The sequence below is a fragment of the Lactuca saligna genome, chromosome 4, assembly GCF_052625555.1.
Source record: "Lactuca saligna cultivar CGN05327 chromosome 4, ASM5262555v1, whole genome shotgun sequence".
Lineage (NCBI taxonomy): Eukaryota > Viridiplantae > Streptophyta > Magnoliopsida > Asterales > Asteraceae > Lactuca > Lactuca saligna.
This window is the reverse complement of record NC_136420.1, coordinates 174,680,171-174,741,118: the sequence shown is the minus strand read 5'-3', so window position 1 is coordinate 174,741,118 and position 60,948 is coordinate 174,680,171. Positions and strand designations below refer to the sequence as shown.

The following is a 60,948-nucleotide window of genomic DNA, read 5'->3' as shown; positions in this document are numbered from 1 at the left end:
TGGTGATGGAAACCGCACTTGTTGCATTTGGGATGAGTACCGGAATAGGGTCTTGAAGCATTTGTAGCAGCTGAGGTTGGGGCATGTGGTGTGGCCGGAACCGGTGCAGTGACAGCGTTAACTGCCACTGTTTGCTGCTTTTTAGAGGCCTCGGGGCCCTGACGCCCCTTTCTCTTGTTGTTCCATCCTTTCTTACCATCACCCTCCTTTTTCTTCTCAGTCTCTACCGGTTTCTCGCCCTTTTTGTGGTTATGATCATATAGCCTCTTTGCCAATCTCTTCGCACTGTCAAAAGTTTCAGGGTTCGCAGCTATCACGTTCCCTTGAATGGGGGATGTCAGTCCCCAAATGAATCGTTCAATCTTCTTTCCCTCTGATGTGATCATACCCGGGCACAACAGAGATAGTTCGCTGAATCTCGATATGTAAGCATCGATGTTCCCATTCTACACCGTGAGATTCCATAGTTCCTGCTCCATCTTCTGTATTTCGCCTCGGGGGCAGTACTCAGCCGTCAACATCTCTTTCATCTCTGCCCAGGGAATAGAGTTGGCGACAGGGAGTGTCATAGCTTCCACATGACCATTCCACCAAGTGAGTGCTTGGTCCACCAAAGTGCAGGCCGCGAACTTCACTTTCATCTGCTCGGGGCACTCGCATATCTCGAATACCGACTCTACCTTCTCGATCCATCGCTTTAGGGCGATTACTCCTCCGGTACCGTTGAAAGTTCGGGGTTTAGCGTTCGCAAAATCCTTGTAGGTGCACGTTTTAGTGAGTCCTTGGTTCGTCCCGTTGTTCGAACTTCCGGATCCTTGCCCGTTACCTCCTCCGTTGTTCCCTCGGTGAAGTTGTGCCATAGCCGCTGTGACTGCAGCAGACACGGCTGCCTGGAAAGCAGTGGAATCAGCCTCGGGCGGGGTTGGTCCTGGATTTCCGCGAGTAGTTGGGCGAGGCATCTTTCTGTCATGAAACGGAAAGATGTTGAGTGTTCGTGGTTTCTGGGAGGTTGCGACCCTACTATCTAGGTGTATGGTACGAACCTAAACGTTACTATCATCAAGCATACAATCATAACGTCTCAACACATAACAACTGCGAATATCATAGCAAAACACACAAAAGTTTATTAATATTATCCGCATTTAGTACAAGAAAATTTGCTCGTAGGAGCATACATAAGTAACGCTAATCTGACAGCATAACGGCTCCATGAGTAGTGTAGTCACTTAAACATAGAGCCGGAGTACATAACATAGTTCCTAATAACCTACTATGATAAGTCTATTCCTAACCGCGATGAGCCGCGTCAGGAGGTGGTGCCGAAGTCATATGCCGAAGTGTTGTGTCAGTAGCTGCGCCATCTCTGCCATGTCTCCTATAACCTCATCCCTCTCATGCTCTGCTTGCACTGCCCGAGCCTCCATCGCATACAGCTGTTGTCGCAGTGCAGCGATCTCAGCTTCGAGGGAACGGTTCTCTCCTGGGATGTTCGCTGGTGGAGCGGGGTGATCGGGTTGGGCCTCGTCCTCGCATGGCGGGATGGGGTTCTGGTCCCCGACCCGACCGTCTTTGTCGTCATCGTCGAGCTCCCTAAATTCGTAGTCAGTGTCTATGTATTCGTCGGGTCCGACATCGTGTGCTTCGCCTGGGTTCCCTCCTGGCTCACCCCCAAGCATCCCGTGAGCTACTAAGGCCTGATAAAACTGAATACCCTGCTGCTCCTCCTCTAGCCACCCGTTGTTTCCCTGATTAGGGAAGTAGGGGTCTCCCGGGTGATGAAAATCAGCCATGCTATCTGCGCGAGTACGTAAATATACTACATTATCCTAGGATGCTATGACTATTGTACAGACTAAGCAAACATTCTCTTTTTGGGTGATAAGGGTATAGTTTTTGGTTCCCTGGCTATCCCGATCTCATCAAGACGTGTGTTAGTTTTACCCTGGAGAGAATGTAGTTGATCAGGCTACATTCACTCCTTGGTATCCCTAAGAACAGTCCCGAATTAACCAAGATACCAGTATTATTGTGTTTGATTCAGCGTTAGGTCCTTATTCCTAATGCAAGCAAGAGTGTTTTATTTACTTGTTCTGTTCAGAGTTATGTTAGTCCCTCTTTTTGGTTTATAGTTGCATGTCAATGTATGGCTCGACATGCTAGTTCACTATAAACAAAGCTCTGATACCAACCTGTCACACCCCCGAACCAGACGGCGGAAACGTTCGGGGGCTTGCCGTGACTCAATTGAATACCATAACATTGAATATATATGAAACATAACAACATTCGTTACCATTCATCAACATAGTACAACCAGTAGTGTTTACATACCAAACATTGTTTAAACATTACATTCCCAAAAATTAAATTGTTTGATTCATACATAAATAAACTGCAACCGTCACTGAATATGATTTCCCTTGATTCACTGGTTCCCTGAGAATACAAGTATTTTGAAAAACGTCAACATATGAAATGTTGGTGAGTTCATAAGTAGTGTTTAAAATCGAATGTTTGTATTGTTTGAAAATCACCAGAAAATCCGATATTTTCTGAAAAGAAAAGCTTTTGAAAAGGTTTGTGAAGATCCATAGGTATGCTTGTTTGTTTCTATACTTGTAAAAAAATGTTCATTGAAGTTGTATGCCTTTCAAATTTGTATGTATTGAAAACCCTAGGAAAACCCGATGTTCTCCTAGTTCCTTGAGTTACAAGAAGTTACATTGAAACCATTGCATAGCGTATAGTGTCAGTCCCGGGCGACGTTGGAAGGTTTTCGAGCAGGATTATTTACTAAAAACCCGCGTTACACAAACGCCCCAGTTTCTAGTTATACTAACGACTCCGAAGGCGTCGTCAGTACTAATCGCGTTATCCAATCGCCCTGACTAGGTGTAGTCCCACATCCGAAGAGAAAGAGGTCACGAAGACCCCGGTAACTCCATTAGCCGGTTGGGGATAAAATGTACGAGGGGTCCCAGACCCGCCTCGCATGAAATGTAGACCTTACTAGCAAGACCAAAGGACCCTTGGGGACCGGTGGTATACAAGCCATTGAAAGTCCATTTACGTTGTGTCGGATCGGTAAAACCCAACACTCCGTAAAAAAAATGTCTTCGGGCCTTAAGATCAGGTCATTGGGCTAGCTAGGCTCAACGAACAAGATTTTACACTTGTGGGGCCCAAAGATGGTGCATAGACGTCTGTGCACACTCGCATGTGTATGTATAACCAAACGTTACTTGTATGAATCGTAGTGTTAGTAGTTGTAGATTTTTATTGGCTCGAGACCGAGCCAATTCGTTTAACAACGACTTTTGGTATTGTAATGTATTGTATTTCGTTGATAGTCGTGGTGCCATCATTCGATTAAATTGTGTATATTGAACTAGCCTTGAAATATTCCTGTTTCAGCCCCTCATCATTTGTAAAAATTACATTTTTAACCCTTTATATTAAATACTTCCCGGTTTAGTCCTTAAACTATTTTTCTTGACATTTTAACACCAAAAATTATTGAAATTAATATTTTTCAACATATTTTTCATAAAAACAGTTTAAGTCCTTGAAAATGCAGTTTTCACGGTTTTAACCCCTTCTTTTCGCAATTTTTACAATTTTGGCCCAATTTGGAAAATTTTTGCAACTTTGGTCCTTTTTAAATTTAAAAAGCATTTTAAACCTTTGAAAAGGAGTTGGAACACTTATAGTCCACTGTTTTACAGAAAGTTACAGTTTTGGCCCTCCAAAACAGAAAAATTCGCATAATGGGCCTTATTGGGCCGAAAGTTACATTTTTAGCCCATTAAGCTTAAAATTTATGATTTTAGTCCCCTAAATGAGTGTATTTCCAGAAATTTACTTATGAAAACTGTTTTGGCACACTTCATCCATCAGAATCTGTGAAATGACGATTTGGGCCCTTATTTTTGCATTTTTCACATTTTAGGCCCAAAATTTGTGTTTTTAACCCAAAGAAATTATTACTAAACTACTTAGCCATTTTTCTTGAAGCACTTTGTGTTTAGAAATATATTTGAAGTAAAAATCATGTAGCACAAGTTATATCTCGGTTTTGATGAGTTTTGAGGCTAGATCCAACATAAAAACACATAAAAGCATACATATAAGCATGGAAATCATACAAGGCATACAAACACATATAGATCTACACTTTCACTTGTATTCCCCCCCACAAAACTCATAAAAACAGAAAATAGGGGGTATGAAGCTCACCTTGGGGTGTTGGTTCGGTTTTGCAAGGAAAATGGAAGGAAAAATGAAGTGTTTTTGGCCTTGGCTCCCTTTGATGAAGATCTCGAGTTTTGAGATGGTTCTAGGGTGCAAGATCACGATTTTTGCATAGATTAGGAAAGGATTTTGATAACAAAAGAATTTAAACCATAGATCTATGCATAATCTTACCTTAGATGATGATTTACTTGCAAAATCCTCTTGGAAAGTCCCTAATTTTCGAGATTTTTGGAGAGGGGAGGAAGGAGAGTTCTTGAGTGAATCTAGAGAGAAATGAAGATATTTTTGGTGTGTGTGGTGTTGTTCTCGGCCGAACAAGAAGAGAAGAGAGAAAAGAAGTGATCTTTGATATGATGTTTGCTTGGAAACATGAGTTATATGCATGGAAGTCCAACATGTAAAGGTGAGGTGGCAACCCAAGGTCAACTCTCTCTTTTCCTTGGGCTTGGGCCGAGAATTTGAAGGGAAGTAGGAAAAATTGGGCTTTTTGCCCCTAAGCCAAACATTAGAGGTAGTTTAGGGTATTTATTGGCCTTATAAAATAAAATGGTGGTTTTTATGCTTTATTAAGCTAGGTTAGGTTAAATTATGGATCAAAACTTGTGTTTTATTTCATTCTAGGTTCTACCTAGCCCAAAATATTGAAATAAACGAATGTGGGTCCAATTAGAACCCAATTAGGGTCCTAAGCCCATGATAGTCCAATTGGAAGTTTATTGGTCCATTTGGATCCAATAAGGAAGTCTTAGTCCAAAATGGACTTAACCAAAACTTCTAGGGTCTCCAATTGTTTGATGACTGCTTATAGTACTTGTATCTTGTATTTGATTGAAGTTTTTGATTCACATTAGGTTGAATGCATAGATTACATGGCTCAAAATTTACAGTTGTGACATCTCAGCTACCACCGAAGTCTAGCACGCATGCCCGCAACATATCCTCCAGAGTCTAGATGGTCCGCTCGCTCTGACCATTTGTCTGCGGGTGAAAGGCGGTGCTAAAATGCAAACGACTACCCAACTCGTCATGAAGCCTCTTCCAAAACCTGGAAGTGAAACGCATATCCCTGTCCGAGATAACAGATACTGGCACCCCGTGCCGCGCCACAATCTCCCTAATATAGATATCGGCCAATTTCTCGGCCGAAATGCTCTCCTGAATCGGAATAAAATGAGCACTCTTGGTCAATCGATCCACGATGACCCAAATCGAATCTACTCCATGCGCGGTCCTGGGAAGCTTCGTTATGAAATCCATTGTTATATCTTCCTATTTCCATAATGGGATGTCCAACGGCTGCATCTTTCCATGCGGTCTCTGATGTTCGGCCTTGACCTTCCTGCAGGTCAAGCACCGCTCGACGTACCAAGCCACATCCCGCTTCATGCAGGGCCACCAATAATCTAGACGAAGATCCCTATACATCTTCATCGCCCCTTGATGAATCGAGAATCGGGATTTATGCGCCTCCCCCATCAAGATCTGGCGCACGCCTCCGTGATACGGCACCCACACCCTTCAGTGTAGTGTCAATAGCCCTCGGCTATCATAATCGAAGGAGGAAACCTGACCCACCACACACTCGCTCTTCCGATGCTCCTCCTTGATAGCCTTCTGTTGAGCCTCCTGAATCTGCTCCAACAGAGGAGTCACCACGGTCATCCTCATGCAAACATCCCTGATCGGCGCCGCCTTGCGGCTAAGCGCCTAAGCGCATCGGCTACCACATTAGCCTTCCCCGGGTGGTAAAGGATCTCGCAATCATAATCCTTTACCACGTCCAACCACCGACGCTGCCTCATATTTAGATTCGGTTGATCCATGAGGTACCTCAAACTCTTGTGGTCCGTGTAGATGGTACAACGAACCCCGTAGAGGTAATGCCGCCAAATCTTGAGAGCGAAAACCACCGCCCCCAGCTCCAAATCATGCGTCGAGTAGTTCGCCTCGTGAGGCTTCAGCTGCCTCGAGGCATAAGCAATGACATGCCCCCTTTGCATCAATACTGCGCCTAGGCCTGAGATCGATGCATCACAATATACCACAAAATCCTCTACGCCCTTGGGCAGGGCTAAGATTGGCGCCTCGCACAATCTCTGTCTCAGCGTCTCAAATGCAGCCTGCTGCTCGGGTCCCCACCGAAAGACCACGACTTTCTTCGTCAGCCGCGTCAGGGGTACGACTATCTTGGAGAAATCCTGAATGCATCTCCGATAGTAGCCTGCTAATCCTAGGAAACTCCGAATCTCGGATGGAGACTTAGGAACCTCCCATCTCATCATGACCTCGACCTTGGACAGGTCGACTAGAATTCCGTTCTGGTTGACAAGGTGTTCGAGAAATTGCACCTCGTGCAATCAAAACTCGTACTTGGAGAACTTGGCATACAAGCTCTCCCCCCTCAGAGTCTCTAAAACCTCTCTCAGATGCTCCTCATGCTCCTCCTATGTCTTGGAATAAACCAAGATGTCGTCAATGAAAACTATCACAGACCGATCCAGCATCGGTCTGCATACACGGTTTATGAGGTCCATGAACGCGGCAGGAGCATTGGTGAGCCCAAACGGCATCACCACGAACTCATAATGGCCATAGCGCATCCGAAACGCGGTCTTCTGCGCATCCTCCTCTCTGACCCTCATTTGATGATAACCCGAACGCAAATCGATCTTGGAAAACCAAGACGCTCCCTGAAACTGGTCAAAGAGATCATCAATCCTCGGGAGTGGGTATCGGTTCTTCACCGTTACCTTGTTCAGCTCCCAGTAATCTATACACATCCGATGCGACATGTCCTTCTTTTTCACGAACAGAATCGGGGATCCCCAGGGTGAACTGCTCGGTCGAATGAATCCCTTGTCTAACAGCTCTTGTAGCTGCGTAGACAACTCCTGCATCTCAGGAGGAGCCAACCAATACGGTGCCTTGGCTATTGGAGCCGCACTAGGGACGAGGTCAATCTTGAACTCTACCTGTCGCTCCAGAGGTATCCCAGGAAGCTCCTCTGAAAAAACATCTGCGAAATCTCGCACCACCGGAACCTCGCTCATCGTCACCTTACCCGTCTCCCGGGTATCCATCACATACACGACATAACCTGCGCATCCCTGCTGGAGGTATCGTCTAGCCCTCGCTGCTGAACAGATCGAGGGTCCACACGGTGGCCTCTCGCCATGAATCACTAACTCTCCCCCACTTGGGGTCCTGACCCACACTAGCTGTTGTGCGCAATCTATCACCGCCCCATTGGGGCTCAACCAATCCATGCCTATAATCACCTTGTTCCCACGCAACGGAATGGGAACCAAGTCCACCAGATAACACTCATCAAATAACCTCAAAACACAATCCTTCAACACTACTGATGCTCGCACCGATCGATCATCGGCAATCTCTACCTCTAAAGGGCAATCCAACATGCCCGAAGACTCAGTGAACTTCTTGCTAAGTGTAAGGGAAACAAACGATCGGGTAGCACCCGAGTCGAACAACACCTGGACTGGGATATCGTTCACATGGAACGATCCTAACACACACACACACACACACATATATATATATATATATAAACCGAGCACATATCAATATCATAACATCATAAAAATGAATGAGAAGGAACGAATCATACCCGTCACCACATCGGGTGCAGCGTGCCTCCTCGGTGGTCAGCTGAAATGCCCGGCTCCTCACCACTGGAGTCTCTGCCTTGCCCTGCCGGCCATCCGTGATCCGCAGGGTCGCTGGAGCTGGCGCCTTTACCGGTGCTGGAACTGTCAACTGGGGGCAATTGGCCTTCTTGTGGCCCCTCTGGTTGCTGTGGAAGCACAACAACGCAGACGTTTGAATAATTGCTGCTGAAGCAGTGCAATCTCTGCTAAAGTGCCCAGGCTTGCCGCACTTATAGCAGCCTGATGATCCCGACCTGCACGCCCCCTCGTGCGTCTTGCCGCATTTCCTGCAGCGACCCCATCCCTGTTGGCCTTTCGGCCCCACATCTGATCCCTTGGGCTTCTTCCTCGAAGCCCCTCCTGACTGTCCCTCTTCCGCCTTCCGTTTTTGGATGTGCTCCAAATCTATCTCCCTCTCCCTCGCCCTGGCATTCATGGAGTCCAGGGTAGGACAAGCTGAAAAACTAACGTGCTCCCGGATATCAGCCCGGAACATATCATGATAGCGGGTCCTCCTCATGTCCTCGTCACCCGCGTACTGGGGCACCAGCAGTGCCCTCTCCCGGAACTTGGCAGTGATCTCCGCCATAGTCTCCGTCGTCTGTCTCATGTCCAAAAGCTCCCTGGCCAGCTGCTGAAGCTCGACAGCCAGCGCAAACTTTGCCCTGAATTTGGTCACAAAATCTGACCAGGTCATAGCCTCGATCGCTGAGGCTCCCAACGAGTCGCCCACTAACTCCCACCAGTCTTGAGCTCGATCTCGTAAGCACCCTGCCGCATACCTCACCTTCGACCCCTCGGGGCAGAAACTAGTCAACTGTGCAGACTCGATGTCTGCAATCCATCGTCTGGCAGCTATGGGGTCCTTCGCCCCATGAAAGTCCGGTGCACCACTGCCCCGAAAGTCCTTGAAGGACAGTGTGCGAGATCCCAACTGGCCAGATGCCATGTCACTCCTGAATGCCCGGAGGCGATCCTCCATCATCTCCAATATCCCCTCCTTGATCGACCCGAAGATAATGGGGGTCGACTCAAGGATACCTCTGGTGATCTCAGACGCGATGAACTCGTGCAGCCTCTCATCTCCTGGCTCGGAACCTGATCCCGAACCCGAACCCGATCCCTCTCTTGAACTGCCAACTACTGGCCTCGGGCGTAGTACCACCATTCTGAAATACAAAGAAATAACAACTGTTAGCGATACTGATACCCCTGGAGGGATCCCACCCACTACAAGTTCCCTAGTCTTATCTTAGCCTTCCTCGGTTCGGGTACGGATCCTCTGCTTTCAGTAGTACGGGCCCATACTACCTTCCACATCTATCCATACCTTCCCCAAAGACCGCCTCGACTCAATCAGGTCCCTTCCACTACCGCTGATCACTGCTACTCTTTATCCTAGGCTTACCCTAGGAAACCTCTGACTCCAACCAACCCAGTCCTCAGCTGCTGAAGGCCTCTTGGTGATGCCAATTAACTATTACCTGAATACAATCACATGTGATAAGGCTCGGATAATCCTTCGAGTAATGGACTCATCTCTACAACGGTTAGGACTCAAACAAGAGCTACGCAATAGAGTCAAATCCAACACTATGAGATTATTCAACCCTGATCACATGTGACTTTAACGTATTCACCAAACAGTTAACTCCCATCACTTCAAAGCCCACATAGCACAAAGCAAACAACATTTGGATATAAGGAAAGCAATCTCAAGCAACTCTATCCTCGTAGAGAAAACTAAACTAGCATACAATGCTAAACTCGTACTATCAGGAATAAACTAAACAGGCTACCCTACTGCTGTCTGCTCAACTCTGGCATGTAACTCTTTCATATACTGAAGCACATAAAGCAGGCACATAAGGCATCACTCCTAGATCCTTAGTCCTATTCTAGAATGTTGTTCTACAGAAACTGATAACATAAATAAACTTGTATGGGTACATTGGGGAATACTTACTTGAGCTCGGCCGGTCGCGCACATCACACACTTTGTTCTTTCGTAAAACCCTTTACTTAGCCTTTTAGAAAACATTTTCTCTTTCCAAAATCTTTTAATCCCTTGATTTGAGTTCAAACACCCCCGAAGGTGTGTCCGAATCCCTCAAACCAGGGCTCTGATACCAACTTTTAACGACCCAATTTTCACGTCCAGAAATTTCGTTTTTAAAACTTTACTTAGAAAACACTAACAATTAAAACATTGTTTAATTAAACTATTTCACATCGAAAACCCAGATTTGAAATCCACAACATGTAATCAACCAAAATATCAGTGTATCAATCCCAGAATAAACTCATAACTGCGGAAACAAGAGTGTGTGTGATATGCTGCTACCGCGTCGGCTCCTTCCCCTTAGCTAAAGAGGTACCTGAAACCAAAACTGAAAACTGTAAGCACGAAGCTTAGTGAGTTCCCCCACTGTACCACATACCATATAATCACATAACATACATAATTTGTCAGCCATATCTGGATGCCCGACCTACCCCTTCGGTCCTCTCGACCGGATACTACCTAGCATATCTGGGTGCTGGCCTCCCCTTCGGTCCTCTCGACCGGATACTGTCTAGCATATCTAGGTGCTGGCCTCCCATTCGGTCCTCTCGACCGGATACTGCCCAACATATCTGGGTGTTGGCCTCCCCTTCGGTCCTCTCGACTGGATACTGGCTAGCATATCTGGGTGCTGGCCTCCCCTTCGGTCCTCTCGACCGGATACTGGGGAAACTATTTCTCCCCTCTACTACTACCACATAACATGTATCACAATATCAGAATCTATCTAACATGGGACCTCAATCACCTCAACCACAAAGACTTTATGCTACTAGGATGTCCTAAAGGTCCAAATCCGAATTCCTTGCAGAACATTAACCATAAACATATAGAGATTTAGGTTCTTAGGGCTTAAAACCTCTTTTTAGGGACAAGAAGGGGGTTCAATGAACTAAAGATCAAGGTAGGAACTTTTCTACCTGAATAGAAGCCCCTCACAGAGTAGATTCCGGATCTTCTTCTCTTCTTGTACTCCTCAACCTTCTCCTTCTTCTCCCAAGCTCCAAACCACCTTCACAATGCTAAAAAGATCACCCACAAGGACACAAAGGGCTAGGGTTTCGTTCTACAGACCTCTGGGTGTGCTAGGGGAAATGGAGGATGGGTTAGATCGTTTAAATAGGGTGCAAACACCCGGGTTAGGGTTTTAGTCCAGACAGGGTCTACTCGCCGAGTCCCACGGGCCTACTCGCCGAGTAGACAGAGCTGATCCCGTGTCTATTCCTGCTTCTACTCGGTGAGTTAGTCCTTCAACTCGCCGAGTCCAAGATTAAAATGCAATACATAAGGAGAGTTAATAATCAAGAATAAATATACTTGTTCTCGCGTTCTCAACCTTTTAAGTGTTTTCATTTGATTCTTTCCCTATATATATATATATATATATATATATATATATATATATATATATATATATATATATATATATATATATATATATATATATATATATATATGGGTAAAGTGAATATACCTAACAACCTTATATAAGCTTAGGTAGCTAACTCCATAATACTATATATATATATATATATATATATATATATATATATATATATATATATATATATATATATATATATATATATATATATATATATATATATATATATATATCATCAACCTAAAATGCAAGTGTTGAGGTTTAAATGTACATATCTCAAACTTAAAGTGTTCAAGTGCATATATTCAAAACCTGAAAGGATTCGAACGTAACTGTTCTTTAACGACGTGGCGGACCAATTTAGGGTCGTTCGGCCACCACACGGCTCACATGCCCTTTGGACGTTTAACATATCTCGGCGGCGTGTGAATCATCACCGGTAACCACCGTGCACTTCCGATAATCTCTATCACTGATAACTTATCAGGTATACTTTTAATCATCCTCCATCTGATTCATCTATTCACACGTGCGTCGTGTTAGCAATTGTATTTTAGAGCTGTGATTCGAAGAGGTTTATGAATTTGGGGGTTTAGGGTTTTGAATACTTGGTATCTTTAGCGATCTTGTAATATCAAAACTATCAGCCACTTTATCCTTCTTTCCAAATCTAATCTATATCATTTGTGCATTTGAGATTACTACTTGAATCTAATCAAATTACACGCTTCCAGCTGATAAAGATCATCAAGCTTGAATGAATGGTGCTACCACATCTAGCAGCTTAAAGTCAGCCTTCTCATACTGTGTACAACAAGTTCGCAACTATGATTATCATCACTACCTCTGTCTTCTTGAACTCCCAACCACCATGCGAAGAGCTGCTTTTGCTCTTCGGGCCTTCAATGTCGAAACATCAAGAGCAATGGATGTTGCTTCAGACCCGAAAATTGGCTTAATGCGTCTTCTATGGTGGCAAGATGCCATTGAGAAGATCTTCAAGAACAAAACCATCGAACACCCAACTGCTCAAGCTCTCGCATCTGTACTATCTGAACAAAAAATCAGCAAAAACTGGTTGAAGCGATCTGTTGAAGCTCGTATAAACGATGCCCAAAGGGATGTTGATGACATCTATCAAACAATTGAAGAGTTAGAGAAATATGCTGAAGATACTTCATCAACTCTTCTGTATACAACTCTTCAAGCAGGAGGAATAACATCAACAACTGCAGATCATGCAGCTTCACATATAGGAAAAGCAAGTGGTCTTCTTTTGCTGATAAAGTCTCTTCCCTATCATGCTAACAGGAACCATAGCTTTTCTTATATACCATTAAAGGTGGCTGAAAAACATGGGTTGTTAGTGAAAAATGGAGATAGGGTGGAAATAAGAACTGATTCACGTGAGAAATTGAGTGATGCGGTTTTTGATATGGCATCCATGGCTAATGCCCATTTGCAGAAAGCTCGTGTTTTGACTGAATCAGTGCCTAAAGAAGCTAGGTCAATACTTCTGCCAGCTGTCCCTTCACAAGTGGTTTTGGATTCTTTGAGTCGAGTTGGGTTTGATGTGTTTGACCCGAGGCTAAATCGGGGGATTTTGGGTGTTCCTCCATTGTTGTTTCAGTTGAAATTGAAGTGGCATTCATGGAGAGGTATGTACTAATTGTTTTTCGTTACATTTTTTTGCTAATTAAATAACATATAGAGTTCCCAGATTAAAAAGGGTAATAAAAGGTAAAGGAAGAACCTTGTGGTTTATTTATTTGCTACCAATGATTTTGTATTCAGTGATGTTTATTTTGATCTCTTATTCATTGATCTGTATCAAAAGGTACAAGTTTAATTTCTTGTTTGACAGAAATGTTTGTCATTTGGGGCTCTTTGATAGTTGTCGGTTGAGTCAAATGAGTCGATTAGTTACGAATAATAGATCCAATTATTATTAGACGCGTAAGGAAATCGACAAATAATATTGAGAATTATATGTCGATTAGTTGCGAATAATAGATCCAATTATTATTATATTTATCGAGTTTCGTCCAGAAACCAGATCTATCCTTCTCGATTAGGTATAAGAAAGGTAGAAGAAAACTGTCCTGTTATTGGACGAATTAAACACAAGACAGAAAAGTAAAACCGACCTGTTGATTGCTGATCTTGATCTTGATGCAACTGAACGGATCAGACTCCTGTCCTTAAAGGTTTTTACTTCGCTTGTACTGGCTGTAAGCAACAGAGTAAAACCCCTGCATTTAATGCAGCTTTATCGATATTCCAACAACACTGGAAATCGACAAACACAAAGCGACCACTTGGAAACTAGGGAAAAACGCAGAGAGAGGGAGGAAGCTTTCAGATTTCGAGAGGAGTTCATGCGGCTCCTAGGGAGCTGTATTTATAGGTATCGTAACCCTAGAAAGCATCAAACGGACCCCCATAGGCTGGCCCCAGAAAACCTAAGGCGACAGCTTGCTCTCCAAGCAAATCGTTTCCTGATCCTTCTAGAATACCCTGACTTGGCCTCCACGAAGTCAACGGCGGTCAACCATTTGACCGGATCGGTCAAACCGGCTTGATTCGAACTCGTCAAAAATAAAAGATCCTCAGCTCCCAGTGATCGATGCGTCGTGCAAAGTGCGCCTAAATCGCGTACTCGCGGCGCCTGCTAGGCTAGGCGCACGCATGGGTTTGGCCCATTCCTTTGATCCACTAAAGCCTTTGAAGGCTTACCAAGGAAATAGGCTTATAAACCCACAAAAGTTTCTTCCCCCCACCAATGTGGGATACAAAGGAAATTACCAACTTGCAATTTTTTTATGTATAAAGTTCCAACAATAAAAAAGTAAAGGAAGAACCTTGTGGTTTATTTATTTGGTACCAATGATTTTGTATTCAATATTCAGTGATGTTTATTTTGATCTCTTATTCATTGATCTGTATCAAAAGGTACAAGTTTTATTTCTTGTTTGACAGAAATGTTTGTCATTTGGGGCTCTTTGATAGTTGTCGATTGAGTCAAATGAGTCGATCTAACTGTGATTGAGTCAGATCCAACTTCTTCTCAGATCCAGTAAGAGACAGCTAATTGTGGTCATAAAAAGTCTTAATCTGAATGAATCCAAGTCAAACCCAATAAGAGGCATATCAAACAACCATTATCGTTTTAGTTTGTTTTACCCATATATAAATATAAATCTTGTTATACGTATCTTCAGTAATTGAAGCTCTTAAAAGTAAATATAAGGTTGCATTGTTATTTGGATTCATAGAATATTTTGATATATTTTTTAAATCTTGTTTTATAGTTCTCTACTTTGGAAATGTTGGCATGTATGCTTATCACGACATGATCATGAAAGTTTGCACTTGCAAACAAGTTACGATAATTTTCAAGTCATGAACTATAAAATATAGGTTTTGATCATGACTATAAACTATAGATTTTGATTAGATCATAAAAATCAGGGTCCTATTATGCCATTGGGTATGATCATTATATTTTCATTATATTTTCATTAGAATTCGTGACATCTTCACTAAGTATTCACTACCACACTACTATCATTTGGAAATGGTTAACACTCCATTTTTTATTTTTATTTATTTTTTTTTTTTTTAACATTAGATTAAATAAAAAACATAATTTTAAACTCAAATAATCATTTTATTAATAAAAATTTAAATAATATATAATCATTTTATTAATAAAAATTTAAATAAACATATTACTACTTTTTAAAATTAAAAAAACATATATAATTATATATAGTTGAGGGTTTAACTTAATGAATGGGAGGGTGTAATGGGATTAAAAGACATAATATCGGGGACCATAATTATAACTTCAATCAAAAACAAAAACAAGATTGGAGAATTCATTTTGTTTGCTTTTGAGCGTTTTGAAAGAAACAAATCTGATTGACGGTGACAACATGTGAGTATACTATCTTTATAATTGTTATGCTGCTATCTTTTTTGATTTTAGGGATTGAATGGTTCTTTTAGGAGTTATGGTTATTGGTTGTTTTGTTTGTAGAAGCACTGACATTGTCTTAGGTCTGGTTTGGATTATCCTCATTGCTATCATTTCTTCCCAGCATCAACAACTCTGATACCATTTGATAGCCCTTGTTGAATCTATTGTATACTCTAGACATTTTAACACTTACTCTAACAGAAATACGTGACGATATTAAGATGATTCCCAACATCCGAGATGTGAGTATCTCCAAGAAAGAACAAAGTTCTTTACAAATCATTTCTTGGCTGCTGAACAAAAACCTCAAGAAGCAAATAAATAGAAAACAAGACTCAGGAGAGTGGTCCCAAAACAGACCTAGGACAATGTAGTGCTCCCACAAACAAAACAACCAATAACAACACTACTCCTAAAACGACAATTCTATCCCTAAAATCAAAAAGATAGCAGAATAACAATTATAAAGCAGATCAACTAAAATCCCTCTAGGATTACTTGGGGCTTATCACATACCCGATGACCATATGGACATACCAACCTACAATACCATTATACACTATTAGGCTTATTTTGTAGGTTATTATTATTATATAATTATCATTGACCTTACTTTTTAAATCATTATTATCATATAATTTTTTATTTGACTAATTTTTATTATTATTTCATTATAACCTAGTCAATAAACTATTATTATTTAATAATTATATTTTTATTACTAACTTTATTAATATTAATAATTTTAAATTTATTTTTTATTAAGATAAAAAACAACAATAATATTGTTTTTATAACATAATAACACAAATAATATTATATAAAAAAAAAAATTTTCAGCAACCTAATATCATTGACAGTATAAATAATATTATAAGAAAAATAAATTCCGAACAAATCTTCAACATTTTTTTAAAATTTTAAATATTACAACACAAAAATTTGAGACAGAAATAAACAACTAATCATCTATAGTCATAAAAGATCTTTTTGTATGTAACGTCCCGAAAATCAAGACATAAAAAAATTGTTTTTAGATTAATAAATCGTTAATACATATTTTTCCCATAAAATCGGAGTAAGTAAGTTTTAGCAAAACATTGAAAAATCAGAGTAATTAACAGAATACGGAAACATGCGGTATGTGCTTTGCAATCAACCTGAGCCATTCCATTTGAAAACCGGAGTACCTGAAAGATAAACTGAAAATCGTATACATAACGCTTAATGAGTTTCCTAAGATACCATACAACATACAACCATAGATTATCGTACAACATACATATAGTTTCCATGGGCTCCCCCATGGTCTTTACCTGGAATGTCATGGGCTCCCCCCATGGTTTGATATCCAATTGTCACGGGCTCCTCCTGGGGTCTTCCATGCAAGTATCACAGAGACACTTGCATACCATATAACACGTAATGGGCCGACATTGGTGCCTTCGATCCATGGATATAGTAAGAAGACTCTCCTCGGACAACTGAATCTCACGGATACTCTCTGACTGCAGATCCGTTAAAATCCCAACACTATCGAACAAATAACACCCAATTAACAATTGGGGTCCAAACCTAATCCAATAATCCATTCATAGGGTAAAAAGATCATTTTATCCCTCACTTAGTTTAGTCCAAGACTAAGGCCCCAAACTCCTTAACACACCAACCTATAATTATCCAAGCCCATTTATTGTACAATTTTCCAAATTGAGCCCAAACCCTTACTTGGGCCTTACCCTAAAGCCCATTATTTATCCCTAATCCAAAACACACCTTCTCAGATGGCCCAACAAAGCCCAAGGCAACCACGCCCAAAAAAGTAGCCAAATCGAAGACCAAATACACAAACCCACTCAGACCGAGTACGCGTGGCGTACAAGCATGTACGCGCGGCGAACTCGCTTAGAGACTTATACACTGCGCGTATCTGCTTGTACGCCAAGCATACTCACTTAATCAACCCCAAGTTAATTTTCTCACTTAATCCATTAAGACAAAGCTCCCAACACATATCTGACCTTCTTGAGTTGGACTAAAACATAAAGTTGCCAACTTTATGTCCATACATGGCTAAATGAAGCTCTTAAGCTAAAAAGGGACTTAATGATTGACTTAATGTATACATGACACCATAAAACACATAAAGCTTGCACCTTTATGCCAAAGGATACGAAAATGAACTTAGATCTGAATGGATAAACCCATAAGCAAACTAACTCATCCATAAACCCAAAAAGAAGACCAAAACCACAATAAACTAGCCATGAAGAGATCTAATCACACATAAGTCAAGATATAAACTTGATACCTCAAAAAGATTCGCCATAAGGTGATGATTCTGGATCCAAGGTCTTTCCACCAAGCCAAACAACTTCAAGTTTCTCTTATTTCCTTCCCAAGTGCAAAATGCGCACAAAACCTTCTAAGAGCTCAATAACACCATCAAGAGGCTACAAGATCGATTTAGGGTTTTTAGAAGGTGGGGCTGACTTAGAAATGAAGGAAAGAGGCTAACATTATGCTTATATAGGGTACAACCCTAAAAATTAGGGTTTTCTCACAACCCTCGTACACCCAACATACTCCCCGTACGCCCAGCGTATGAGGTCTCACACCCCGCTTCCAATCTCGCAGTACACTAAGCGTACCTCTCATTACGCATGCCGTAGAACCTCTCGCATCAGTTCGCCCCACGTACACCTTTGGTATGCCCTGCATACTAGGGTTTTCCCCAAACCCTAATTCATTTCGAAGGCCATAACGTTCTTGATACAACTCCGATTTCAACCATCCTTATATCAATGAAAAGGTATCGAGACACTCTACACTATTATCAACTAATATTCTCCATAAGATACCCGAACGAACTTCCACTTTCCATAAAAGTCCGAGCTGACAAATTACCGAAATGCCCTTTCATTCCAAAACACAAACCGAATACCCGAAATATCCGAATTACATTATCCAACTCAAATTGGGTCGAAAACTCAATTCCTCAAGGGTCCGAAGTCTGCTAATACCCAATCCCTAATCACCGTGCCCAACACGAGAACAATTCGAAACAAGGTGTTACACTGTAGGTTCGAGTCGCTTATAAAATTCTAGACGCAACTTATACATAGTTTGTCATTCGGTTGGGGATGGGTCTTTGTGGCGGATCCATAATGCCGAAATGAGAGGATCGGGTACTCTCCTTCTAATTGTACCATCATATAGTGATTAGTGTATACATATGCAAATGTAAGGACACAATGATTTTGAAACTCTCTAGGACATCTCCATATACGGAAAAAGGTTATACATCCTATTGTGGTAAAAATTGGACGATCATACAAAACATGTTAGCTATTAGGATACAAGCATAAGACTCGTTAATCGTCAGTTTCAGACAAGTCAACTCCCACCTGTATGTGCTTGTTTTTTTCACTATGCATGAATGCAAAGACTATGGAAAACGTCTTTCTCGTAGAAGTGACACCAACAATCTCCAAAAAGGAAGATTATACTTGTTTGTTTTGTATGTAGCATACATCAACACCACATGTGGAAATGCTTGCCACATATATATGATATTAGGTGTATAAAAATTAAATATGTATATATCTTAGAATTTATGTTTTTTACATAGGTTAGATTTTTTTAACGATCATTTAAAAAAATGTTTGACGATTTTTTAAATACGTTGTTTATTATTTTTTGATGTTATGTTAGTTTATATTTATGTTTTATTTGAATAAACTTTTCTATTGTTTAGTATATAAAAATATAATCTTTTTCTTTTACGGATTCTGATTAGCTTTTGTGTAACTCGAAAGCTGAAACACGTTTTAATTAGCTTATGTATAACACGAAAACGAACAAAATGTCAAAAATACATTAAATAACGAATTTGAAACAAATCATAAACAAACTGTTTGACATTTTGTTCTTTTATATTTTTTTGACATTATTACTTTAACCTAAACAATAATTATATGTAATTTACATTTTAGTTGTAATTATTAGCATGTCATTTTATTCTCTTCAAAATTATAATCATTGTGTTTTTTTTTTGTTTTTTTAATTTTATTTTTATCATAGATTAGGATATTTATTTTATGGGTTGTGTTATAACTACCGGTCTTCGGAACCTCCTAACCTCAATTTAGTCAACATTAGTGATGATGCTAATTTTGGTTTCAAAGAAGGCGTGAAACTGTTAAAAGAAAGCTATGCTGAATGGTCAAATGAATGGAAACGTAGTTATGCCGGAAAATTGTGGGATATATTTTCACTATCAACATCTATATGTTTGATCCAGATACTATTTTCTTTAATATAGTAATTTGTATAATAATATGCTAACAATTTACTTGTTTATTTGGATGTTCATAAAAATACTCATGGATATCTATGATTGAGCAAACAAAAGTCTAAAAAGGTAGACCACAACACCCCACCCATACCAACACCCACCCCTACCAATACTCGTAGACATAGTTTTTCTGTGAATAAAAAATAGATAATATGGATACTAGTGACCTTGACTTAAATCAGGAACTAGAGAGACATATAACGTACTCGTTTCAAGAACCTTCAATGTCAAACTCATATTTTAACCAAGATCAACCATTTAGTACGTACTGGTTCCGAGAACCTTTAATGTCCAACTCACACTTTAACAAAGATCAACCATTTTATACTTCAAACCCACTTATGAATGAAACTCCACATCAATTTTATCTATACGTTTGAAACATTACAAATGTTGAAGGAGATGGAAATTGGATTTCAGTCTACAACAGTTTCTCTTGGTTGTAGTGAACATGATTGGATTCAAATTAGGTACGATCTAGACAACGAGTTATTATCACACTATCAAGAGTACACTATGATTTATGATGATGTTGATTTTTTAAACCGCACAAGTCACTTGTTAAATTACTGTGGATTGGGTTTTGCAGTATTAGAGCATTGGTTGGTTATGCCAGACATATATATGGTGTTATCATTATTTACTAAGCAAACAAGGTACTTTAACATGGTCCCCACATCTATATGGTCCGCAAGACATACCAAATCCTGCATATATCGTTATTACTCACGTTCATCCTAACAATGAACATATCCAATGCTTGATATTTTATCCAGGCTTCTCCATACATACAGATTAGAACATTAAGATGCATGAGAAACATTGTATAATGCTCGACTGAATGCTTTCAATTTGCATAACACACCACACAATTATAATACCAAACCAATTAATATATGTGATAAATAAATACAAACTTTGCTTTTGTTCCATTTTATATAGCCGTTTGAAATTTATAACGCCGTCCGAATTTATAATGTCGTCCAAATTTTAGAATGTCATCCGAATTTTAAAATATTATCCGAATTTTATACAATTATCAAAAATAATAATAATAATAATAATAATAATAATAATAATAAAATTAAAAATTAAAAAAATTAAAAACAACAAAAAACAAAATCAAGAAAAAAATAAAAGCAACAAAAGACAAAAATCACATCGGAGGATGGAATTGAAAAAAAATGAGAGTATTTATAACATTAGCCTTAATTATTACATTTTATAATTTTGTTAATGTTTTTTATTGAAGTTATTTATTAATTTTTCATGATTTAAAAACATTTAAAATTTTTTTGATGTTCTGTTTGAATACATTGTTTAATGTTTTTTTGGCGTTTTAGATGATATCGGATACTTTAAAATCACGAAATTTAGGAGTCGACACCTTAAATTATTGGAGAAATAAGAAATTGCTCATGTAAAAATAATGCCATGGCATCCTTAAATTGTTGTCTCCTCAACATTTCATTTTATATTTGTTTTTATCCCTTTTAGTATTATTTTTAATATTTTGTTTTGTGTTTTAATATTTTGTAATTTATATGTATATCCAAAACATCTATTCTAATAAAAGAATAGTTATTTTTTTGGGGGTTAATACCTTAAAAACCATTATTTATACGCCCTTGTTTCGATTTAATTTCAACTTTACTTTTTATTTTTTCATTTACCATTATATTTTAGAAAACGTTTCATTTTCGTGCCCTTGACCGGTCATTAACAGGTAATGATGACGTGTCAGTTTTGTATTTTTTTCTGTTTGCATTTAGCCCCAACATTTACGTATAAATTTATGTTTAGCCCCAACATTTTTTTGTTCCCCATTTTCCAATGTTTTTTAGACAAAATTTCGTTTTAACCCTTGGTCAGGCACAATAGTTCTTTTAAAACGTAATAACTTAAAATGAAAAAAAAAACGGAGGTAAGAGTTGAAACTGCAACTTCTCCTTGAGGGCGATGCGTGTTACCTAGTAAGCCAACATTTTTTTTTGTATTATCAGTGTTTCTTGTATTTAATCTACACATGTATTTTAAAATGAAAGAAAAATACCTAGTGTAAGTCTTGAGTATGTAACATATAATAAACAATACGACATGCTAATCTTTAAGATAATTAAAATTGTTAATTAATTCGTAACTCATCTAAAAACAATTGATTATCTATACCGATATAATAAACAATATGACATGCTAATCTTATAATAAACAATATGACAATAGCAAATGGGGAACAAAAAAAAGTATTCGGGCTAAATGCAAACTTATACGTAAATATTGGGGCTATAGCGATATAATAAACAATATGACAATAGCAAATGGGGAACAAAAAAAATATTGGAGCTAAATGCAAACTTATACGTAAATATTGGAGTTAAATTCAAATTGAGAAAAATGCAAAACCGACATGTTATCATGATCTGTTGGTAACAAATCAATGGCCCGAAAATGAAACGTCTTCGAAAATATAATGACAAATGAAGAACAAAAAATAAAGTTGGGGTTAATTCGAAACGGATATGTATAATTAATGGTTTTTAAGGTATTAACTCATTTTTTGGCCAAGTGTCATTTATTTAGACATATTAATCTCCTATAATAAATGATTTTTTTTGACACTTGTCAATCTTTCATAGTTTTGACACTTGTAATTTTATGCTATTTTTTAAGTAAATATTATCCACTTGTCAATTTCTGATTTTTTTCAAATTTTAAAACTAAAATAATATATTTATATATGTAAAGTATTAAATAATATATATATAAAATTAAATTGCAATGAATATGTTTCTTTCTTTTTTATTTTAAAGTTTTATATTAAAAAGTATTTATTGCTTATATTTTTATGTTTTTTTTAAATTAACTCGTATAATATACGGATCTCACACCTAGTTAATAATATACCACTTATCAATCTTTTGTTTCTTATAATTAATATTTTTCCAAGTGTTATTATACTCATTCTCCAACTTACATATATAACCACTAAATTTATGAATAATAACAATCCATGCACTTTTATTTTCAAAATAAATTTCACATATTCATTATATCAACAATTATAAGTTTAAATAACTAATATATATATATATATATATATATATATATATATATATATATATATATATATATATATATATATATAAATTTATTTAAATTAATTTAGTAATAATTATTAGTTTTTCTATGAAACCTTAATTTATTTTATAACCATGATTATTACAGGTTATAACCTAGTTAATATAATATAAAATGAGAAAGCGAAAATTGTTTACTTAACGCCTAACATAGATAATGGTTCTTTTAATGTTTTATAAGTAGAAATGACAATTTTTCTCATATTTGAATAATATTTTTATATAGATAATAATTAATAAAATAATTATCAAAATAAATATTTCCTTAATAAACAACACCCAAAAATAATAATAATAACTCATAATTATGTGATGTAATTGATGTGACTTGTTTTATCTTAAAATGTTAAAAAAAAAAAATAATGATTAAAAGATATGATTACTAAAAATAGGATACAAATATCATAACACAACACAATTGTCAATAAAACTTATTCAAAGTGTATCTCAATTTAAAAAACTTTAAATTCTTTTATTAAACCAAAGTAAAAGTAGATTATGGTTATAATAAAACAAGTGTAGGATAAATACAAAAGTTGGATAAATATAAAAATGATGAAAATGGATGTACTCATTTGATAATATGACTATCTTTTTATCTTTAGCACAAAAAGCTTTCAATTTCACAATGAGCTTTACTACGAATTGTACAAATGTTTTTTTGAAAATGGCCCTTGCCTCAAAAACTACTAAAACAATATATTTTTAAAAGAAAAAACATATATTTTGCATGATTTGATGGTATTTTCTAATGTTTAATTTCTAATTTCTAATTTATTTTGTAACACATAAATGTAATTTTAAATTTATTGATATATTTCTCATCATTTCACTCTTTTTTGCCTTAAATTTTTTTCAAAATTTTTTAGTCGTATTATAATTATACCTAATCCTACTATAAATTATCCGCTCAACTATTACACATACACAAAATTCTTGTATGTAATTTTTAGTTTGAGAACACATTTCCAAATTTAATAACTTTAGAGATATCATATATATATTTTCAAAAGAGCACATTTTAATATCCACACAAACCAATCACCAAGGCAACTGGTTATCAGGTAATAAACTATGTTTTCAGAAAGAATAAAATTAAAAATATTTATCGTAATTTTTTTTTCTAATAGAAATAGTAATTGTTGCTAACTTGTTATGAAATATAATTGATTTGAGAGTTTATGCTATATCGACAAACGACAACAAAATAGTTATATTTATAGAATATTTTATCAACCTGTTTTGAAACGTTTATGTTATGAACTCAAATCATTTAAAACTATTTTCCTTTGGACCGTGTAGCCATCTTACTCCTAAGTTCTGGCCACCCTGAGTAGCTCTCTGGATTCAAAGTCGGGTATTCTATAGCAGAGAGCTCGTCGTGCTTTACCAAATGAATTATCAAGCGGTGGTTTTTAATGTTAAAATTAAAACAATGTTTATACATATTTTTTTATATATTATTGCTACAAAAGCTTTTAGGGTTTAGATCGTTTTGAAAAAAGAAATTGTTGTAAATATATTCAAGTTACCAACAAACTCAATAAATATTATAAAATGTTAATGAATTCTAAGATTTTGTTTACCAGATGTTATGCCAGCTTAGCATGTTATATTTTAATTTTATATTTTTGGTCAATGTCTTAAATTTTTATTTAAAAACTTAGATTAGATTTTAAATTTTGTGATGAATATAGGCGAAACAGTTTTTTACAAGTTTGCACCAAAACTAGTTTGTTTATTTTACAAATTTACTTTTTAGATTTTTTTCAACCTTTTAAGTATTTTTTTTACACTATAAACTCTCTCATTTTTTATATATCTATTAATTACAACATTTTTTTTACAATGTTTTCTAAAAAGATTTAAACTACTTTTAATACTTTTTAATATAATGTTTTAAACTGATTTTTACATATTCATACAACTCTTTTATTAACATTTTAAAATATTTTCGTTAAAAAAAATTTGTATAAAGATATTAGGGGTGAGCATTTGGGACGACTCTTGGACTGTACCAGACCAGCTCTTGGATTGGACCGCTTATGAAGAATATTGTGGACCGTGCATCAGACTGGATGAGTCGTGTCCGTGTACGGGTATGGGTCCAGATCCGGGTTTTCCGGTTCTTGGACCCGTTTGGACCAGTACAACTTTAATTGCATAGAGTACAAGTTATTAAAATAAGTTTTTGGATTTGATAAAACTCGTTAAAACAAATATGTTATTGGGTTTGATACTATACAACTTATAAAAATAATTACGTTTCCGTTTCATGAATAACTTATCTACCTTGATGTTAGAATATTATAACTTGCAAAATTAATTTTCCAAATAAAAGCAACTAACATGTAAATCAAGTTCACCATGATCCCTTTCATATGATTTATGTTTCAAAGATAAATAAAATTCATAATTATAGTCTAAAATAATAGTTAAAAAGTTGAAATATTTCACTTTTGATAGCTCAACTTTGAAGGATTGTAACTAACTGAATATAATACTAAAATCAACAAAATTATAGTGTAAATTCATCTAAAAACTGTAAACTAAATGTTGGAAAAAACCGTATATCAATCCGACTTAAAACGAAAGAGTTATGATTGTTTAAAAATTTTCACAGATTACAAAATTTTAAAAATGTTGTTGAAAAGCTGAAAATTTTCAGTTTTGATAGCTCAACTTTGAAAGAATGTAACTTATTGAATATAATACCAAAATCAACGAAATTATAGTCTAAATTTATCTAGAAACTGTAAATTAAATGTTAGAAAAAACTGTGTGTCAATCCGACTTAAAACGAATGAGTTATGATTGTTTAAAATTTTTACAGATTACAAAATTTTAAAAATGTTGCTAAAAAACTTAAAATTTTCAGCTTTGATAGCTCAACTTTAAAAGACTGTAACTCATTGGATATAATACCAAAATCAACAAAATTATAGTCTAAATTCATCTACAAACTGTAAAATAAATGTTGAAAAAACCTGTGTGTCAATCCGATTTAAAACGAATGAGTTATGGTTACAATTTTTTTTTTTTAAATCGGGTCCAACCGGTTCTAAACCTGGTAAACACCAGACCGGACCGAGAAAAAAACCGAACCAGTTTTGATGGATTCCTAGAACTGAGAACCGGTCCGGGTGTCCATAAAAACGGTCTGGTTCGGTTCACCGGTTCGGTCCTGTAACGGCCGGATTTCTAGGAATATTATTTTAATTATTTAATTTGTGTCACTCGACGAGTTGGTGCATCAACTCGTCAGGTAGGGTCGCGATTAGTAACGTGGATTAATGAATGGACTCGACAAGTCTGCGAGTTGACTCGCCGAGTCAGCGCTGCTGAAGGAAACCCTAATTTTTTGGGCCTATGGCCTATTTAAAGGCACTTATAGCCTCCACACCCCCCCCACCAGTGCCCATACACCCCCTGAGAGAAACCCTAATGTCCATATTGAGCAAAAAGGGAAGGAAGCTTATTTTAAGTTATTTTCTTAAAGAGAGAGCAAGGATCTTCAAGGACCAAGGAGGAAAGGCTAGTGGATCCGTTTCCTCTTCTTTTCCAACTTCAGATCTAGGTAAAAAGCTTTTATCTTCCTTATTGATTGATTAGATCCCTTGATTGTGAGATTTAGGGCTTGTGTAACGCCCCGATTCTCAAGTATTGTTTTAAATAAGATGTATTGGGTTAAGCTCTACTCGATGAGTTGATTTCCCTACTCGTCGAGTAGCAATGGGGTAGGATTGCATGTTAAGTGAACTACTCGACGAGTCCATATTAAGACTCGGCGAGTAGGAGCTGGCAGATGAAACCCTAAATCCCGGGGGTTGTATCCCTATTTAAAGGGACCTTAGCCTCCCTTGGACCTCTTTACAGTTTTAAAGAGTCCTTGAGAGCCCTTATTGGTGTGTTTGTGCCTTGTGTATGTGTTGAAGCTTAAAAAGAGGATTTTTGGAAGGAGAAGACTTGGAGGAGAAGGAGATTGGAGCAATTAATGTGTGGAAATCAATATTCATCTCAAATACCATCTTCCATAGGTACCTAAACCATCATTTTCTTTCTAGATCTCCTCTATTGGTTGAGTTTTAGGGTTTTCTTGGAATATCAAGTGGGTGTGATGAGCTTTGGGCTAGATCTGAAGTTGTAACTTCAGATCTAGACCCTCTTCGGATTATAGAAGCATAAAGTTACAGTTTTGGTCGCGATTGAGGTCCCTCTTGGGCATGAAGCCCCATTAAGAGCTTAGATTTAGCATTTGGAGCTTTTAAAGCCATGCATGCACGTAAAGTTTGCAACTTTATGTGACAAGCATGCCCTAGAAGCTTGGATCTGTGAGTTGGAGTCGTTGCATGGCTCAAAATAGGTCTGTATGGAAAAAGGACTGAATGGACTCGGCGAGTTGCAAGGTTGACTAGGTGAGTCACATGAAGATGACCGTGGACTCGACGAGTTGGATGAACAACTCGACGAGTCCGATGATGATTTCCATAGACTCGACGAGTTGAAAAATAACTCGGCGAGTCGGATGAGTTTTCTCTTGGATATGTATGTGTGTGTATCCGTCAAGTTGCAAGGAGGGAACTCGGCGAGTGGCCTTAAATTTTTTCCGAGAATCGAAGGAACTCGATGAGTCACCCTAATGACTCGGCGAGTTGGAATGTGCTTCAAGGAACTCGGCGAGTAGCCGAGGGTACTCGGCGAGTCGAGGTCAACATGGACTGTTGACCTTAATTGAGGGTTTTGACTTTGATCAAGGGTTGACTAGTGGGTTATGGAGTACCTTATAAGGTTAAAGACTTACGAGCATATTGTGCTATAGGTTGTGGAGCCTGTGTTAAGTTATCCGAGAGTTGGAGCTTACCTTCTAAGTCGACATCTGCGAGGTGAGTTATCCTCACTATATCGATAGGGTCTATGACACCAAGGACAACCCTTTAGTTGTTATTGTTATGGTATGCTATACGTGGTTATGATCTGTTAGATCGGAATCAGGGTAGACAGTATGATATGCTCTAACGATCTGTAGGGATTGGTACATTAGTGACCTGCTAGGTCGGTACTCTAGTTACGAGAGAATTCAATGATTGATGACCAATAATAAATATACTTGATGTTTATGTATGCCAATATATGATAGTTATGCGCACATAGTATTTGCTTGTTGGTTGGGTTGAGGCGGATCTGCTTTGTGCTGTAGGCCAACACACCCTATGAGCCGTCCGGGGAGACTGTAGGCCCACGTGGCGGACCAGTCATGTCGAAGGATCAGGATAGATCTAGATAGACTGTAGGCTCTGTAGGGTGGTCCAGTCAGGCCGATGGCCAGTATGCATGTTGATTGATTGATTATTACTGATATGGTATTGTTAGTGTGGTATTAGTATTTTGGGGGTAGCTCACTAAGCCCTCGGGTTTACAGTTTTCAATTTATTGTTTCAGGTACTTCAGAAGATCATGGAAAGGCGAAGGCATGACCGTACTGCTCCTCATCCTTATGTTATGATTTTTGGGACACTCTGATGGATAATGATTTGAAAACATTTTGTAAACAGTGCTATTTGGTTTTTATTTATGATTGAAAAGTTTAAATTTGGCGTAAAATTTATGGATGTTACAGCTTGTATCACTTTCTTGATGGGGTTTTGGGTGCATCAAACCCCTTTGTGAGTTTGTACTATAGATCTAGACCTTGTGAGGTCCAGAGAATCCGAAATTTTGAAGCCATGGTTGAGCAACCATGGAGTTTTGTAGCTAGGAAGCATTAATGGAGTTTTAATGGCATATAGAGCAATATATACCATGCATGGAAATCAAGATCAGACCTTTATGTGACTTTTGGGTATTAGGAGACTAGATCTATGAGCTAGAGTTACAGATCTGACCTCAGGTGATCAAATGAGAAATTCGATTGAGTCAACTCGTGAAGTCTATGGGATGACTCGACGAGTCGGAGCGGGTTTGACCCAGTACCCTTGACCCAATGATAACTCGTTGAGTTGGGGGTCAGCTCGACGAGCTGAGTGAACCCTAGGAAGAACTCTGAGGATACGAGCGGACTCGACGAGTCACATGGGTTCACTCGGCGAGTCAGGTCAACCTTAACTGTTGACTCCTATTGACTTCTGTTGACTTTGTGAGTGGGTCAATTAGGAGCATTTAGGACCATGGAGGGGTAAAATGGTCTTTTACCCATCCCGATGGATTGAAAGAGAATAAGAGGACTTAAGGTATAAAGGAGTAAAAGAGAGATATTGATTGAGATGCTTGTCTAATGTGCTAGGAGAAGGCTAGTTCGAGATTACCCAGTGCGTGTCTGTTCCTACTAGCTACGAGGTGAGTCTTCTCACTATACTTTACCTAGAGTGGTAATTATGTGTGACCAGAGGGTCTTATGTGCTTGCTTGAGTTAAGCATTTTATGTGTGATGTGTGATGTTTTATGTGATATTTAGACCGGACCGGAGGGTCCAACGAACTATGAGACCGGAGGGTCCTCGTTTAGACTAGACCAGAGAGTCCAACGAGTAGTGAGACCAGAGGGTTCTCACCCAGACCGGACCAGAGGGTCCAACGAACCATGAGATTGGATGGTCCCACTGAGACACATCGACCGGAGGGTCCTACAGAGTTATAGCCTCGAGTGGCTAATATGTGTATGTGGTATTTTGGGGAACTCACTAAGCATTCATGCTTACCGTGCTATGTGTTATGTGTTTCGGGTACTTCCGAGGATCGCGGGAAGGCATCGGCTTGATTGTACACACACAGCTGAATTGAAGTTATGTTTATGGATCCTGGATTGTGAATAAATATTTTAAAAACTATGTTGATTGGTATTTGGAGTTTTTGATAAATTTAACATGTGTTTTTATGATAAATACAAATGAAAATTTTGGTTGGAATTTGTGACAACCCGATATTTTGAAACAATGAAATATAACATCAGTCAAATATAGGTAAAAAATTTAACTTTCCTAAAATCTTATTTGGGTTAAATAAAGTGGTAGGAATCGTATCAAGGTTTTCGTACATATGAAGAACCCTAGAATCTGAGTTATAATGAAGAAGTTATGACCAACCGAAGATTCTCGGCAAAACCGGCAACACTGATAGACGTAAAACGCGAAGTTTCAATACAATAATTTTTAGAATTTGATATCTAAATGAAAGTTTTAGATATCATCAAACCGTAAGCGTACATATAAAGAACGTCCAAATCTGACTTCGTATGAGGAATTTGTGATTGATGGTATTTTCTAATGTTTAATTTCTAATTTCTAATTTATTTTGTAACACATAAATGTAATTTTAAATTTATTGATATATTTCTCATCATTTCACTCTTTTTTGCCTTAAATTTTTTTCAAAATTTTTTAGTCGTATTATAATTATACCTAATCCTACTATAAATTATCCGCTCAACTATTACACATACACAAAATTCTTGTATGTAATTTTTAGTTTGAGAACACATTTCCAAATTTAATAACTTTAGAGATATCAGATATATATTTTCAAAAGAGCACATTTTAATATCCACACAAACCAATCACCAAGGCAACTGGTCATCAGGTAATAAACTATGTTTTCAGAAAGAATAAAATTAAAAATATTTATCGTAATTTTTTTTTCTAATAGAAATAGTAATTGTTGCTAACTTGTTATGAAATATAATTGATTTGAGAGTTTATGTTATATCGACAAACGACAACAAAATAGTTATGTTTATAGAATATTTTATCAACCTGTTTTGAAACGTTTATGTTATGAACTCAAATCATTTAAAACTATTTTCCTTTGGACTGTGTAGCCATCTTACTCCTAAGTTCTGGCCACCCTGAGTAGCTCTCTGGATTCAAAGTCGGGTATTCTATAGCAGAGAGCTCGTCGTGCTTTACCAAATGAATTATCAAGCGGTGGTTTTTAATGTTAAAATTAAAACAATGTTTATACATATTTTTTATATATTATTGCTACAAAAGCTTTTAGGGTTTAGATCGTTTTGAAAAAAGAAATTGTTGTAAATATATTCAAGTTACCAACAAACTCAATAAATATTATAAAATGTTAATGAATTCTAAGATTTTGTTTACCAGATGTTATGCCAGCTTAGCATGTTATATTTTAATTTTATATTTTTGGTCAATGTCTTAAATTTTTATTTAAAAACTTAGATTAGATTTTAAATTTTGTGATGAATATAGGCCAAACAGTTTTTTACAAGTTTGCACCAAAACTAGTTGTTTGTTTATTTTACAAATTTACTTTTTAGATTTTTTTCAACCTTTTAAGTATTTTTTTACACTATAAACTCTCTCATTTTTTATATATCTATTAATTACAACATTTTTTTACAATGTTTTCTAAAAAGATTTAAACTACTTTTAATACTTTTTAATATAATGTTTTAAACTGATTTTTACATATTCATACAACTCTTTTATTAACATTTTAAAATATTTTCGTTAAAAAAATTTGTATAAAGATATTAGGGGTGAGCATTTGGGACGACTCTTGGACTGTACCAGACCAACTCTTGGATTGGACCGATTATGAAGAATATTGTGGACCGTGCATCAGACTGGATGAGTCGTGTCCGTGTACGGGTATGGGTCCAGATCCGGGTTTTCCGGTTCTTGGACCCGTTTGGACCAGTACAACTTTAATTGCATAGAGTACAAGTTATTAAAATAAGTTTTGGATTTGATAGAACTCGTTAAAACAAATATGTTATTGGGTTTGATACGATACAACTTATAAAAATAATTACGTTTCCGTTTCATGAATAACTAATCTACCTTGATGTTAGAATATTATGACTTGCAAAATTAATTTTCCAAATAAAAGCAACTAACATGTAAATCAAGTTCACCATGATCCCTTTCATATGATTTATGTTTCAAAGATAAATAAAATTCATAATTATAGTCTAAAATAATAGTTAAAAAGTTGAAATATTTCACTTTTGATAGCTCAACTTTGAAGGATTGTAACTAACTGAATATAATACTAAAATCAATAAAATTATAGTGTAAATTCATCTAAAAACTGTAAACTAAATGTTGGAAAAAACCGTATATCAATCCGACTTAAAACGAATGAGTTATGATTGTTTAAAAATTTTCACAGATTACAAAATTTTAAAAATGTTGTTGAAAAGCTGAAAATTTTCAGTTTTGATAGCTCAACTTTGAAAGAATGTAACTTATTGAATATAATACCAAAATCAACGAAATTATAGTCTAAATTTATCTAGAAACTGTAAATTAAATGTTAGAAAAAACTGTGTGTCAATCCGACTTAAAACGAATGAGTTATGATTGTTTAAAATTTTTACAGATTACAAAATTTTAAAAATGTTGCTAAAAAACTTAAAATTTTCATCTTTGATAGCTCAACTTTAAAAGACTGTAACTCATTGGATATAATACCAAAATCAACAAAATTATAGCTAAAAACTCGAAATAGAGATCGAGAGACTTTTAGCTGACACAATCTAAATGAGAATCGAAGGGCTCAACAGTACTAGCGCAACGGTAAAAAGTCTGACGAAAACGGACGTCGGATGAAAAAGTTATGGAATTTTAACGGACTTTTCCTGTCTCGGCCTATTAAAAAATATAATATTAAAAATAAAATCAAAACTAGCCGACGTAGTCTAAACGAAAGTTGTAGATCGTAGACTCACCTTCGCGTGGATATAAAGAACGTTGAAAACGGAGTTCGTATGAGAAAGATATGAATTTTTGAAGTTTGTTAATTAATTAAAATATAAATTAAATTAAAACCCGGTATTATCCGAAGAAAGAGTCATCGGTCCGATCCCTCGTACGCCCAGCGTACCGTCGTACGCCCCGCGTACTCGGATGCTAGGCTCCGGATTGTCCACGTCGCTTCGATGCTCCGCCCGAGGATGCGGTAAGCGCTGACGTCGCGTACGCCCAGCGTACTCCGAAATTATGCCCAGCGTAACGAGCACGCCTAGCGTACTCCGAAATTATGCCCAGTGTAACGAGTATGCCCAGCATAACGAGTACGCCCAACGTACTCTGAATTTACGCCCAACGTAATCCTCCTTTCAGCACCCTATAAATAGAATGCGAGGGTGCCGGCCATCCTTACTCATTTTCTTCACTTCTCTCATATTTTCACCTCGTTTTTCGTGCCGACAACATCCCGACTTCCCGGTTTCATATCTAAGCCCCGACGAAGTCCCGAAACCCCGAGATTCCCGAGAATCTCGTCACTTTCCGGTCAAGGTGCCGCCCGGGAAAATCTCGTTTTCTTCAAATCACGCACTTTCTTCGGTGAGTTCATACCCCTATAAACTACACTTTTAAATGTTTTATAAATACTTTTATATGCTTTTAAAGGGGGGAATACAAGTGAACACACGACTAAAATCGTGTGAGACATCGATCTTTTGCTATACTTTTCATACTATTATTTTAACTATCTTATGAAGTTATTATCATGCAAAACACCCTACAACACAACTTACCCTCTTGGGATACAATATGTTTTATAAATAAAATATGTTTTATTTATACGTTTGCATACTACATCATATCAAGGGTAACCATTTCAACTATAACATGATGCTTTTACAAGAAAACTTAACTCATCATCACGTCTTTGTAACACAATAGAAAAAGGAAATCATTTCATACAAACGATTTTTCATCATATTACTCGTGAACTCGTTGTTAGCAATCATGTGTTGTCATATGGCTTTGTTTGAACCAAACGAAAGTCCCCACCTATAACCAGAGTCTCTTGGAGGGAGAGCGTGACAAGTGTGTATAGATCTATACGGGGCTGACAACTCCGCACCCTGACTGTTAGCTACAGTCCGTCATTAGGGGTGACAAATGTCAACATAGGTACTGCGTCTAGTATGGTTATGAGGAACTCACAACACGCGGAAACAATGACTCAAGCACTTAGTAGTACATAACTCAATCATGCTTAGGGGAGGTAATAACTATATTCTAGGGTATTATCATCATAATCAAAAATTCATGATAATCACTTCCACAACTAGTTTTTCTTAACAATAAAACTATACACCTTCTTTTTAGCAGGTCATAATTGCTTACAGGTTACGGTCTTGGTCATTTGAGACCGCATTTCACTTTTAAGAAAATAAGGGATTTTCCTGGTTTAAATACATACAATTCATACAACAAATATTCTCATGCATTTCATATTTTTATAAGAAAATATCGGATTTTCTTGGGAAAACACACACGCACTTTCGAATGGCATACATTTCCTCAAAACACTACTTATGAACTCACCAACTTAAATGTTGACACTTTTTCTTTGAAATAACTTGTATTCTCAGGAAACCGCTAAACCAGGTAGCAACTACTTTTGAAGACTAACGCGCTGGCGTTAGTAACACATTTTGGGTCACCATATTGTATTTGATTTCTTTTGCAAACATGTAACACATACAATCATGTAAACTTTTCAAATATATTTATATTATGGTGGTGTGTACTTTCATTACTATTCAATCGTTATAATACTTGACATGACGTCCTCCGCCCCTGAACGTTTCTGCCGTTCTGGTTTGGGGGTGTGACAGAATTTTATGTCGTTACAGGTCTGGTTCACTGGTCCAAATGCTCACCCCTAAAAGATATGATGTGAAGATGGTGTTGAGATCAATGAGATGGGGGAGTAGGATAGGCCAGTGTTGCACCCCTAACTTGACCTTTTCAATGGAGTTATAGTGTCAATGTGACCGGTACCAACCTTTTTAAGGATCCCACAAGACATGTTTGATTATTTGATGATAGCAAGAGGGCAAGAGCATATTCAAGCATCATTGTAATTAAAAAATTGTCTTTACTTTGCTTCAATCGGTAAAAAAATCTTTAGAAGGCATGATGGCAAGATGAGGAGAAAATATGAAGAGGTAGTAATGTTGAATGGCAACAAAAAAATTACAAGGACTCATGCCCTTCGCCTTGCTTTCTTTATCAAAGCAAGGAAGAATAAGGAGCATCAATCCATTAGTATATGTTCATTTCTTTTGAAAATAGCACTGACAGGGAGTTTTGTGCATTGTACAAATAATTTGGTGTTGTGTTTTTATTCATAAAGATAGTGTTTGTGTATAAATCGATGGATTCTAACTTTTTTTCTTTTTGTTGCCTTTGAGGATGTTAGGGCCAATGTATTTGACTATATGGATGATTATTAGGCATCTTTAGTTCTTTAATTTGAGAAACCATGTTATGCACTATGCACTTTAGGGGTGGCAAATCAAGCCAATGTGTCGTGTTTTTCTTTGACACGACATGACAAGATCTTATATAACATGAACACGACATGACATTATGTCATGTTTTTTTAACTAACATGAAAACTAACCGATTAAAAAACGATAAACACGACATGACACAACAAAGATGACATAAAATAACAATTAATTTATTTATTTAATAATTGATTATACATAACATGACAAACATGAAAAACATGATAGATAAATTCTATATCGTGTCAATTTCGTGTCTAATTTGCACACGAACACGACACGGCACGATGTTGTGTTTTTTGCACTTGACAAGAACACGACACAAACACGAATTCAAATTTCAGTTTCTTCCCAATTTTATTTTGTGTTGTGTATTTTTGTCGTGTCGTATCATCTATTTCGTTAAATATTAAATTGTAGCTCACACTTTTATTGCACCTCTAAAGCTATCTATTTTGTTGTGTTTCCATAGGGCCTAGGAGTAGAAATGTTAGTCCATAAGAGTAACATTAGAAAATAATTGCATCTATAACTAAAACAAATGACTTAGTTCTTCTAATTAAATCAATATTTATAAAAAATATTAGCATTGCTATGTCTTTATATCCAACGAATAATATTCTTATAGATGTTGATTTAATTACAAGAGCTAAACCATTGGTTTTACGTTATAGATGCAATGATTTTCTAATGTTACTCCCATAGAGTAGCATTTCTACAATGATTTTCTAATATAACTCCCACGAAGACTGGAGTAGTATTTTTACTCCTAGGCCCTATGGAAACACAACGAAGTTGATAGTTTTAGAGGTGCTATTAAAGTGTGAGCTACGATTACTGAAATCGTCCATATGGTTTTTCAAAATTTCGTATATAGTTCCTAACTTTTGTTTTGCACTTAGACCATTAATACATTTTTTTTCTTTCTAATGGACATGAAAAAACAATAGCAACCTTGCCTAGTTCTTTATTTCATTCATTTATTATTTATTTATAATTTCCTAATTAGAAAAATAAACATCACTAGTTCGCTACCAACACTACCATTGAACACCACCACCACTTGTGCTCCACCACCATCATTATTGTCGTCGGCCGTCATTGTCGCCGTCAAACACCACCCACACTTACTATGTTTTCTTTCCCCATCGAAACCACCATGTCCCTTTCTTTCGCATATCACACCTCACTGACCAAACTTGCAAATTCTGGCCACACTTGCATATTCTGACCTGACGTTCTGTGTCTGTGTCTGGTATTGAGCACCACATCCGACATTGACCTCTAATTCCAATGCCACTCCATTAACTACAATTATCCCAAAAACTAATCCCATAAATCCCTTTCCTCTTCCTCCGAATCAAACTTGAAAAAAACCCACCAATGCTCAAAATGGTTTTAGAATTCGATTCACCATCGTTCCCCTCTAGATTCAGAGTGTTGAAGGCAAAATTAGCTGAACAAATCCAAACAAAAAGTAAGAAATCTGCAATCATTTTTTAAATCATGGTTTGAATCTGCTAATGGTAGGGGCGTAGATGGGTGAGAGAGGAATGGCATCGATGGTGGACTTAGGGATGATGTAGATGGCTTGGGAAGAAACTTGCAACTGGGTGGTGAAACTCGAAGGTGTGCATCTGAGTTCACACACCTTAGCAAAAAACAAAGATATTGTATCTCACAAATTGTAACAGCCCGAAATCCAGGTATCCTTTTCTTTAGCCCTGCATCTTTGTTATGTTGCCATTTAGGGTTTGCATGTTAGGCGAGTACGTTGGGCGTACCAGAAGTACGCTGCGCGTACTCGCGCGCTTCATTTGGACGTGTTCACCCTCGGGTACGCTGGGCGTACCCAAGGTTACGCTAGGCGTAACCGGTCCAGACCTAAAAACCCTAATTCATTCGGAGGGCTATAAAAGGAATGTGTGGTTGGACTTCTTAGCCACCATCCCTCAGAGAGAAACCCTAAAGAGAGTGTGCATTCATTCTTAGACCATTTTGTGAGTATTCTAAGCTTGGTGGTGCCATTCCAAGGTAGCAAAGGAGAAGAAGAGCTCATTGGGAAGGCTAGAAGTGGTGTGCAAGTGTGGATATGAGCTTTGCAAAGGTTGAAGCTTCATTATCAGGTAAAAAGTTCGGATCTTGACATATGGTTCATGTTATATGCTTCAAGTACCATTTTATAGGGTTTTAGTCCCAAAGGTGGAGACTTTTTGTGCAAATGGTCTCCATAAGCTTAGATCCATCATATTTCTGGTCTATTGGAGTTGTAGACTCATAAAAATGATATCTTGGACATGAATGTTGCATCATGCATGAGATCTAGGTCCTTGAGTTGGAATAGAATGATGTTAAGAAGTGTTGGAGCCTTTATAGCCATGCCAAGGCTTAAAGGTCTTGACTTTATGGGTATAGACGCATAAACAGAGTTGGATCTAAAAGTTGCAGTAATGGCTTAATCGAATAAGACCAGAAATGTTGTATGCTAAAGTCTGATGGTTACGCTGGGCGTAACTCCCAATACGCGCAGCGTACTGGGTGGAGACCCCGATCCATGGGTTGGCGATGTACGCCCCGCGTACATCAAGCAGTACGCCCCGCGTACTCACAAGGTTGACTTTTGTTGACTTTTAGGGTTTTGGTCAACATGAAGACTTTGGGTCAAGGAAGGGTAAAATGGTCTTTTACCCTCTGTGGAATGATGATAAGGGGTAAAGTTTAATTGTGGAAGTCTTTGATTATTAAAATGATATTTTTATGATTAGGCGAGGTAGAGTCGTCGTTGGGATTTGGAGATAGCGAGTACGCGAGATCTTAGACTTTCCATGAGGTGAGTTTTCTCACTATACTGTACCCTGAAGGGTTTTATTTTGTGACCGGAAGGTCGGATATATTATGAGTTATATGCATTGTATGTGATAAGTTAATCGTTTATATGTGCCATGTATGATATGCTTGATATGGGCCGGAAGGCATGATGTTTTGGGCCGGAAGGCGTATATGTTATGGGCCGGAAGGCGTGGTGATGTGGACCGTAAGGTTGACGCAGGTAGGACCGGAAGGTTGACCTAGTCGGGACAGAAGTCCCCTGAGACACATGGACCGGAAGGTCAGGGCCTGGAAAGGCGTATGTGCATAAGTTGTATTTTGGGGAACTCACTAAGCATTTATGCTTACAGTTGTTGTGTTATGTGTTTCAGGTACTAGCGAGGACCGTGGGAAGGCGCCGACGTGATTGTGCACACTGTCGGAGAATCTGTTTTTATGATCATGGGATGTATTTTGTTATGATAACATTGTTCACATTTGAATTTGGAATATTAAACGATGGTTTTTGATGTTTGCAAAAATGAAAAATTTGTTTTAAAATTTACTTTTTTACAAGTTGGTATCAGAGCCTTGGTTTGACGGATTCGGATACACCTTCGGGCGTAACTGAACTCAAACTGGGGATTTGAGGAAAATTTTTAATTAATAAAAGCAATAAAAGTTTGATAAGAGATTTCGAAACAACCAAAGGAGAAGCAGTGTGTACGGTCAGCCAGCGCCCGAATGGTAAAATCCCCAAAATACTCTTACAATATGTGTTATGAGATATGTTATGATATGATACGCATGCTAGTAGACTAGGTATTCATATTAGGACTAGAGTGGCCTGATTTGTGATGCCTTAGTCTAGGGGAAACTGCTGCTATGGGGGGCTTTGAGAGCGAGTGGGTAGCCAGTGCATAGTAAGAATAGAGTACTCATGATCCGAGGTTCGGGGAGGAGGACTTGGGGTGAATGCTGATGCGGTGTAGTTGGTAGTATTGGGCCCGTACTACTGAAGACACCGGGTTAGTGGGCAACCCAAGTAAGAATACTTGGGTATCAGAGACCGAGTAGGTTTGCGTTATCGAGTGCGATTATGCTCGATGGAGTCTCTGATATTTTTATGTTGTATTTCAGAGGCATTATGGTTGGACCACGCCACAGACTTGGTACGAGCGGTGTGAGTGACGAGGAGCTTCATCAGATGATTCACGAGGAGGTGGCTACGGCGATCCGGGCCGAGATTCCGAAGATGTTTGGGTCTATTAAGACCACTCTAATGGAGACTTTTGATGAGCGGTACGCCGTGGTGACTGAGGCCGCAGCCGCTGCAGCTACCGTAGCTGTGGTCGCTGCCAGACCACAGGGAGGTGACTCGTTGCTGTTCCGGGAGTTCAGCAACACGAAGCCTCCTGAGTTTGATGGGACGCAGGATCCGATCGCTGCGATGAGATGGATTGCTGATATTGAGGGATGCTTCTACACTTGTTCATGTCCGGAGCCTCTGAGGGTACGGTTCGCTTTGAACCAGCTCCGCATGGGAGCAAAGGATTGGTGGAAGTTCGTGACGGCGAACTTCACTCTTGCGGAGGTTTCAGCCATGACTTGGGAGAGGTTTACCTCTATGTTCAGAGACGAGTATGTTTCCCCGGTGGAGAGGGAACGGTTGGTTCAGGAGTTCTTGACCCTCAAGCAGGGTTATGATTCGGTTACGGTGATCACTTGGAAGTTTCATGAGAGGGCGATGTTTTGCCCTGAGCAGGTGTCCACCGAGCAGGCTCAGATGAGCCGATATTTGGGTGTACTGAGGAGGGATATTCGGGAGTTCGTATCGAACTCGTCATACCAGACCTTCGCTGAGCTCCAGGAAAATGCCAGGAAGAGAGAGATCGAGTTGGAGACTCAGGCCAGGGAGGAGGCCGAGTCTCAGCTGGTGGATCAGCGACCGGCTCAGTCCCAGCCTGCAGCCAAGCAGACCAAGTCTTCTGATTTGAGGACGGGAGGTCAGAAGGGTCGCACTTGCGGAAAGTGAGGCAAGGGTCATGAGGGGGCATGTCGATCAGGTGCTTGATACAAGTGTGGCAAGGAGGGGAGCATTGCTAGGGATTGCCCCAAGGGATTTGTGTTTTGCTTTCATTGCAACCAGACTGGCCATCAGAAGGCCGAGTGCCCTTAGCTTCACCAGGGATCTGCGCCTACTGCTAGGGTTACCGAGACTCAGCCGGTGAAATCCGAGGCTCCGAAGGCTCGTGGGAGAGCTTTTCAGTTGATTGTGGAGGAGGTCCGCGTGGCGCCCGATGTCGTAGCTGGTATGTATTCTTTCGTGTATTTACTTTTATGCTAAGATATTGTGCTTATATTATGATATGCGTAGGTACTTTTCTTGTGAATTTTGTACCTACCTTGGTATTATTTGACTCAGGTGTGAGTCGGTCTTTTGTATCTTTGGCTTTTAGCCAACACCTCGGTATTGATCGGGAGGTGATGAGTCGACCCCTGCGGGTTTCTATAGCGGATGAGAAAGCAGTATACGCCACTGACGTGATTCGAGGATGTGTGCTCGAGATTTTTGGTGTCAAGTTCCTTATAGACTTGATTCCTATAGCGATGGGGGATGTCTGCGTCATCGTGGGTATGGACTGGTTAAGTAAGTTTGGGGTAGTCATTGACTGCGAGAGACAGCTGGTGACTATATGAGACCCTAGTGGGGGAGTGCTTACTGTGTATGGCGAGGGGACCCGGTGTGGGTCAGCGTTTTGTTCGGCTGCCAGGGCGAGACAGAGTTTGCAGCAGGGCTGCAGTGGATTCATAGCCTATGTGATGGACACTCGAGTGGCTGTGGGGAGGCCAATTTCGGTTGACGAGGTTCCAGTAGTATGCGAGTTTTCGGATGTGTTCCCCGAAGAATTACCAGGTGTGCCTCCGGAAAGGCAAGTGGAGTTCCGTATCGATCTGGTTCCGGGAGCGGCACCCATCGCCAAGGCGCCTTATCGCCTCGCTCCACCAGAAATGCAGGAGTTATCCTCGCAGCTTTAGAAGCTGTTAGGAAAGGGGTTTATTCAACTGAGTAGCTCACATTGGGGAGCGCCGATTCTATTTGTCAAGAAAAAGGATGGTTCACACCGGATGTGTATCGATTACCGGGAGTTGAATAAGTTGACGGTTAAGAACCGGTATCCGTTACCTCGGATCGATGATCTGTTCGATCAGTTGCAGGGGTCATCTTGGTTCTCTAAGATAGACTTGAGGTCGGGTTATCATCAGATGAGGGTTCGGGATGAAGACATTCAGAAGACTGCATTCAGAACTCGTTATGGACATTACGAGTTTGTGGTGATGCCTTTTGGGCTCACCAATGCCCCGGCTGCGTTCATGGATCTTATGAACAGGGTGTGCAGGCCGATGCTGGATCGGTCGGTGATCGTATTCATTGATGATATTTTGGTATATTCGAGGTCTAAGGAGCAACATGAGGAGCATTTGAGGGAAATTCTTGGAGTATTGAGATCGGAGAGGCTGTATGCCAAATTCTCCAAGTTTGATTTCTGGTTACGAGAGGTCCAGTTCCTAGGGCACCTTGTTAACCAGAAAGGGATATTGGTCGATCCGGCCAAGATCGAGGCGGTGATGAGATGGGAAGTGCCGAGATCGCCCATTGAGATCAGGAGTTTTCTGGGATTGGCCGGCTATTATCGAAAGTTTATCAAGGATTTCTCCAAGATCGCCGTGCCACTTACTAAGATGACCCGGAAGGGTGTTGCATTTTCATGGGGACTGGAGCAGTAGTCCTCATTCGAGACCCTTCGCAGAAATTGTGCAAGGCCCCGGTGCTTGCACTCTCGGAAGGGATGTGGAACTTTGTGGTATACTGTGATGCATCGATATCGGGATTAGGGGCAGTGCTTACGCAGAGGGGACACGTTATAGCTTATGCTTCGAGGCAGCTGAAGCCTCATGAGTCGAGATATCCCACCCACGACCTGGAACTGGGGGCTGTGGTGTTTGCCCTCAAGATCTGGCGGCACTATCTTTATGGGGTTCGGTGTACCATATACACGGACCACAAGAGTCTGAAGTACTTGATAGATCAGCCAAATCTAAATATGTGACAGAGGAGATGGTTGGATGTGGTGAAGGATTATGATTGTGAGATCCTGTACCACCCAGGCAAGGCAAATGTAGTGGCCGATGCGTTGAGCCGTAGGGCGGAAAATGTTGGATTAATGTCTAAGTCCATAACTATAATTGGTAAGACTTGACCCGACCCGGCATGGTCCATTTGGGTTGCATACCATCATGCACTTGGATAGACTATAATGAGAGAAATAAGACACTTATGGTTATTAATATATTATAAGTTCTAGTATATTAATAATAAGAATAATAAGATTATTTAATTAGTATTGATCAAGAATTAATCTAGGATTAATTAAGTGATCAAAAGAAGACTAATTAAATATATGGGTTGATTGTGTAAATCATCCATACTTATATAGTGGGCTAATGCTCCATGGATAATCAAGTTGGGCTAAAACCCATAGGATGGTCCATGGATGCTCCATGGTGTATTTGAACCCATGGATCCAAGGAAATGGAAAGCCATGACAATTAAGGATTTACCCTAATTGTAACACTATATAAAGTTCTTATTCTTGACAAAAATCGGCCACTAGTATTATTGAAGAAGAGGGCTAGCCGATTTCATGAAGTGTAGAACCCTCTCAAGTTATTCTAAGTGTTTTGATGATTGTGATTCCATTTGAGGCTTCCACACTATTGGGGCTAGGCACTCAAGCTTCATGAAAACTTTCTACATCAAAGAGGTATGTATTCTATCTTATTACACTCATTGTTTTGTATACTAGATTAGGATAATACCTTGGATGTTCTTATTTGCATGTATTATTCTAGAGAAAACATAGATCCAAGGTATTTAGGGTTGCATGTACACTTAGGAGTGTTAGAATGCTCAAAACCCAACAGTGGTATCAGAGCCTAGGCTTGTTTTCCTGTTATACCTGCAAAACTGCTTAAAAAATCGAAAGTGTTGCTGTTTGATCATCAGACTCGGCGAGTCCATGCCTAAAAATTGATCAATTCGATCCAACTCGCCGAGTCGGTTCATGCACTCGACGAGTTGGACCCCCAGACAGCATATTTTCGAGGTTTTTGGCTAGAAATGGATTAGGAACATTACCCTAAGTTGTTTTTGAACTTATAAACTTGTTTTTAATGTGGTAATGTTCATGCTAATCCATTTTCAAAGATAATTGTCAATAGATTCATGTTTTGTATTAGTTTAAGGTTTAGACTAATTACATGAGAAAGTTTGATTTGAATTATCTTGTTCTTATGAGTTGCTTAGATTAATAGAAAAGTTAATTGAAATAGTTGCTTTCAATCCATTTTAATCTAAGAGTTGAGTATAAAATGTGTTTGTGTAACTTGTCCTCAAGTTACATGAAGAGTCACATTAAAGACTCATAAAACTCATAAAAGTTGGTAATGGTTACATAATGAAGAGTCTTGTGTCATTGAATTTTTTTTTATGACTCCATAACTTGTCCTCAAGTTATGGAAGTTCAAGAGTCACTTCATTAATAAATAAATAAATAAAGTGTAGCCTTAATTAATTCCATAAGTTATAAAAATAAAGAAAAGTTAATTCTCTTATTAGTTTAAAGTCTTCCATAAGTTATGGAACTTGAAGAGTTTTTTGGATTAAAACTACTTTAAACACATAAGTTATGGAATTAATTAGTTTTGGATAGTTTCAAAACTTGCCCTCAAGTTTTGGAATTTGAAAAGTTTTCACTTATGAATACTTTAATTCCAAGTTAGCCCTTACAATTCTAAAGAGTTAAAATTCAACACTTATACTATTTATAACATTAATGGTTAATTATTATATATATGTATAAGAACAAGTCGTTTTACCGTTAGTAGGTCTCATTCACGAAGCCGGTCTATAAGGTGGGTATAAGGTTGTTGCCTATAAAATGGCGACTTAATGGGTGTATACTCTCACCCACCACTTGCTTGATCGGTGGAGGGTCGTTAGCCGAACGGGTAGGACAATGACTTTAAATTCTCCCTTCATTAAAAGTATTAATGATAAATACTAAGTAACTAAAATCTTAATAATTCCCAATCTTAGTTACTTTAGGAAAAATGTGAATTTGGTGCTAGCCCATGGAATTCACACTTTGTACCTTACCAAGTAGTTGGTGGAGCGTGTGTGGTTAACCAGCACACTAACTTGGACTAGTAAGGACCACGAAGGGTGACTTAATGTTTGTCATAGATCAATGGGGCGTGTGTGGTTAACCGGCACATTGATTAGGTGATAATATTAAGGGTACCAAGTGAATTGGTATGGTTATTCACACCTTGTTTTGTGATCCTCGGCATCCCGGTCACAAAATTTGAGAGGGCACACTCGAGATTGAAACATGCCATTGAAAAGTTCAATGAATCTCAAAAGATCTAGGAATTTCAAATCCAATTAAAACCTAATAAATTAATTCGTTTTTCATGGTGGAAATTGGTGAATCGTCATTCGCCTACCTTCAAATATTTTATAGCTTGGATTACGGCATCCCTCTTCCAAATTATAAAATATTGTGTTGGGTCCTAGCCTTAATATTTCATATTGGGTGTCATATTAAGGACTTTAAATCAACTATCTTGAATATCTCCCAAAACATGTTTGGTTTAGACATTTATGATCTTCCCAAATCTCTTGAAGATGATGTTCCTCAACATCATGCTTCACTTCCTCTATCTCCTCCAATTATTCTCCCTCACCCACAAGTTCTTGAAAAGTTTAAAGTCACTCGAGCCCTATTGGCAAGTAAAGGTCTTGGTGTGGTCACATCTTGGAGATGTAGTCACATATTGACAAGCCGGGAGAGTTGGGTGTCAAAGTCTTGAGAAAGTTGGTGGTTCAATCACTTTCTAAGTCACATAGTGAGTTCTTTTGGAACACCTATGAAAAAGACTATGACAAGACCTTTAATGATTTTATCTATTTGTTAAGATCAACTTCCTCAAAACTTGATGGACATTGACAATAGTGACACAGGAAATCCAGAAAAGCAGTCTCTTCCCAATGGAAAGGGACCGGCCATAGTCAACTCGGTTGACCAAATGGTAAAGAGAAAAACTAAGTCTGTGATAGTCCCGTGTACCATTATCAAAGGGTCCATATGTTTATATTGCCAAATGAAGGGGCATTGGTTGCAAAGCTGCCATAATTTACCTAAGGATGTTATAGTCGATAAGTTTGACTCTACTTCAGGTAAAGTCCACTATCTAACTCTGCTAAGTTTCTATTATGAGATTCTTGATACATGATGTGACTGGGTCACATGGTGATGTTTTAAGAATCAAAGAAAAGGTAAAGAAACTTAAAGAAAGAATATGCTGAATCTGATCGCGTAGATGGATTTCTATCGCGCAGTTTGAAGATCAGATTCTTGAGCTACTTCTTAGGAGTTATAATATATTGCTTGTGAATAGATAACAACAAGGTTTTCATGTGGATTGTAAGGATAAGTTTTTCCGAAAAGTTTTAAAATAAAAGAAAAAAAGGTTTTAATTTTATTTATTTTAAAAATATCCTTACAATGGCATTTGTGGAAAATTGTTGCTTATATGTTTCCAGTAATAGCAATATTGGAAAGTGGATTTGATTCTTTCATTTGTGGTAGTGTCTGGGTTTACCAGATGAAGAAAGTTTTTCATCACCCAAGTTTCAATTGGACAGAAACTTGGAATCATACAAGTTGTATTGTATGATGAATGAGAATTTTCATCTTTGAAAAATTAAGACTAATTCTTTGATCACATGTATATGTGAGTCAATTAAAGGACTAAAGAATTAGGTACACTGGGTGTGCACTGGTCAAGGTCCACCACAAAGATTGATTTGTCATGATTTACTAAAAGATTAGTAAATATGATTATACTTATAAGGTAAAGTATAATTCTATAACATTGGAAAGGGTACAATGTATGACAAAACAAATAAGAAGAATCAAATTAGGCAGAAGGATAAAAGTTTCTCAAATTTGAAAAGATGGGAGAGTACTTTAGTATCAGTTTTATGATCATCTTAATGATTTAGAAACCTAATCACAATTCATCCTCTAAGTGCATTCTGATAGCAAATAAGAGGAGCTATGAATTATTGAAGTGGTTAAAATCAAGAAGATGAGTCATACTTCGTTCCAAAACAATTCTTAGAGTCTTACTCCAAGATTGTAACATTGAGTGACATAAAGTAAGGTTTAAAACACTTATCAAATGTAGTGTGAAATGTTTCTACTCTTGTACATTTGAGATTGGTAAGTTGTGATGTCTTGGATGAGACAAAGACCAACTAAGACCAATTGTGTGAAGTGTTAGTCTTGATAAGAATCCACACTATCCCTTGAATATTTGTTTTGTCAAGGAATGGTTCTTGACTGGGGAAACTTATATGTCAAGAGGACAGTGGGAGCCTTAAAGATCCTGAAAGAGTTTTCGTGATTTAATCAAGAGTAAAACCTGTAATTTATCACTAGCACACGACTTAAGGTTTGCAACCTATCGTGTTGACATAATTCTTATTTCTGTACCTACTTCAAATAAGTTGAATTTGCATGTGAGTTATCAGAGTTCAACTTGGAAGCATTGGTGGGCCTTGTGCTACCAAGGTAACAAGAAACTAAGATTGAACAAGTTTAATCCATGTAAGGCTGAATTTGTCACTAACCTTATCTTGTAATTATGGTTTTGACAAATTCACATGGATAGGAACTCATACACTATAAAATCTAAGTGTCATAAGGTTTCTTTCCGATTCATGAAAATGATGGTGAGGAAACGCTTTCACTAAGTAGATTTTACATAGATAGCAATTGTGTTATTTGCATTTTCAAAAGTCGTTAGTGGAGCGTGTGTGGTTAACCGACACGCTAACATGGACTTGTGAGAAATGGAAAATGCCTAAGCAATTGAGACTATGATTACGACATCCCTTTTCATAGTTCTGAAAATTGTTTAGACACACATGTGAGCTATCTAAGAAAGGATGTATGAATCTAAATTTCAGAAGTCCAACAGATTTCTGAAAATATGTCAGAGCTAGTGGGAGCATAAGTGTTATGCTGATAATCATCATGTTAGTGGGAGCATGATTATTATGATTAGTATTGCAAGCTAGCAATGTTAAATATAGAAAACAAAGTTTCAATTCGTGAATTTGCAGGGGTTGAAAAGTTGTTTTTCTATAATTAAGGGAGAGGAAATTATACTTCATTTCAATTCTAAAGCTTAGATTGAGATTTTAATCATCTTTAGTCAAGGATATATATGAATTTTGTGCTGGAATGGTTCAACTTGAAGAAATTCTATATATATTGCATTTTTAAAATTCGATTATGATTACGGCATCCCTCTTCATAGTTAAATTTTGAAAACATGGCAAATAAAAAATATTGTAGCAAAAGACTTGTCTAGTATCATGTCTTTATGTCAAACATCATGAATCGTGTCCCATATGCTTCAGATATAGGGTCGATTGCATGTGCTATAATATTCATCCTTTCTAAATTTTCCAAATGCTTAAGGCATTTAGAAGGGAAAAGTCTAGAACTGGATATGACTAAAGTGATTAAGCAATTGTCGAGGACAATCTGAGGTTTGCCAAAGATTGGTTGCTCAGGGACATTTGGAAGTCTAGTGTTAATTTTGGTAGGACCATATTGACATTTTCTGGAAAGAGGTAACTCTTGTTCAGAAGTGATAGTCAAAATGGGACTATGGAAATGTCTCCATAGGTGGAAGTTATTCAATCTATGTAAGATTAGAAAACCTTAATGCAAGAAGGATGTTCAAAGCAATGTACTTTGAATATGAGACTTCCGTTCCATAGAAGTTGAGCTTCTTTGGAATGCTCTGTAATGGTTGTTGTCAAGTCTTTCTGACTTCGTGCATAATCATTACAAGAGGATCAATGCATATAAGTTTAGAATCTAACAGATTTCAGTAAATGACATGAATTTGGAATTCTTTCATTTACAATAAGGATTTGGGATTGTGAAATGAGCATCATTGGAATCATGTTCAGTTGATCTACATCACAATGTAAGGATCATAGACAAACATAGTGTGCATACTTGAGGTATGGCATAACTATTGTTTAGAAAAACAAAGTGTACATGCTAGGAGCATGGGACGACTGTTGTTTTTATTCAAGTCTTAAGTTGATTATTTGAAACATTGAATAATGTGTAATCAATATGGTGATAAATAAAAGGTGGTTTTATTTATATTCAAAAGGGTTCTGAGACCATATTAGATTCGATTATTATTGTGTTTCACTTTGCATGTTTTGACTTCCAAAATAGCTAGGTTATTCTTTTCGAATGACTAAGTTATTTAAACACTCCACAGTCGTCCATATGTTGGAAGTAGGTGTGAATCAAGACTGTCATGAATCGGGTTTGTAGATGGCTAAATGGGTTTAGTCATGGCAATGGTTGCTACAACATTCATGAGTGCTCATAAGTTATGAGTATTGGAATAAACCCACGCTCACTTGTATCACTTCATGGAATTTATCTCGAGTGATCGTGAGACGGTAATATCATATAAATCTTCAAACCTAGAGATATGAGTTGTTACCTATGAGTTGGTTGTGCATTGATTGCACGTAAACGTATCAGTAACTTGATGTTATAAAACGTGCCTTTGTGTACAATTCAACAAGTAGTAGAACAAGCATATGAGTCGAAGTTTATCTGTTCCTTCTAGAAATAGAAGCGATATCTGGGCCCCTCGATGATTTTGTTGTGACCTATGTACCGGCCGGTCAGAACTGAATTGATGTGTTCGATTAAGTTCTTTGTCAAACAAATCGAAAATCGGGAAACAAACTGCTGGATAATAAGTACGACGTTGTTCCATGTATTTGTCCGGCTGATATCATGAGAACAGAGGATTATATGATCCCTTATCTAATAGACAAGTCATTGACAAGGTCAGAGTTCATCTACAAGGTCAGAGTTCGACAGAAGCTTTTGAGAGCTACGATTGCCGATTGGTTCCTGAAGTCATACGCAATAATAGTTTTAGACTTATCCAAGTGGGAGACTGTTGGATTAATGTCTAAGTCCATAACTATAATTGGTAAGACTTGACCCGACCCGGCATGGTCCATTTGGGTTGCATACCATCATGCACTTGGATAGACTATAATGAGAGAAATAAGACACTTATGGTTATTAATATATTATAAGTTCTAGTATATTAATAATAAGAATAATAAGATTATTTAATTAGTATTGATCAAGAATTAATCTAGGATTAATTAAGTGATCAAAAGAAGACTAATTAAATATATGGGTTGATTGTGTAAATCATCCATACTTATATAGTGGGCTAATGCTCCATGGATAATCAAGTTGGGCTAAAACCCATAGGATGGTCCATGGATGCTCCATGGTGTATTTGAACCCATGGATCCAAGGAAATGGAAATCCATGACAATTAAGGATTTACCCTAATTGTAACACTATATAAAGTTCTTATTCTTGACAAAAATCGGCCACTAGTATTATTGAAGAAGAGGGCTAGCCGATTTCATGAAGTGTAGAACCCTCTCAAGTTATTCTAAGTGTTTTGATGATTGTGATTCCATTTGAGGCTTCCACACTATTGGGGCTAGGCACTCAAGCTTCATGAAAACTTTCTACATCAAAGAGGTATGTATTCTATCTTATTACACTCATTGTTTTGTATACTAGATTAGGATAATACCTTGGATGTTCTTATTTGCATGTATTATTCTAGAGAAAACATAGATCCAAGGTATTTAGGGTTGCATGTACACTTAGGAGTGTTAGAATGCTCAAAACCCAACAGAAAGCGCCCCGATCCGAGACATTTGTATGAGGTTGACGGTGATGACTCCGATTTTGGACACCATCCGAGGAGCTCAGGCTGAGGCTGTGAGACCAGAAAACTAGAAGAGGGAGCGGGTTGTCGGTCAGGTATCGGAATTCGTTACGGATGGATGGGGACTCATGACTTTTCAGGGTCGGATTTGGGTACCGTTTGTGGGTGGTATGCGTACTATCTTGATGGAGGAAGCGCATCGATCGAAATTCTCGATTCATCCTGGGGCTACTAAGATGTATTTGGACCTAAAGAAGGATTATTGGTGGCCCTGTATGAAGAGGGATGTTGCATGGTTCGTCGAGAGGTGCCTGACTTATCGTCAGGTTAAGGTCGAGCACCAGCATCCACACGGTAAATTGCAGCCGCTGGAGATTCCCGAGTTGAAGTGGGAACAAGTTACCATGGATTTTATCACCAAATTGCCGAGGACTGCGAGGGGAGTCAATGCGAGTTGGGTGATTGTGGATAGATTGACGAAGAGCGCTCATTTTCTAGCCATCAGTGAGAGCTCTTCTGCGGAGAAGTTGGCAGATGTATATATGAGGGAGGTGGTATCGCGACATGGGGTTCCGATGTCGATCGTTTCAGATCGGGATGTACGATTTACTTCCAGGTTTTGGAAGAAGTTTCATGAGGAGTTGGGTACGAGGCTGCATTTCAGTACCGCATACCACCCGTAGACGGACGGACAGAGCGAGCGGACGATTCAGACGCTTGAGGATATGCTCCGAGATGTGTTTTGGATTTTGTAGGGAGTTGGGACACCTATTTACCCTTAGCAGAGTTTTCGTACAACAACAGCCATCATTCGAGCATTGTTATGCCACCCTTTGAGCTGTTGTATGGGAGGAGGTGTCGCACCCCCATCTGCTGGGGAGAGGTGGGGCAGCGGGTGATGGGTAGCACAGAGATTGTACTCCAGAAGACCGAGCAGATTCAGCAAGTCAGGTAGAGATTGTTGACCACGCAGAGTTGTCAGAAGAGTTATGCGGACAGGCTTCAGTCCGAGCTCGAGTTTCAGGTTGGTGACCTTGTGCTCCTAAAGGTCTCTCCTTGGAAAGGAGTGATATGATTCAGGAAGAGGGGCAAGTTGGGACCCCGGTATATTGGACCTTTCAAGGTAATTGCTAGGGTAGGCAGGGTAGCCTACCAGTTGGATCTACCTGCTGAGTTGGGACAGATCCATAACACCTTTCATGTCTCGCAGTTGAGGAAATGTATTGCCGATGAGTCGACAGTGGTGCCATTAGACGATATTCAGGTGGATGCAGGCCTGAACTATGTGGAGAGACCAGTGGCAATCATGGATCGGAAGGTTAAGGTTGTGAGGAACAAGGAAGTACCCTTGGTACAAGTGCAGTGGCAACATCGGAAGGGGTCCGAGCTGACATGGGAGTCCGACTCTGAGATGCGGGATCAGTATCCGGAGTGGTTTTCAGTATGAAACTTCGGGGACGAAGTCTGGTTCTAGTGGGGGAGAATTTTAATAGCCCGAAATCCAGGTATCCTTCTATTTAGCCCTGCATCTTTGTTATGTTTCCATTTAGGGTTTGCATGTTAGGTGAGTACGCTGGGCGTACCAGGAGTACGTTGCACGTACTCTCGCGCTTAATTTGGATGCGTTCACCCTCGGGTACGCTGGGCGTACCCAAGGTTACGCTGGGCGTAACCGGTCCAGACCTAAAAACCCTAATTCATTTGGAGGGCTATAAAAGGAATGTGTGGCTGGACTTCTCAGCCACCATCCCTCAGAGAGAAATCCTAAAGAGAGTGTGCATTCGTTCTTAGACCATTTTGTGAGTATTCTAAGCTTGGTGGTGCCATTCCAAGGTAGTAAAGGAGAAGAAGAGCTCATTGGGAAGGCTAGAAGTGGTGTGCAAGTGTGGATCTGAGCTTTGCAAAGGTTGAAGCTTCATTATCAGGTAAAAAGTTCGGATCTTGACATATGGTTCATGTTATATGCTTCAAGTACCATTTTCTAGGGTTTTAGTCCCAAAGGTGGAGACTTTTTGTGCAAATGGTCTCCATAAGCTTAGATCCATCATATTTCTGGTCTATTGGAGTTGTAGACTCATAAAAATGATATCTTGGACATGAATGTTGCACCATGCATGAGATCTAGGTCCTTGAGTTGGAATAGAATGATGTTAAGAAGTGTTGGAGCCTTTATAGCCATGCCAAGGCTTAAAGGTCTTGACTTTATGGGTATAGATGCATAAACAGAGCCGGATCTAAAAGTTAGAGTAATGGCCTAATCGAATAAGACCAGAAATGTTGTATGCTAAAGTCTGATGGTTACGCTGGGCGTAACTCCCAGTACGCGCAGCGTACTGGGTGGAGACCCCGATCCATGGGTTGGCGATGTACGCCCCGCGTACATCAAGCAGTACGCCCCGCGTACTCACAAGGTTGACTTTTGTTGACTTTTAGGGTTTTGGTCAACATGAAGACTTTGGGTCAAGGAAGGGTAAAATGGTCTTTTACCCTCTGAGGAATGATGATAAGGGGTAAAGTTTAATTGTGGAAGTCTTTGATTATTAAAATGATATTTTTATGATTAGGCGAGGTAGAGTCGTCGTTGGGATTTGGAGATAGCAAGTACGCGAGATCTTAGACTTTCCATGAGGTGAGTTTTCTCACTATACTGTACCCCGAAGGGTTTTATTTTGTGACCGGAAGGTCGGATATATTATGAGTTATATGCATTGTATGTGATAAGTTAATTGTTTATATGTGCCATGTATGATATGCTTGATATGGGCCGGAAGGCATGATGTTTTGGGCCGGAAGGCGTATATGTTATGGGCCGGAAGGCGTGGTGATGTGGACCGTAAGGTTGACGCAGGTAGGACCGGAAGGTTTTCCTAGTCGGAACGGAAGTCCCCTGAGACACATGGACCGGAAGGTCAGGGCCTGGAAAGGCGTATGTGTGTAAGTTGTATTTTAGGGAACTCACTAAGCATTTATGCTTACAGTTGTTGTGTTATGTGTTTCAGGTACTAGCGAGGACCGTGGGAAGGTACCGGCGTGATTGTACACACTGTCGGAGAAACAGTTTTTATAATCATGGGATGTATTTTGTTATGATAACATTGTTCACGTTTGAATTTGGAATATTAAGCGATGGTTTTTGATGTTTGCAAAAATGAAAATTTTGTTTTAAAATTTACGTTGTTACACAAATCCTACTTGGAGTTTGCATATGGTAACCAACATAGATTGTTGAGATCTTAATAGGCGACACGTGGAGGCGGAGAAGAACAAACAAGTTGCAGGTTTTCGACGACTTTATAGTTGTAGGTTTCTGGTGACTTTGGGGTTTGAAAGCTTCCGATGTCGGTATTCACATGCTTGCTGATGGCGACGACTTTAGAATTAGAGGTTTCCGGCGACGACTCTAACACCCTGTTCTCGAGTTCAACTTAACGAGAGAAAGGAAAGGAAATGAGTGGAAATGAGAAGAAAATAAAAAAGATTGGTGTTCCTGAGTTTCATTAAAGGAGAGAAGTGGAAGGAAGTGGAGGGAAATGGAAGGATCACTTTCCCTCTTAATTTTCCTTCCGATTTGGGAAAGAAAGAACAAAATGATTCATTTTCCTTTCACTTCTCTCCAACTCGGGAACGTGGAGTGTAGATCAATGCTTTAGGGTTGAGTTTAGAGGGACAAAGATGACTACTTGAGCTTACAATCGACTTCAGGTCTAAGAAGGGAATTGGTGGGCTGGGGTTTGGGGATGTGTGGGGTGGGGCCCTGAGCTTTTTAGTAATATCTAAAATATTTTTTATGAAATAATCAGAATATTATAGTCTTTTTATGTCTGGGGCTAAAACCGAAATAAAGGTAAATTGTAGGGATAGTCTGAAGGCAAAGCAAAAGTTAGGAAATTTGAACAAGCACAATTTCAGTAATTTGTTCAAATAATTTTAATGTATAAAAAAAGAACTCAAACTTACTCGGTTTACATCTCCATTAATTATTTTGCCACATCAATTTATGAAGAATATGTTCCGATTCTCTAATGTAATGTCTATTTGTTTAAAATACGATTTAATATTCGATTGCTTTTAATATAGGTCTTAAACTTTTTTTTTTAATCAATGCTAGTATACATGTTAAACCCAGTTTTTGAAGAAATCCTTCGGTTCGATGTGGTCTAGAAGTTAGCATAGAACTAATTAGGAGTGTTCATAAACGGATATCCGAAAATTCAGACATTCAAAATTTCGGATAGTTGATTTTTAGTATCCGATTCTGTATCCGAAATTCGGATATCTGAAATTTTGGATGCGGAATCGGATGCCAAATCGGATATCCGAAAATTTGAAATGTTGTTAAAATTTGAAAGACATATGAAGTTTTTAAATTAGAAAGACATATTTTTAAATTAGAAAGGCATATGAAGTAATATAATTATTTAATTAAGAGTATTATGAACATGTTTTGGTTACTAACATTCATATCATAAAACATGTGACTAAAATAACAAATAATGTATAAACTAAAATCAAAATTTTCGGATATCGGATATCCGAATTATCCGAAAAATCTGAAAACACTATTGAATTTCGTATCCGAAAAATCGGATATGCGAAATTTCGGATATCCGATTTTTTAGATAATTCGGATTTGGATTTTCGGAATTTCGGATATGAATATTTTTGAACAGCCGTAGAACCAATCGTTATCGAACAAGTCTCATCTCTGTTTCCCCTTCATACCGGTTTGAATTTGTTTTTAAAACATTGATGATTTGATGAATAGCCAAAAATTAAAGAAATGACCATTTTAGCCAATGAAATTGAAGACAGCATGCCCTCAACTGCGATTTCGTTTAATGGTTGTGATTCGGTGGCCCACTGTGATTTCGTGGTTTGTTACCCCAATATATTTAAACTCTTAAAAAAATTAACCTTATTTTTTCATTTTCAAGATATTCTCTTTGATGGCTGAAACTGGATTTCCTTCTAACAACGTTGGTAAGTATATCTTATATCTACTTTCGTTATTCGTACACTCAACAAACAAAATCACAAATGGTATGTGTCCTATGGCCGCTATTACGTAGTTTTACAAGATTTGTACGATCATAGATGATCATGTCATATTTTACAATTTGTACAAATTATCGGTGTGCATTCTGTATTCTATAAGAACGGCTGAAACAATGGTATTTTTTTTTTTTGAACTTGGTATAAAATTCTCTTTACTTGATATGTTTTTTAAAACACTTTTTATTTAAAACAAATTTTTTCAAAAACTTTAACAATTTAGTTTTTTATGACATTCAATACAGAAAGTGATAATATATTGAATCCGCCGAATACTGCCAGCGGCAGCACAGCTACACATGTGAGGTAAATCAGAACAAATAGACAGGAGAGGGATAGAGAGAGATAGAAATCACATGAGTCATGACCACCAAAAAGGAATATAGACCCTCAATAGTTTCCCAAATCAGACAATGGGAAATAGTAAAGCCAAAATACAAGCTTGTCCATAACACATTTCCCTAGCCTAAAAAAGCAACCCCATATAGAAAATAATACTACAAGCTTGTCTACAACCACATGCATGCCTTCTATCTTTCTACATGCATTATCCACTTGTACCTTTCTACATGCATTACCCACTTGTACATACCCACTCACTCATCAAAATATCAAATCAACCCCACAATATCATTACCATAATAATACCCACCACGAACACCAACACACTAAAACTCCTCCGCCGCCCACCACCGCTAACATCGTTCATACCACCTCCTGTTGGACCCAAACCCGTCCCAACACCGCCACCTAACACCCCCGTGTTGCCTGGGTTGTTCCCATATGGAGTGGTTGTGCTGCCGCCTGACGCCGTCACAGTGGTGGAACCTGGTGTTCTCGTGTTGCCACCTGGCATCGTTGTACCACTGCCACTGCATACATAATCACGACCAATCGATAAGTCACCATGACAAGTCGTAAAGCAATACACAAATGAATTCAAATATTGTTATAAATAGTTGTATATCATGCAACAAAAGTTGCAAGTTACTTTTGAGAAAAAGAACCTACTTTACTTTCAATCAAGACAAAACAAACATTATTACTTTAGCTTTTACTTTTTGATATTATCTCTAAACCCTTGCAAATTTCATGAACAAAACAAGATTGGTCAAATCTTATAAAGCCTGTTATAATAAGTTGTACCTCGTGAATGCATTACGGACTTGTACAGTACAACTACAACTAAACATAGCAATATTGTCGGTGAATGTATGTGATAACAAGATATATGTTCGGGCTTGTTTTGAATTTTGATAACGTCAATAATTGATTCATTATTTACATGATACAATTTCACATATCAACGTACAAGTCGCTATGCATAACGTACGACATTGAAGAGATATTTGATCTGCAACACATTTATTGGTCTGTCTCATAGTTATGTTTTGTCCGTGGGGGTGTACAACTCGGGAAGGACAAGGTACAATACCAGTTAACGCACATTGGATACTCTGAATGATAATGGGAATCGTACAACTCGTTTAAGCACAAAAAGACATTATGGTACAAGTCAAAAGTTGATAAAGCTCATTGTCTCAAAAAGCGGTTTTCTTTATGGACACATTTCCAAATTCAAGTATACTTCTAAACATTAAACATAAACTAATTTCCTTGAATATAATATTTCCTATTAAAGGCATTTGGTTTTCTATTTCTAACATTAAAAATAAAATAATATTCTTGAATATTTCCTATTGAAGAAAGGCATTTGGCTACAATTACATACCTGGCGGAAGAAGGATACGTACACCCATTAGCACCTGTTCATAAACAACCAAAAAAAAAAAAAAAAAAAGATAATTATCAATAAAATAAAATAACAAATTACACATAGTTGTGTGTGTAATGTGTAGATATAAGGGAGAAGAAGAAGACTAACTGGGGTCAACGTTGACCACCATGGCTGCACCATTGAAGACACAGGCCTCCGGTGCCTGACGTTTGTTCTGAAAGTAGCTGTTGACGGCGTAGTTGCAGTGGTCGATGACGGTGTCCGGGTTGTAACATTTGCCGCCTTGGTGGGTCTGGGTGCAGTCTGCGCCATTTCCACAGGCGTAGTCTATTGCCATCTGTAACACCTTATCGTTTCCACCTTTTTTGCACACACACCATGATGCACCTATACATACATACGTATATTATACATGTAAGTCTTACAGTATGAAGAACAACTTTCGATTCACGGTGTACAAGATTTGGAATTTGGAAATGGAAAACAAAAAGAAAGAAAGAAAGAAATGCTTACTGGAGTGAGCGACCATGGAGGAGAAGAGGAGAAGAAGAAGAACCCGAGTAGCCATTGTTGTGATGTAAGCTGAGGAGCAAGAAGGTTGGAGAAGATGAAGAGGTAGAGACTAGAGATAGGGAGTGTGAGTGAGAGGGTATTGGGTAAGTGAACGGGTTTAAAACTTTAAATGAAAAGGTAAATCTTTAGTCCAGAGAAAAACTGGTGAAGCCCACCTCAAGATTTTGACGATTAGGTGTACTTAGTTCATTGAAAGTTGTACTTGAATCTGGATTTGGTTATGACAGCTCTGGGAAAGGAAATTACCGAAGATAATGGGATCTCTTATTTTATGGAGATATTGAAATTAAATAATTTTTAAAATAATTTTCATCTGACAAGGGATCCAGGCAGCGAATGTACTATTGTCGGGGGATCAATAGTGGGGATATGAATTTTAAATGTGGTTCATTGGCCTTTTCTAACGGGTATATTTTGGATTTCAAAAGATTTATAAGTAAAAAGTTCATCTATTAGTCCGTTTGATATGCCCAACATCATACCCACCCATTAGGGGGTAATGGGTGTCGACTGCGGTTTAGAATTATGATTGTGCCACATCAACCGTAAACAAAATTTTTATGCAGTCATGGCCGCACTACGGCTAGACATAACTACGGCCTGAGATTGGTTGGTGGTATTGACTTCCTTTTTGACTGTTGAACGATCATTGATTTCGTGTAATTTATATATATAACCATTATTTACACAACCTAAACCAAAATCTTTACTCTTTTTCTCCAACTTTTTTTTTGAAAAATGTCTTTTTTCAAAAAGGCTCAGCAAAGAAAAAAACACCAGTTAGAAACTCCACCACTCCAATACATTCATTTGATCAACATCAATCGGTTTTTTCACCTCCGTATTACCACTACGGCGTTATGCTTCCGTATTTTTCACAACGACCAGCACAACCACTACCACAAACACTACCACAACTTGACCCAGATTTTAATTCATTTGACTTTTTGTCTCAACCCGAGTTTGTTCAACAAACACAAACACAACCAGAAACAGTTGTTTCTGATTCCGAACGGAAATTCGTTACAGAAACTCAGCACACTCGAACAACAACTAAAAAGAAAAGAGAAGGTGTAAGCTAAATGTTGGGAACCTCTAGAAGTATTAGTTTTGGCACAATCTTGGATCGATATTTCAAAAGTTGTGACGGTTGGAAAAGACCAAAAGCATGACCGCTTTTGGATTCACGTTTTACATAGGTTCTATAAATGAATGAACCGTGGAGAATACCATACAAAACATCAAATTTACTCCAAATGGGAGAAGATGAACAAGGAAATCATGTTATTTAATGACTTGTATAACAACAGAAACGTTAATAGAAAAGTGGAGAAAGCGATGAAGTGATTTTTGAAGGAAGTGTTGAAAGTGTATCAAAAAGAAAATCTGAAGGCTTTCAAGTTTCTTGGAGTTTGGAATTTTTTGAAAGATAACAAGAAATTGCTGAGTAGCAAAACATCAGACGAGCATATCGAAAGCGGTTCAAAATGCAGCAGAAAATCTGAGTCCGGCCATACTACATCAAATGCTCGTGTTCAATTTGATATGAACGAAGATGAACTTGTTCCAATTTCACCACCTCCCCAACCAATGGGAAGAGACAAAGCAAAAAGTGAACACAAAGGCAAAGCGTAATTCAGATGAGCTGAAAGAAATGGGGGCCAACATGAAGAGTATAAAAGACAGAATTGACAAGATTTTGCAAATTACTTATGAAAGAGTGCTTCGGAAACAAAGGGAGAGCGACATGCGAATACTAGCGATGGACACGTCGAATATGACTGGGGATGAGCTTCAAGTTATTTTGACGATGAAGGAGGAAGTGAAAAAACGTTACGTAAATCATGACTAATTTCTATTTTATTTTAGCTTTTGGTGTGTGTGTGTGTGTTTTAATAAGTTGTAGGTTTTATGTTTTTAATATGTTTTTCTAGATTTCTAGTTATTTTTTTTATTATTATTTTTTTTAAGTTAAGCAATGTATGGTATTTGTATTTTTAATTAATGAAATATTATCTTTTTAAAATTATGTTTTTTTTGTTAAAAAAGAAGTGTTATTAAATTAAAATAGCCAAAAAAAAAAGTGTGGCACCACTCCTTCGGTGTGGCCAAAACGACACTAGTGTGGTAAAATATGACGAGACGCTTATGTGGCGGTGAAGGAAGTGCGGTTTCGGTGACACCACTCCCTCCAGCCTAACGTAGCCAATAACAACGTTATGGACTCTCTACGTAGACAATAACGCCGTTGAGACGACCCAAACCCACTGCTCTTAACAAATATCGATAACATTTTATGAGGAACTATATTTTGATGGTTTCGTTAACAAAATTAACATTTTTCATTCTTATATAACATAACTACGTATATAAAAATATCTATATATAAAACTCGTGTGTTACATGAGTTGATTAAATAAAATTAAATATCAAAAGGTAAACAATATGTATGTTTTAAAATAAAATTCAAAATAAAGAATAAAGAAAACGTATTAATTGTAATTTACTATCACATTTATTACATTTAATACTTTACATATATAAATACAAATATTATGTGGCTTTTTAATTTTACAATTTGAAAAAAAAACTTATATATGAATATTATTTATTTTCAAAAATATCACCATATCACAAATGTCAAAACTTTTAAAATATTGATATATGACAAAATGGTTCTTCATTTATTATAATAAATTACTTATTTTGTGATAACAATCATTCCAAAATGACTTTTTCTATCAAGTTGTGTTTTTTCTTACATAAAAGTATTACATAATTTGTATGCTACAAAATAATTTTCAAGGAATTTTAAAATGTATTATCATGTTTATTTAGGTTTGGTGATGTCCTTGTGAAATTCTTTTTTCTTGCGAAATTTCTTTATATATATATATATATATATATATATATATATATATATATATATATATATATATATATATATATATATATATAAAGCCTTTAAACGATCATTTCCTACATAAAATTAATTCATCGAATAAGATAGACATCTCCAATCTTACACTAAAAATTTATTTTTACATTATAATATTTCAATCCTACAATGTACTTAACACTATATATAGTGTTGTATTTTAATGTAACACTATATATAATTTTGGAAGTGTAACATTGAATATAGTGTTTAAAAAAAAACAAAATAACTATAATATTATTTTTTGTTTTAAATATAGTATAATGGATTGGAGAACTTTAGTGTTTACATTATCTTTTACACTATAATTATAAGTATATTGTACAAAAAGTGTTAGAGGCCATTATAGAGTTTGCATCTTCCTTCCCCTTCATCAGTTGCATGAAATTGTTGAGGAAATGGTATCTTAACTGCTCAAAACTCGAGATGTTGCCCATTCGCAGCACCTTGAACTATTTTTCGGCGTTTCCTAATAATGTAACAGGGAAATACATTCAAATGAACCGCTTGTCCCTTAGTGATGTCATCTTTAATTCATAGGTGTTAATGTGCTCATCGGGGTCGGATGTTTCGTACAAATGAGCTGCTTCCTCAGTTGCATGAAATTGTTGAAGAATAGGTATCTTAATTGCTCGAAACTCGAGATGTTGCCCGGCCACAGTGCCTTGAACCATTTTCCGACGTTTTTTGATAATGTAACAGGGAAATACGTATAAATGAACCGATTGTCCCTTAGTGATGTCATCATCCATTCATAGGTGCCAATGTGCTCA

General features: G+C 37.8%; 2 protein-coding genes across 2 annotated transcripts; one reads left to right on the top strand and one right to left on the bottom strand.

Annotated features, from left to right (window-relative positions):
- Positions 1-11,703: 11,703 nt before the first annotated feature.
- On the top strand, positions 11,704-13,250 carry LOC145043106 (Terpenoid synthases superfamily protein). Its single transcript, XM_078991664.1, has 2 exons — positions 11,704-11,861; positions 12,109-13,250. Exon 2 carries the CDS (start codon positions 12,132-12,134, stop codon positions 13,041-13,043), a length of 912 nt encoding a protein of 303 aa, XP_078847790.1. The 5' UTR covers positions 11,704-11,861; positions 12,109-12,131; the 3' UTR covers positions 13,044-13,250.
- A 42,040-nt stretch (positions 13,251-55,290) lies between these two features.
- On the bottom strand, positions 55,291-57,334 carry LOC145043105 (PLASMODESMATA CALLOSE-BINDING PROTEIN 2-like). Its single transcript, XM_078991662.1, has 4 exons — positions 57,178-57,334; positions 56,812-57,051; positions 56,659-56,692; positions 55,291-55,798 (listed from the first exon to the last, which is right to left on the bottom strand). The coding sequence occupies exons 1-4, from the start codon at positions 57,230-57,232 to the stop codon at positions 55,543-55,545; spliced, it is 585 nt and encodes a 194-aa protein (XP_078847788.1). The 5' UTR covers positions 57,233-57,334; the 3' UTR covers positions 55,291-55,542.
- Between the last annotated feature and the right edge of the window lie 3,614 nt (positions 57,335-60,948).

Excerpts from the sequence above, each read along its gene's own strand:
- LOC145043106 (XM_078991664.1), top strand. The coding sequence starts at position 12,132 with ATGAATGGTGCTACCACATCTAGCAGCTTAAAGTCAGCCTTCTCATAC.
- LOC145043105 (XM_078991662.1), bottom strand. The coding sequence starts at position 57,232 with ATGGCTACTCGGGTTCTTCTTCTTCTCCTCTTCTCCTCCATGGTCGCT. Across the intron at positions 56,693-56,811 it reads GGTGGTCAACGTTGACCCCA|GTGCTAATGGGTGTACGTAT; the intron begins GTTAGTCTTCTT and ends GTTTATGAACAG. Across the intron at positions 55,799-56,658 it reads ACGTATCCTTCTTCCGCCAG|TGGCAGTGGTACAACGATGC; the intron begins GTATGTAATTGT and ends TTATGTATGCAG.